At 36.2% G+C, this 72,089-nt stretch overlaps 2 protein-coding genes across 4 annotated transcripts; both read left to right on the top strand.

Annotated features, from left to right (window-relative positions):
* Positions 1-9,148: 9,148 nt before the first annotated feature.
* On the top strand, positions 9,149-19,483 carry LOC137739963 (ABC transporter G family member 36). 2 transcript variants are annotated; one of them, XM_088699545.1, is made up of 22 exons: positions 9,149-9,364; positions 9,464-9,865; positions 10,994-11,203; positions 11,355-11,439; positions 11,899-12,058; positions 12,307-12,383; positions 12,489-12,542; positions 12,960-13,050; positions 13,718-14,019; positions 14,481-15,079; positions 15,499-15,659; positions 15,769-15,878; positions 15,983-16,136; positions 16,232-16,387; positions 16,469-16,644; positions 16,745-17,077; positions 17,165-17,539; positions 17,640-17,773; positions 17,875-18,044; positions 18,123-18,340; positions 18,496-18,750; positions 19,033-19,483. In XM_088699545.1, exons 2-22 carry the CDS (start codon positions 9,477-9,479, stop codon positions 19,303-19,305), a joined length of 4,482 nt encoding a protein of 1,493 aa, XP_088555671.1. In that variant the 5' UTR covers positions 9,149-9,364; positions 9,464-9,476; the 3' UTR covers positions 19,306-19,483. The 2 variants fall into 2 exon arrangements, with proteins under 2 accessions (XP_088555671.1, XP_088555672.1); XM_088699546.1 differs by lacking the exons at positions 17,875-18,044; positions 18,123-18,340; positions 18,496-18,750; positions 19,033-19,483 and having other exon boundaries at positions 17,640-17,777.
* A 35,696-nt stretch (positions 19,484-55,179) lies between these two features.
* On the top strand, positions 55,180-64,621 carry LOC137739040 (ABC transporter G family member 29). Of its 2 annotated transcripts, none has more exons than XM_088700283.1 (21): positions 55,180-55,671; positions 57,737-57,946; positions 58,114-58,198; positions 58,286-58,445; positions 58,811-58,887; positions 58,975-59,028; positions 59,130-59,220; positions 59,413-59,714; positions 59,878-60,476; positions 60,557-60,717; positions 60,982-61,091; positions 61,184-61,337; positions 61,448-61,603; positions 61,770-61,864; positions 61,960-62,292; positions 62,388-62,759; positions 62,856-62,989; positions 63,067-63,294; positions 63,390-63,561; positions 63,664-63,918; positions 64,212-64,621. In XM_088700283.1, exons 1-21 carry the CDS (start codon positions 55,307-55,309, stop codon positions 64,482-64,484), a joined length of 4,386 nt encoding a protein of 1,461 aa, XP_088556409.1. In that variant the 5' UTR covers positions 55,180-55,306; the 3' UTR covers positions 64,485-64,621. The 2 variants fall into 2 exon arrangements, with proteins under 2 accessions (XP_088556409.1, XP_068334613.2); XM_068478512.2 differs by having other exon boundaries at positions 61,689-61,864.
* The last annotated feature ends 7,468 nt before the right edge of the window (positions 64,622-72,089 follow it).

Genomic DNA, 72,089 nt, shown 5'->3' with positions numbered 1-72,089 from the left:
CGCCGTTAGTCTTGGTTAGTCTTGATTTCTTAGTAACATTTCGCGGAAGATCATCGGAGGGATAATTATTGTTCGGTCCCTATTAGCACTAATATCTTCAAGCATACTTGTGTTCATGTTGGATCTTTAGGAGGAAGATCGACTGTCGGTGAAGTCTTTTTGAAAGTAGATCTTAGGCAAGGTCTTTTTCTAGCATTGGGATTTTTCAATCAACGCTATTCCAGATTTTTGCTTTCGTAGTTGTACTTATTAAATGGGTGAGAATAGGCTTGCGAATGTAAGTTGTCATATCCTGGGAGTTGTAGAAATCCAAAAAGCAATCATCAAATCCTTCTAGGATCAATGAACTACTTCGCTTGAGCCAAATAAATTAGGATCGTGGAAGCTTAGGAATAAGCTTTGCAATAGGACGGTAAACTCATGATTGTTGTTTTTACCCTATCACTTATCTAGGCAAACGAAAACCCTTTGACTAACCACCTCTCGATCACTTCCATAAGTAGACATTAGAATCGAAATGGGGATGATATCTCACTGTTAGATTGTTATGAGTGTCGAGGAAACTGTGAAGACCTTTTAGTTCGTGTCGTAGAGTTGGTTAGTAATACTGTAAATTCGAGGACGTATACTTTTGGCGTCATATCCCAAAAATCTTACCGCGGATACCACCACATTGTTAAGTTGGTATGGTAACATGACTGAGTATTGCTTTTATTTTTCACGATTAGAACCGTTTGAAACGAACCATCTTATTCATTGACCTAAAGTCAACAGTCATTACCTTATTTCGAAGGCTAGATGACACTTCTCTGGGGAGATTTTGATGATGCATGGTGATTGTCGATTGATGTGATAAGTCAATTCGGATTCAGACTTTCTTAGTATGTTAACGCTTATGTTTCTCGGTGGTAGAACCGCTAAAGATGAACCATCATACTTATGACCTAGAATTAACAATTTCTAATTTCATTGGAATATTGATTGGGACTCTTATGTAGAAAAGTGTGTCCAAATCTTCATTGATCTTCGAACTTTTTATTACATTTACTTTTTGGAACAAGTTAAGTTTTGTCGGAGGTAATAGTAGAATTAAATTGGCATCTATGAGTGCACTATGGTGTATCTACTCTCGCACACTTCCAGCCTGTCCTTTTCTATTTAATTGGGAAGTATGAGTATCGATATAGAGTTACCTTTAGTCTACCAAGAAATGGTTCAAATGATTTTAATCATTTTGTATGAATGGAGTTAGGAAGTATCTTTTTATATACGCAGTTCGAGATATGTTGTATATGTAAAGAATGTGAAATTCATTAATCGTGATGCTAAACCAATGATACGCTTATATGATGTTCCAATTGGTGGTTGTTTACTTAAGTAGAAAACAATATTCTTCTTGCTTTAAGAATTGAAGTATTGGCAATAGTAATTTCCTTAAAATGGGTGTTGAAATTTCAACAAGACACTTGTGAAGACCACTAAGATAGAAGTGGGACGTAGTCAACCTCTTCGGGGGATGTGATCTAGAAGTTCTCTTTGTGACGTGATGAAATGTGGAAGTAGGAAAGAGATAAATCGAGGCTCCCTTTGATGTGTTCTAAATGAATCCTCACTCTAGATGCACCCCACTTTTGATTAATCTCGTGGGGATATTGAGGATATAGAGTTCAAATTTCCTTGGGCAACTACAATTTTCTAATTGCGTCCAGAGGACGATGACTTTTTGAGAAAACTACTCCTAGACTTCTATACAAATTCAGCAAACAGAAACCTGACAAGATTATCATCTTGGTGTATTTATATTTCATCGTGTTACATGTTTCACTTCCAAGCCTTTAGAAGTCGTTATGAAGGTTTTGAGTATTAGAAGTTGTTCAGTATTGTATTTCTACCCCTAAATTAACGATTAAATTGAAATGAGTTACTCAGACCTTTGTGGACGAGTTGCATCTTGTTTGTCCCACCATTAGCATGGTTGCAGTATATCCTTATCTCTATTCTAGTCACTTGTAACCACGGTTACAATTTTGGGTTAACTATGGTATCATTGGAGTTGATGTATGGAGATTTTACGCACAGTGCATATTTAATAGACGTATACTTTTGTTAGAATTATGGGCAACTACGGTTACATTCCTGTTTAGGAGTATGGTATCCTTCGAAATATAATACAAATATTGTATGTGCAGCTTGTGATTTACAGCAGATTATTGCGAACAAATATTTGATTGAGATTGTGATGTTGAAAATTTATGTTATTGACGATGTTGCCTCAGAAGGTAGTGAATGAGTACGATCGAGGCTGGTATGTGTATTTCCCATTGAGGGGCAAGATGGTAATATTGCACCCTCGGGAATTGTTACTTACTTATCAAGACAACAGTGAATTGTCGGTTTTGTGGGGTACAGACCGTAATATTAATAACTTATTTGTTGGGTTGTTAAGTAAGTAAACAAGTAGATTATTCTATGTTAATATTCGTATTTACTTATTTAATTCGTTAATTGTTAGGTGGGCTTGACCCAAAAATATTACATGCTTAATTTCGAAGTGCATTACGCTTTGAATACGTTTATGAGAGGATAGTAGGAATTTGGAGGCATGAAAGAAGAGTCACTACACTCCGATCATGACAGAATGTCATTTTTTTTTTTATGTAGTCGCTATAACTTGATGTCTTCCTCGTGTATGTATTTACATACATATCTCTTTAAATTTGAGTATTCAACGTTGGACTGACGATTTTAAATTTCGAGGACGAAATTTTCTTAAGGTGGGTAGATTGTGACAACCCGTTCCAAATTTTACGTTTTTATTTTATTTAAAAAGCGTGAATTTACGAAATTGCCCTAGAGGTAAGGACTTTGACTTCTGTTAACCATCGTCTAGAGAGACGTATGACTTATTCTTTTAACATATTCTCGTAATACTCGTGGATGTGAACGCATAGGCGAAAGCCGTTTGCGAGTCCGGATTATAACAGTATAGTTACGGACGTTCGAAATTGGTTATTCAAGGTTTAGTGTTGATTAAATTAAATCCCCAATCAGAAATTGATTATTTAAGGTGAAGCCCAATCAGAAAAAGGAAAGAAAAGAAAAAAAAAAAAAAAAATTCCCAGCTTTCCCGTGGGTTTTTCCCACTCACGACCACCCACTTTCCAAGGCCGATTCCGGCCAACTCCGGTGGAGTTTTTCGATGCCACCACCACCATCTTGAAGCTCTCATTCCCCTCTACAAAACCCACCCAAGAACCACCTTGATTAACCATGGTATGAGGCGGTTTGAGGCCACGAAAGTTGACGAAAATCAATGGTGCTCCGGCCACCCTTCTCGATTTTCCGGCAAATCGGCAAAGCAATGGCCGATGCCACCACTTGGGCTTTGTAGCCCATCATCCCAGGAGCAAAACCCATCCAACCTTGACCCCGTTGGACCACCGTAGACACCCGCCGGCTTCGTGGGCAAAATTGACCATCTTCCGTCCATTTTTGGACTTTGTGGCAGGTATGAAAGTTGCTCCACTCACTGCGATCTTCATTTATGTGAAGTTTGAGAATTTTTGGAAATAGTTGAATTTTCCGGCGAGTCGGGGCGGCCGACCGCCACCCGCGGCGGCGCGTGCGGCGGAGCGTGGCCAGTGGGCCGCCAATGCTATTTTTAGGCTATGTCAAATGTCTTGAATCCAGTTTTGTCTTTTGAATGACGTAGGTTGATAGTTGGAACCTAAATTCGTTACGATACATTACTTGATAAAATGTGAATCGATGATCCGACCATTGGATCGTCACCAAAATTGGATACATTATAATACGTAATATTTAAAGATTATAGGAATTTACGGATCGGGAATCCAACTTACGGATCTTCCTGAATTAGATTTGTAAGTTAGTAAAATAAATGTTCACGGCCACTTGTTTTAGGCAATTGGCGGAGATCTGACCGTTGGATCGTAATGAAATTTTAATATGTTATTCTAGAAACATATTTTGGATCGTTGGGAGTTGCGGATTGGAAATCTGATATATGGATCTTCCGGGTCGAGTTATACAGGGTTGTAAACCCTATCGTCGATCTTTGATCGACGGTTGACTTGTGGTCAATGGGTATCAAACTATTTTAGAATGTCTTTGAGGTTGTGTTTTATGTGAATTACATATTCTACGGATAAGAGTTCTGAGATGTGATTTGATAATTGGTCACAGGGACCAATCATTCAGGACGCCTCAATGCTTGCGCTAGAGAATCATAGCGTGGACTCCAGGTGAGTGGATCTTTTCCTTTTTATCGTACATATTGTTGAGAGTTCTATCGACACTTTTAAATTGATTAGGCATATTACTTTCATATACAATTATTGTGAATGCTTGAAGTACAATATGAACTACGAATGGCTTGATCCCTGTCTAGGGTACGTAGGCAGTCTAACGAGACGTTAGATGCAGCCATAAAATATTTGAGACAAAAGCCTTATTTGGGAAATTGAGTAATGCGAAGGAAATTGATAAAGACAAGCTTTAGTTTTGTGAATTAGTTAGTTAATTAGTGTTAATTGGGTTATTATGGATAATTATCTCTGAAAATAAGTAGTTCGGGAGTAGATCGTTATTGATTGTACATTTCACACTATATAGTTTATAATTGAAAATGCTACAACATGGTTGAATGTTTGATTGCATCATGGTATATCCATATGTATACTGCTTGCATATAATTATTGGGAATGCTTTCAAGTGCGAAGGTGGACGCAGGACACCCAGGTAAGCTTCAGGTGATTACATGTTGATGTTAGTGATGGTAGTGAGTACAATTGTGTTGAGATATAGTATAGCTCATAAACCTGCACCCCGGTGTTAGTGCTCCCGCCCGTGGCCAGGGCACAGTCCTTCACGTGATGTTCACCTCCCGCACCTCACGCTCACATTGGATTCAAGGTAGGTGCACAGTCCTGTCGTACAGACCACTTTAGGTGGTTCCGACTCGTAGGTGACCTGCGATTATTCGCTCAGTCTTCACGTGATCGTAGCACTTATTTACACCCAGTCCTGTCGTACAGACCACTTTAGGTGGTTCTGACTCGTGTGCAGGTATACTTATTGAGCTATTGGCTAGCCAGGATTGATGAGATATGGATAAGTCGTACAGGTCACTATAGGTGACTCCGACTTATTGGCTAGCCAGGATTGATGACATATGGATAAGTCGTACAGGTCACTATAGGTGACTCCGACTTATATGCTAGCCATGATTGATGAGATATGGATAAGTCGTACAGGTCACTAACTTATATGCTAGCCATGATTGATGAGATATGGATAAGTCGTACAGGTCACTATAGGTGACTCCGACTTATATGCTAGCCAGGATTGATAAGATATGGATAAGTCGTACAAGTCACTATAGGTGACTCCGACTTATATGCTAGCCATGATTGATGAGATATGGATAAGTCGTACAGGTCACTATAGGTGACTCCGACTTATATGCTAGCCAGGATTGATGAGATATGGATAAGTCGTACATGTCACTATAGGTGACTCCGACTTATATGCTAGCCATGATTGATGAGATATGGATAAGATGTACAAGTCACTTTGTATTGATTTAGTTCATTTGGCCTACTTATTAATGTATGGTGGAGTTGATGGCAAACCGTGGTTTTGGTCATTTTTTAGTATGGTTTGGATATATGTATATATGTTGTATTGTCTTATGGAAAACGATACGGGTTTTACATTTATGGGCATTACTTTTTTAGAGGTAGTAACTTTGGGAAGCTTGGTTTTATTGCTTACTCACACCTTCTGTTTGGTGCCCTCCAGGTTTTAACTGCTGAGTTTGTATCGACAAGAATCTGTGGCGAATCTTAGTATTGATGGATATTTTTAAGGGTATGATTCTTACCCACACTACTGTACCTTACTTATGCTCTGACATCGCGTGTAAAATGGGTTCGCTCCCACTCGTAGCGCACTCTGGTATTTAGACACTTTTAGATTCAAATTCATTCACTTTTTATACACTATCACATTTTATGGCTTCGTCACCTTCCAGGTGTCGGCCAGCACAGCTCGATTTAGGGTCCAAGTGGACTTTCTGGATTGGGGTGTGTCACAGAGTTACTGAAAGTAGCTGATTTGGATATCTGTCTTATAGTTGTGAACGCCGAGGCATCCCATCCCGCCCATGACTTGGATATCTATCCTATATTCGCAAAACAAATCTACTTGAATCAACTTGTGTATAATTTATGGTGGATTTTCGCTTGACTGATTTTTCGTTTGACTTCTTTTCTTGTTGCAATGCATGTGTGTGACAAGCCTTAGAGATTCAAAACAAACCGCTGCCCTATTTGCCGACAACCAATTGAGAGACGTTTGACGATAAAGGTCAACAATGGCCCTGATGAATCTGATGAATGGATGTGCTCTACAAAGGAAGGTGAAAGCGCTTTTGAGAAAAAGACTTGAAGACTTGAAGAGGATAAATAATTTTGAGATATACACGTTAAAACTGATTTGAGGTGTATTTAGAATTTTTTTTTTTTAATTTTTCCAAATCCTATAAGGTCAAACTTGTCATTACATATTAGATGTACAAGTCATTTAATATTAAATTTTTAATGTGGGGTGTATTCAACACTATGTGGGGTGCTAATAAAAAAAACCTTTAAAATTACCAAACTACTTTTTTTCTTCACCTTCTGTAGATAAACTTATTAAGAACTCGTTATTAATGGGTCCTTAATGTGTGATCTGATAACGACACGATTAGTTAATGTGTTCACCCAAAACGTGCTTATTTCTGTATTGTATCCGGTTAACAGATCATGCAAAACATTGTCAGGTTTACTGAATATTTTAATATTTTTTAGTATATTGGGACGCTTTCACTAATTATGTATTGTTTAAATTGATTAAACTAATATTATTTATTTAAATATAATTTTTGGAATAATTTTTTTAAGAAGAAATACATTAAAAGTATCGACCTTTGGAGACGACATCACTAAAATATAATGTTTGTTTCATTTACAAAACTAACTTTTTATGATTTTTTACGAGAAATATTATTAACATTTCAAAAATTTCATTTTACACTTCTCACAAGTGTATTTTTTTTTTCAAATATAAAAAGTTTGAAGTGTATATTGAGATTTTTGAAGTGTCAATAATAATTCTCTTTTTTAATAATAAATTCTAACTACTAGTTGACCTAAGCTGTCATTTGAATTGTCCTATGAACAAGTTAATCTTGCGGGAGTCAAAAGCTGAAGTGTGTGATAATTGGTGGGCTGCGCCACACCTGATAACAACAACCCTGCCGCTCCTTCATTGTTTTGCACAAGAGGTTTTTCAGTGTGCCGGAAACGCGACCCGTTACATATTGTGTCATAAAGCAAGTGATTGAATTTTTTTTTTCAAATATCCAACCATTTGTATTATGACATGTAGCGAATCGGGCATATTCTCAAAGCACTAAATAATTTCTCCCTTTGTACGTGATAGGCACTTGAACATTATTAGCCCGACTTTTATAGAGGCTACAAAATGGCAAGCTCTTTAGCCCTTTGGCCTCTAAATCTCTTTTTGGAGATTCTTTTTGTCCCTCTATTGTACCCATGCTGCTCAATTGGACACTACATTGAAGATGGCCTAACATTTTATGCTTCTGTCATTTATAATTATGGTCTACTGATATTTCTTTTCAGTGAGATGTCTTACGTTCGATCTCACAGATGATGCATAACTAATTTATTTATGAAATTCTACCGTCGGATTTCACTATTTAAATTTCATATTTCATAGTTGTTACGACTCGTCTTAATTTTTGGCATAAATTTTTTTTTTTTCAAAATTTGCAAAAGAATGAAAATGCTCCAATTGGGCTAAGCTCAGTTCTATGTGGAATTTTAAACTCCAAAATATCGAGTATTATGAATGTTTTAATTGTTAAATTTTTATTTAAACATTCAAAACACCCCAAAATTTTTAAACTATTGAAATCTGTGGTTTGATTTGAAGTCACATCAATCATTTGAAAGACTTACATAGACTAGTCTAGACACAGCATATTTAACTTTTTCCTAACATTGTATAGGTTCAGATGGCATTGAACCAGTCTTCATTTAACCGATGACAGACCCAGATTTTCTCGTTTAAAACGAAAAACACCAAAACTTCTTCTTACCTTCCAAAACTGCAAACATATAAGTAGAAGGAAAAAAAATAAAATAAAATAAAATAAAATAAAATAAAAGGGAACGTTCCGGATTTTTGCACATTCTTTGGTTATACAAGTCTCATCGTGACTTTGTAGATAGCTTCTTTGTTACCTTCCAAAACTGCAAATACATAAGAGATCACAAAATGCTGCCATCACCTTTGTGGAACATTCCTACCGATGATCTCAAAGTCACTTTGTAAATGAACAATGTTATGCATATGCTACGTTAGTAGTACGAATAAACTAGTATTCGAACTATAGGTTCAATACTTGAATTGTCTCACCATATCAATAATGCTTTTATCTGTTTAAAAATGTGAACTTGAGGTGTCATTCGCCATTAATTTGTTATGTTAATTTGCTCGCACTTTAGAAAAATTATTGTGCACTCAATTTAAACGGTATTTTATTTCAATTATTTATTTATTTCAATTACAAGAAATATTTTACACTAATTTACACTTATTGTACATATATGATTACTATTTTCAGAGCCTAATAACACTTCATATTATTTTTTTAAGGATTTATATAATAATTTACAGTTGAAAATGACCATTTTACAGTGGTAATAACAATAGAAATAATATTGCGTCATGATAATTTTTGTCTTTATTTTCTCAGGCATGTAACGTTGGTGGCCGGGTGTCATAAATTAGCAAACCTCATTTGACTATAGTTTGGATGAAGAGTACAGTGGAGCCCACATAATTCTTCAAAAGAAATTGGAGAAAGTGGGTATGGCCGACGCCAATCACATTCGAATACTTGTTCAATGCAATCTATTATATGAATAGACATATAATATTCTGCCCTAGGCATCTAAAAATATATTATTCTGACTTTAATGGTTGTTTGAGAAATTGAGAATTTTCTTCCCTTTGTGCACGTATAAATACCCTCGAAACTTCTCAAGGAAATGAATCTCTCAGTTTTTGCAAAGGTTAGAGAGAGAGAGAGAAGATAGAGGAGATTTTGATTTGGAGTGGGAACTTGGGAAATTTAGAGAAAAGCAATCATAAATTTCTCCACCCAACACATTTCCATATTTCCACAAAGTATAGATTTTTGTTTTGAAAGAAAAGGATATAGATTTAACATCCATTACCCTTGTCATTCAACAAACTCAACAAATAAGTAAGTCCTTTTAGTTCTCCATACCTCGTTTGGCTGCCAAGAAAATTTCACAAAACATCGAAGCGTTGATACAATATTCTAAATTCAGTTTATTTTCAGGAGGTAAACCGAAATGGAGGGAACAGAGAAACCGAAAGGTTCAGAACCACATCATCAAAAGCGCCATAGCCGCAGCGGAAGCATAAGCAGGAGCCTGAGCAGGGCAAGTTGGCGCATGGAAGAAGTATTTGGGACTGCCACGCACTCGAGAAGAAGCAGCCAAGCGGACGAAGACGAAGAAGCTCTGACATGGGCTGCCATTGAGAAACTGCCCACGTATGATCGGCTAAGAACAAGCATCATCAAGTCCCTTGGGGAAACTGAGCATCAAGGAGCACATAAGCAAGTAGACGTTCTACAGCTCGACATGGACGACCGTCAGAATTTCATTCAAAGGGTTTTCAAGGTTGCAGAGGAAGATAATGAGACGTTCCTGAAAAAGTTCAGAAGTAGACTTGATAAGTAAGTCCTTGTTTTTTATCTTTCATGGTTCGGTTAAATTTCTTTTAAATAAGGAAAACAATATTCACACCCTTTATATTTCTCACGTTTATTTCTTACATTTAAATTGAATAAATCAAAGAACATTCACATATATAAATTATTTTAGAAAATTAAAAGTATGTGTAAGGTGAAAAAGTATGTGAATTTTTTTTTTTTTTTTTTTTTTTTTTTTTTTTATGTTTTTGCAATAATCAAGAATAGAACGTGACTTTGACATTAGTAGATGTGGGTGGTACTAATAATGTTTTGGAGTCATTCATGATTTCCTCCAATAGAATTAAGTTAAAAATGCAATAAATAATGCAAAGAGTAAATTTAGTACATATAACATTATTAATGCTAGAGAAAAAATTTAAACTAAATTTTGTATATCTATGATGTAGTTGTTAATAATTAAATTATTATTTAAATATTAATTAACGTGCTTATTTCTTTTTTATGACACATTATTTAATTTGAAAATATGGTCTACCTAGAATTTACTCTTAGTTGAATCAAACTTGTTTTAATTAGTTACAAGGTTGCTTTCGTGCATAATTTACCATTGATCGCTGTCGTTGTCATTTCTTTCATCCTGGCTAGTGGACAAATGAAACGTTAAGATGTAGCTTGAGTCGCTTTCTTGGTTAGCATAGTAGCAGGCCTGTGATGCAAGCAGGGTAATAGTTAATTGTGTTGTGAGGTCTATATCCCAATAGTATATGGTTTGGTAACTTTATTATTTGTTTTTTATTCGGTGATATATATTTCATCATGCACATGCGAAGAACCTTGTGATTTGGTCTTTATTTTCGATGCAATTTATAAAATATGGTCTTTCTAACATACCCTTTGTTAAATCATTTTACCGTACTTTCTTTTAATATGGTATTGAAATATCATTTAAGATTGTGTATCTTTCCTTAATTTCTTAAGTGACGAACGAATTGGGTCAATAAAACAACTTCCCGGCAGCTCCTTTATTGTTAAGGGAATCTAATTGGTGAACATAGTAAAACATTGCATGAAAAGGAACATGTTAATTAATAAATCTAATTAAGCTCTAACTAATTAATTAAAATTTTCATGTGTTGTCATTGATTGCAGCGTTGGGATCAAACTTCCCACAGTGGAAGTAAGGTACGAGCATTTGACAATTGAAGCTGATTGCCATGTTGGAACAAGAGCTCTTCCCACCCTCCCAAATGTTGCTCGGAACATCGCAGAATCATCTCTTGGCTTAATTGGGATTAAGTTGACTAAGCAAACAAAACTAACAATTCTCAAAGATGTCTCTGGCATTATTAAACCTTCAAGGTAACTAAGCATTAGATTTATGATTTATTTAAGTTACCATTCTATGTGATCTGATAAGTTAATTGATATTTTTATTCGATAGATTAAAAAATATTTTTTCTGTTGATTAATTCTAAGTTTTTGATGTAGCCTTTTTGTTGTTTTTCTGTAGGATGGCCCTTTTATTAGGTCCTCCATCCTCGGGGAAGACTTCCCTTTTGCTGGCTTTAGCTGGGAAGTTGGATTCAAGCTTGAAGGTCAGTGACATGTGGCTTTGACTTGATCAACAATCACTTGACTAAGGGGTTTTAATTCCGATAAGAAACGGGATGTCATAGATTACGTCCAGAAAAATTAGAAAAAGAAAAAAAATAAAAAAAAGCTAACTTCAGCCTGCTTTTTTGACAAAGCATCAATTTACTTTTTCTCGTAGGTAGCCATTTGACTTGTCGTTCAAATATTGTTTTTGTAAAACTTATTTGACTTTTCAACTGGAATAAAATCTTAAAAAAAAAGATGAAGAATAAATTATATAACTCATCATTTATGAGATTTAAACTAAAATTTTTAACTTACAAGCAAAAGGTAATAACATTGAAAATTTAAATATTTAAATGAAGAAAATGTTGCTTGTAGTATATTAATCTCAATTTTCTTTTATAATTATAATTATTACTATAATACTTTTCTGGTTCTGGTTAAATTATGTGGAACAGGTTAAAGGAGAGATAACTTACAATGGTCACCGGCTGAACGAGTTTGTGCCACGGAAGACATCTGCATACATTAGCCAAAATGATCTTCATGTTGGAAATATGACGGTCAAAGAAACACTAGATTTTTCAGCAAGGTGCCAAGGGGTTGGGACACGATATGGTATTTTATTAATCCATCTCATCAAATTGAGACTCTCGTATTCATATTGAATCCTTATTTTAATTAAGGAAAATTAATAAAAATAGATTGAAAATTTTGAATTTTAACGATAAGGACAAAATAAAGGAGAAACTAAACAGTACCATGATTTACTTTTTAATGTAAAAATGTGATTTTTTGTTAAAATAAACAATACCGAGAGTTTTTCGTTAAAGCTTCCTTTTAATTATTCAATGGTTCATATGTAGAACTTCTTACTGAGCTTGCTAGAAGAGAAAAGGCCGCTGGAATATATCCAGAGCCCGAAATAGACCTTTTCATGAAGGTAATATTTTATATTTACATATGTAATAATAAATATATCACACACAACCCCCTCGTATATGTTTAATTATATCTACATTTCTGGGTTTTTTTTTTTTTTTTTCAGGCTACTGCAATGGGAGGACTTGAAAACAGTCTCATTACTGATTATACTCTCAAAGTATGTAAATTTTGTTTTAAAAAAAAAGCTTGACCCTAAACTAAAATGGTCCATCTTATCTTAATCTGCAAATTTAAGAATTAATCAGTTATGGTTCATGTAGTTGTGTACATCTAAGCTACTTATTAATAAAATTCTCTTTGTCAATTAAAAGAATGTGGAAAGACGATTTAGTCTTCATCTATATATCATCACATCATGTCTCTCATTTTAAATTTAAAAATATAGAAATTTAAACTTCTCTCCAACTTCTCTTTCACATATTTTCCTAAAAACAATGAGTATACATATAAGAGCTCGATCGAGAAGAAGGCAGGCATTCATCGACAATGAGTATAAAAACAATGAGTACACATATTTTTCTACAATTTTTTAATGAAAGAATGATGAAGCATGATTTTTTATTGAATGGTACAGATTTTGGGGCTTGATATATGTAAGGACACAATTGTTGGAGATGAGATGCAGAGAGGGATATCTGGTGGCCAGAAAAAACGAGTAACCACAGGTCAATTCCCACCTTTTCTTGTCTTTCTGATTTTGTTTAGAATTTGGAGCACATTTTATTCATCATTCTCAAGTTGTGGTATTGCTCATCATCTTATTTATTATCATTTGATGAGTTTAAATTTTAAGATTTATCCACTACACATATCTGGAGATTTAAACTCATCTAATGATGATAAATAAAGTGGAGCATTATCACCACATGAAGGCGGTGAGTAAATGTATTCTCAATAGGGTCGTGATCATATGATCTCATGTTGTACACCAAAGATAGTTGTGGGTGTTGTCACACTTCGAATTTTCTTTGCAAAGTCATCAATACCGTAAGAACTGGAATTTTAATGCACTTTGAAAAGAAATGTCTTTACAGTATTCAACTGGATTTTTCAATACTGTTTGATAAGCAATAACTAAATTTTAGATGAATAATAGTATAACAAATACCTTTTAAATAATTTTATACGAGTCATTCTAAATCGTAAGCTAATTGCTATATTCTTGTATTTTTTTTATTAAAAGAAAAAAAAAAAAAAAAAAAAAAAAAAAAAAAAAAAAAGCAAAAAATGCTATACTGTATATGACCCTCAAATGTGTAAATGTTAAATTGTATACATTACCTTGTACATGTATAATGTGTTGAGAAAGTAAATTATTACGGTCAATTACAGGTGAGATGATTGTTGGACCTACTAAAACATTGTTCATGGATGAGATTTCAACGGGTCTCGATAGCTCCACGACGTTCCAAATCGTGAAGTGTCTACAACAAATTGTACACATCACTGAGGCTACGATCTTGATGTCTTTACTCCAACCTGCTCCTGAGACATTTGATCTTTTTGATGATATCATCCTTTTATCAGAAGGCCAAATCGTCTACCAGGGACCACGTGAGCACATATTAGAGTTCTTTGAGACATGTGGATTTCGATGCCCTGAGAGAAAGGGAACTGCCGATTTCTTGCAAGAGGTAAAATCACGATCAAGTCTCACATTAATTTAATAGGTGGTGACACATCTTATTAAAAATTAGGAGCAAGTGACATATTGCTTAAGACTCTCTTATGAGAAAATCTTCCCTACCACCAGTTGCACACATTTACCTGTTTGTCTCTATTTATCTCTTATCACGTGACTAGTCATGATATATAAATGTATATAACTAGTTTGACTGTACCTTAAGTTTTCTCCCAACTTCTAGCCCAAACCAAGGGGTTGTAGCGTTTAAAAGCATTTGTCACTGCACCTGAAGTCTGGAGTTCAGACTTCCAGCCACACGCTAGTATTGCTTATATAAAAACTTATAGTCCAAGAAATTGTAATAAGCCTTTTTTTTTTTTTTTTGGTGAACAATTGTAATAAGCCTTTGCTAATCCAATTTCATATTGTTATAAACCTTTACATCCCATAACTACTGTCTAACCTTTTCAGGTTACCTCAAGAAAAGACCAGGAGCAGTATTGGGCGGACAGAAGGACTCCATACAGATATGTATCGGTCACAGAATTTGCAAACCGGTTCAAGCGTTTCCATGTGGGCATGAGGATAGCGGATGAGCTCTCAATCCCATTCGACAAGGCTCAAAGCCACAAAGCAGCTCTTGTATTCAAAACATATTCAATGCCCAAAATGCAGCTTCTCAAAGCATGTTTTGACAAAGAATGGCTGCTCATGCAGAGGAACTCATTTATTTACATTTTCAAGACTGTCCAAATTATAATAGGGGCAATCATAACGGCGACAGTGTTTTTGAGGACCGAAATGGACACTAGAAATGAAAATGATGGAGCACTCTATGTTGGTGCACTTATATATTGCCTAATCATTAACATGTTTAATGGGTTTGCTGAGCTCTCATTGACCATTGCAAGACTTCCTGTGTTTTACAAGCATAGAGACCTTCTTTTCCACCCTGCTTGGACTTTCACTCTCCCATCTGTCCTGCTTGGGATTCCTATATCCATCATAGAATCTACTGTTTTCATAGGCATAACATACTACACCATTGGATTTGCACCTGAAGCTAGCAGGTACCACATTTGTCTCTGCTTAATTTCATTTCTATATATTTTGTTCGTAAATTAGTTTTCCATCATTGAATAACATAGTTTTTTCATCAACCAAATGTTTTATTGAATTTTATGTTGGTCCTTTCGTCGTTGGGTAAACTATTTAGTTTTCCATCATTGAATAACATAGTTTTTTAATCAACCAAATGTTTTATTGAGTTTTTATGTTGGTCCTTTCATCGTTAGGTAAACTATTTAATGTAGTTTTGAATAGATACGTAGGCACAAAATCTTATTACTTTGATTAGGTACAATATTATAAACACACGTGTAGGTAAGTTAATAAAATTGCAAATTACTCTTTGATTAGGTACAAAATCTTATTACTTTGAAAAATTTCTTGTCCTTGAGATACTAAGCAGCTGTCAAAATATTTGCAGGTTTTTCAAGCAACTATTGTTGATATTTCTGATGCAACAAATGGCATCTGCGCTATTTAGGCTTATTGCTGGAGTTAGCAGGACCATGATCATATCCAACACTGGCGGGACTCTCACTCTTCTAATTCTTTTCTTGCTTGGAGGTTTCATAATTCCAAGAGGTTAGTTTGAGTTGCAAATTTAATTTTAAAAAAATAGTAAAAAAAATAGCACAAAGGGACCAAATTAGTATTTCATGGAATATTCAAGGAGTTACTTCATTTGTGACAGGTGAAATTCCAAACTGGTGGACGTGGGCATACTGGGTTTCACCTTTGACATATGGCTTCAATGCTATCTCTGTAAATGAAATGTATGCTCCGAGGTGGATGAACAAACTGGTATGATAAACTTAAGCTCTTCCTTGCACACGTCATTCATGAGCTACATTTGTTTAACTTAACAAAAAGGCTAAGCTTCTGCATCGAACTTCCTTGTGCTGCAGGCTTTAGATAATGTTACCAGGGTGGGTGAGACAGTGCTTAATAACTTTGATGTTTACCACAACAAAAACTGGTTTTGGATTGGTTCTGGCGCTCTTCTGGGGTTTATTGTTCTCTTCAACTCCCTTTATACGGTCTCCCTTATGTACCTAAGTCGTAAGAGTCAATATTCCTTTTTATGTCTACATGGAACTTCTTTCATTTGTACTTTTAAAGTTACAGTTTTTCATGGTTTTGTTTTAATAAATTAGCTCCTGGAAAGCCACAAGCCATCATATCTGAAGAGGCGGCAAATGAAATGGAGCTAGACCAAGAAGAATCAAAGGACGAGCCAAGACTGAGAAGACCCCCATCCAAGAATGTTTCATTGCCTCGATCATTATCTTCTACTGATGGAAACAATACAAGTAAGAAACAGAAAAATATTGTCAAGTGTAATGTGAGCATATTGTTATCCGAGTTTCTTACTGAATTAAACTTTTCTGTAGGAGAAATGGAAGTCCGACGAATGAGCAGTCGATCCAGCTCTAGTGGACTAGATAGAAATGCTGATTCATCTCTCGAAGTCTCCGGTGGCGTTGCCCCCAAGAGAGGAATGGTTCTACCTTTCACTCCTCTTGCAATGTCCTTCGACAGTGTTAATTATTTCGTGGACATGCCCACTGTAATATTTCTTTTTCTGTATTTCACTCTTTGTTTATCTGAAACATTATCTTGTAGTCCAACTTCACTACTTAATTAGCTAACTTAGTTCACTATAACAGGAAATGAAGGAGGAAGGAGTAGCAGAGGACAGGCTACAACTACTTCGTGAAGTAACTGGTGCATTTAGGCCTGGGGTCTTGACTGCCCTAATGGGGGTAAGTGGGGCTGGGAAGACAACTTTGATGGATGTCTTAGCAGGAAGAAAGACCGGAGGTTACATTGAAGGTGACATTAGAATTTCCGGGTACCCTAAGAAGCAAGAAACCTTTGCAAGAATTTCTGGTTACTGTGAACAAACTGATATCCACTCACCCCAAGTCACTATCAAAGAATCGTTGGTTTACTCAGCTTTCCTTAGACTCCCTAAAGAAGTCAGCAACGAGGAAAAGATGGTAAAACCATGACTTGCACTGCTTCTCTGAACAAAGCATAGTACAATTATTTAAATGCTGAACTGCATATACTATATATGTTTGCAGATTTTTGTAGATCAAGTGATGGAACTGGTTGAGCTGGACAATCTTAAAGATGCCTTAGTAGGGCTTCCCGGAGTTTCAGGGCTGTCAACAGAACAAAGAAAGAGGTTAACGATTGCAGTTGAGCTTGTTGCCAATCCCTCAATCATTTTCATGGATGAACCAACATCAGGTCTTGATGCAAGGGCAGCTGCCATCGTTATGAGGACTGTTAGAAATACAGTGGACACTGGGAGAACAGTTGTTTGCACAATTCATCAGCCTAGCATAGATATCTTTGAGGCATTCGATGAGCTGCTACTGATGAAGAGAGGAGGACAAGTTATCTACTTAGGACCACTGGGCCGCAATTCTCACAAGATTGTTGAATATTTTGAGGTATTTTATCTGCGTGCAACTTTTTTCGTATTTTAATTTTGCACAGAGAAATAATCAAAGGCATTGTCATCCAAGTGTATACTTACCAACTTAATTCCAGGCGGTTCCTGGCGTGCCAAAAATCAAAGAGAAGTACAATCCGGCTACATGGATGCTTGAGGCGAGCTCAACGTCAATTGAGGTCCGGCTTGGAATGGACTTTGCTCAATACTACAAATCATCTGCCTTGTATCAGTAAGTAGAAAAAAATTGTAAATAATACTATTTTGTTGCAGTGTTCGGAATTGGCTGGTTTTTGGAAAATATAAAACTTATGTTCCAATATTTATGACCAGGAGAAACAAAGCTTTAGTAAATGAGTTGAGCACACCACCAGGAGGAGCAAACGACCTCTATTTTCCCACTCAGTTTTCTCAGTCGTCATGGAAGCAATTCCAGTCTTGCCTCTGGAAGCAGTGGTGGACATATTGGAGAAGTCCTGATTATAACCTTGTCAGAAATGTGTGTGCTTATCTCAAAGCTTAACTATTTCAAACTTCAACTAGTACTCATTATTTTGACTATAAAAGTTTTCGTTCAAGAGTTTCCATACACCAATTTTTGCTAATTACATATTTCTCCTTATCCAGGGAAAGCAGTTCTAATTTGACCATGGTTATCGGGGCTATGTACGCTGCTGTCTTTTTCGTCGGATTTGATAACTGCACAACGGTGCAACCCATTGTTGCCATTGAAAGAACAGTTTTTTATCGAGAAAGAGCTGCTGGGATGTACTCTGCATTACCTTATGCACTGGCACAGGTGAAGGGAGAATAAATACTTATGTTAACTCACATTTTGCACATATATAGTATTGATCCTAGTTTCATATACAACACTATTATAAATCGATATTTGTTGCTATAGAAAAAATTGTCATCTGACTGACGCAAATAAACCATTTGTATGACATGCAGGTCATTATTGAAATACCATATGTGTTTATTCAGACCACGTATTATACACTGATAGTGTATGCTATGGTGAGCTTCCAATGGGAAGTAGGAAAATTCTTCTGGTTCTTCTTTATCAACTTCTTCTCCTTCCTTTACTTCACATACTACGGCATGATGACCGTTTCCATCACACCGAACCACCAAGTAGCAGCCATATTCGCCGCAGCTTTCTATTCAGTCTTCAATCTCTTCTCTGGTTTCTTCATTCCAAGACCAGTAAGTACTAGTATTCTTCTTCCCACAAGCATATACTTCAATTTAAATTGGATTATAATGATACTGTGATTGATTGGTCTAAATTGATCGACAAAATCACAGCAATCATTTTCCAACTGATTAAAATCTAACGGTTGAGTGTTCTGAATAAAGTTTGCATCTCAACTATCGGATTTTGATTTAACAGTTGGTGATTCGATTTTCGTCCCCAGTGCTGATGAAGTGACTAAAACTCGTTATAAAAGTATGTTAACACGAATTCTTTATCTTTTGAATTTTCAGAAAATACCCAAATGGTGGATTTGGTACTACTGGATATGTCCCGTGGCATGGACAGTGTATGGATTGATTGTGACACAGTATGGTGACATTGAGAAGACCATTAAAGCACCTGGGTATACATCTGACCCAACTGTGAAATGGTACCTAGAAGACCGTTACGGATTTAAATCAGATTTCAAGGGACCAGTGGCTGGAGTTCTAGTTGGATTCGGAGTCTTCTTCGCCTTCATGTTTGCTTTCTGCATTCGGAAACTCAACTTCCAAGTTCGATAGAGGAATTCTTTGTATACCTTATATCTGTTATTATATGTATGTGTGTGTTTGTGTTATAGAAAGTGAGATACGTAAATATATGTAATATTGTAACAAGAAGAATAAAGGAGGCCTTTCCTTAAACATGAATTGCTCCCTTGAGAAAGTAATTGTGATCGCTAGGGTTATTTTTGTTGCAGATGATGAGTTTAGTTGACGTCTCTTACGGATTGTATCTGAAAGGAAAATCATGCATATTTCCCTGAAGGATGAGTTAGGTAACATGGAAAAAGCTATTACAAGGACAAAACTAATAAAGCGGAAAGATCGATTGCACACAAGTGACATTGGAATCGAATCACGCTGCTAGAATATATATTTATACTCGTAACTTGGTAAGTCAGAATTCGGACTTTACCCTGGATTTTCATGTTCTCGCTCTCTCACACAGAGTAGCTTTCATGTTCTTCTTACTTTGTGGCTTGTTATGACCCAAATCTAACCCTTACTCAACCTGCAAGTATCACAGTAACAATGGAGGAAGAGGAAGGAAGGAGAGAAGAGAGCTGAGCTCCACTTGTTTTTGTAATACTACATTTATTTCAAAATGACCATTGGCAAAAATCACACCCAATGTGTGTGCATATACAGCCTATACATCACTTGCCAGTTGGAAGCCAAAACTACTTAACTAATTACTCCCCATTAACTAATTAGTCCCTGATTGTGATTGAGCTAATCATAGATCATAACATTACCCCTCGCTCAAGCAAAACCTTGTTCACTAGGTTTTAGAATTTGATATCAGGATATGGAGAAACAAAAACATCATAATGTTCCCAAGTTGCTTCTTCTTTAGTATGGCCTTCCCACTGTAGTAGCACTTGGACTCCAGTAGTATTCCCTCTCTCGTACATTCTTCTACTCAACACTGCAAAGGGGGCTTCCATCACCATGCCATCATCACTTACTTCTGGAAGAGTTGTTGCAGTAGTCACTTGTGTTCCCAAATGCTTTTTTAAACAGTTCACATGGAAGACATGATGTATTGTTGTATTGGCTGGCAACTTGAGTTTGTAGGCTACCTCACTAATCCTTTGTTTTTTACTTAGGAGTTATTGGTGATACTAATTCAATTTATATATATGGGTGTGTGAAAAATCATGGAATGTAAACCTTCTATTTATGCATATTAATGAATGGTGATACTAACTCAATTGATTTGGTACTCTGCTTTTGTTTGCTTTTTGTTTTGTTTTCTTTATTTATTTATTTATTTTTCCTGATAACTGAGTGTACAATGTAAACCTTATGTGATCACTTACCTCTGTTGGATTCATGCTAATTGGTGTCGGTGTTCCTAAATAGGATACTAATTCAATTTATACATTTCTTTTGTAGGCCTCTTTTGGTGACAACGAGTTGATGAGACTTTGTGATTGAACATGCTAAATCATTTGTGTTCGAAAGTGTTTAGTTTCGGAATATTTTGGAGCTTTGAATCATCTAGTATTCAAGATAATGACTACTTTTTGTTTTTAGAAGCTTTACTTTGTAATCATATGGATTATAATTAAAGACTTGCTTGGGTGTAGCAGAAATATATCATTTGTAAACTATTATTTCAATTATTGGAATTGTATGAGGACTTAAATGAATAAAATAAGGAAATACATGCTAAAATGTACCTATAACGGTATTTAATTGTCAGAAAACGAAAAATTATGACAAATTTTTCTTTTGTAATTTTCAAGTTGTTAAAAAAAAAACATGTAAACGGATGAAAAAAGAGGTAAATGGGTAAAAAATAAAAAGATAAACGGGTTCAAAAATGGGTAAATGGTTATGGTTAAATGGGTAAACGGTTAGGGGTACAGTTAACCGTTTATAAACGGTTATGGGTATGGGTATAACCGTTTATGCAATTACCCAATGAGTAAACGGTTATGCGGGCATGAACCTAAATGGTTATGCATAACTAACCGCGGTTACTCGCCCGCCATAACCGTTGCCCATCCCTACATAGAAGACATGATGTATTTTTGTATTGGCTAGCAACTTGAGTTTGTAGGGTTACCTCACTAATCCTTTGTAAAACCTCATGGCCCACAAAATCTTGGATGTAACTTGTGATTGGAATGTGAGTTTAGTGATTGCAGCTAGTAAGGTACCAACTTCAAATGCACCAAATCCCCCATAGCAAACTCCCTTCCAATTTTGTGCTTGTCTACCTCAACCTTCATTCTGTTTTGTGCCAGAAACAAGTTGGATATAAGAATGGACAACATTTTATCCTTATCCAGCAAGCTTTGCCCAACCACATCCATTTTAGCTAATCTCGATTCATAAGTAGCAATGTAAGGAGGTGGGTAACTATAAATTAATTCAAAGAGAATGAACTTAGTTGTGGGGTGTTGTAGTTCCACTAAGCCCAGGCTAACCATTGGACCCATATTTTAGGTTGTGCTCTAACAAAACATCTAAGATAAGTCTTTAGACTCCTGTTCATCACCTCAGTTTTACCATCAGATTAAGGGTGATACCCATAAAAGTAGAACCTTGTAACTTGGAAAAATTCTCTCCAAAAGTTGTTGAGGAAAATGGGGTCCTTGTCACTCACCGCACACCCTACCTGACATAACCTTTTACAAGCGCATCAAACTGTTAGCGCTCGATAAGGCAACTGTTGGGTTTTGTAAAAATCTTCTAGGGAGGGTGGAGGAGGTGGCATACTATAATCGGGGAAACCACATTTCTTTAAGTTTGATACAAAAGGACAGAAGGAAAGATTGTACTCTATTGTGAGGGACAATGAGACTTAATTTAGTCATTTACTTCCACATTGTCGAGCCCCTTATCTCTACTCAAGTTGTAATTAGTCCAAGGAATGCCCAAAGACTTCCGTGCCTTTCTTGGTTGCACTATATTTCCAACAAGTCTTTTTGTTATAGTAAGAAGCGGTATTAAAAGTGAATCTCCCATGTAATTTGAACACATGCTCTAGAAAAAGCTGAGATACAATGGAGTGGTGCATGGATGGGACAATGCAATGAAGTATGCATACTTTGTTAACCTATCCACCACTACTAAAATCATAGACTTCCCTTTGCAACTTGACAAGCCATCAATAAAATCCACACTAACTTCTACCATATTCAGGGGAATGGGAAGAGGTTGCAGCAAGCCTGAGGTGTTATGGCTTCTTGTTTATGTAATTGGTAAACTTGACAGTCAGCCACAAATTGCTTGACTTCTATTTTCATCCCAGTCCAATAAAAACACTTTTGATTCTTTGGTATGCCTTCAATATTCCTTGATGACCAATTCAGGGAGTTGAGTGGTGCTCTTCCTTGATTTTTGCTCATGAATGGGATGTAGGGCTTATCACAATCCTAGTTTTATATTTGAGAAATCCATAGTCAACTTCAAACTTGGATAAACTGGGGCTAGGTATTGGTATATTAGAAAAGGTTGCCCCTTGTACTTCCTTATTCTTGTGAATAACCACCCATCTTAATCCACTTCCCTTCTCAATTCACCTAGCCCACCCAAAGTATGGATAAGGGACTGCCATACACTTAGTCATCCCACTAATACTTTTGCCCCTTCATGAAGGTTATGAAAACCATACCCCTTTGAAAGGGCATCAACAACTATGCTATCTTTCCCATGCTTATATTGTATTCATAATTGTTGGAACCAAATATGTGCACCTCTGTAATCGATGATTGAGTAAAAATCCAAGCAAAACTGAGCAACCTGCAAAACAGTAAAACAACTGTAAGCAAACCTTAAGCTAGAAGGGGGAAGGGTGTGTCAACCAAAGACTCTTCGATGGTCAAGCGAATAATTTGAGACTCAAGTAGTGAGCAAGAGTATTCAAGTGTATAGATTGCACTACCATAGATGAACCTTAGATGGGGGTATTTACACTTGGGAGATAGACCATTTTAGGAGATTTTAGGAGAAAATCCTCATTCTAGCCGGGAGAATCCTAGAGGATATCTAGTAAGTAGATATTGTATCCTCTTAGGAATTGTGATTACTTGCGGCGCATGCCTATCCCTAGATTGTAGGGACTTGAAGACTTATAGGATTTGATTATGTCCATATCCAGATCAGACCGCGTGTCTTGCAGAGCAAGCATGGTCATCCAGTTGAGTCGCTAGAACTCTGTCTAATGTCCTAGAGTAGAATGATGGTGGCACCCTACTCCGTCTTATACAGCTCCGCCCGGAACTAATGAGTCCATGATCGGACTTCTTAAGTAATTGTAATCCGGCCATGAAAAATCATGGTTTCGTAATTACCCTTAACTATCTATCTGAGAGGCAACTTGTTCCCATTGAGAATGGATTGTTACCAAAGACCATGCCTTTCGGAGTAAGCTGGAATACATACCGTTTAGTCTTCAAATTCTTTGCACATAGGTCTGGCTCATCATTAAAGCGGGGTAATTGAGTCGCTTTGATTTTCATCGCATAAATCTTAGAATCATGAAAAAAGATCAACTGTCATGATGATGAATGCCTCTGCTTTATGCGGTTGCTTTTCCATGCGTTTTATTAATTAACTTCAATCGTCATATGCATTGCTTTTCCCAAACTAGATTGCATGTCCGTTCCCAGTGAATCTTAAACGAAAGTTTTTGGGAGCATGATCGTCAGCATGGGGGTCAGAAACACTTTTTGAATCCTTTTGTTGGACCCTAGGTGCCATACTTGAGCGGTTCCGATAGGATTACCTTAGTTGTCTGGGCCAAATCATTTCCACATATCAAAGCTCTGTTGGAATAAAGTCCTCTTGGGGAATGCCTTGTCTAGATGCCCCCTTGAAACCTATTAACACTTGGTGTTGCAGAGCTTACTTGACTTAGTAAGTTTGTCTAGGATAGAAGTAGTTGTACTTGGGGTTAGATTTCAGAGCCACCATCCAATGAGTTCCATATCGCCCTGTCAATTTCCTCGAATGGCATAGAGCCTAGCTTTGAATGTTATAACCCATAACCTTGTTGGTTGCAAAAACTTTTCGGAGACTAGATGGTGCATCTTCTGGGTCAAGACGCTATGTGCTCGTGCCCGTAGCCCATGAATCATTACCATGCTTATAACGGTTTGAGACTTCCAAGTTGCTAACCATTCCAGATGGATTAGGCTAAATGAGGCTCCACTGACAGTATAACGTGGAACATTTTTAGACTTGCATTGCTACGAAGTTTTCAAAGTTTAGGCCCTGTTTTGAACGACTAGGGTACTCCCAACATCATAAAAAAATAAAGAAAGAACATATATTTAAGACAAATAGATGCTCTTTATTCATGATCCATGTAAAGTTGATTGATAAGAGGGTGTGATTGATAAGAGGGTGTGACAAATAGATGAGAAGGATTGCCTATATATCTCTGAGACGGAGAATCAAACCACTTATGTAGTTCTAAGGAAAAAAAAAATGATGTGATGTAAAAAATTACATCAAGGGTCACTATTGATGATAAGTCTATGGTGGGCGTTAGGAGATGAGTTTTCCATGAACTTGTCTTCGCGCAATTGGTGGTGTTACGATTGGGTCTAGAGAGGACTACCTACATATCCCGAGAAGGAAATCAAATTGCGTGTAGTTCGTGTGAGATTCACTTTTTTCTATGTCACCTGAAACGGTCTGCAAGGGTTTCGATTTTCTTCAACGAAAGCTCTATTCTGGCACAAGTCCTCCATTTTCTCTATTATTGAATCCTCCACTACTTGGCGTCATTCTTGGGTAACGAGGCGATATTCCATCTTTAAAAGGGACCTTTTCCATGACGTATAACCATTTATGGCCGAGGATAGCGTTGTATGGAGATGGGCTATCAATGTAAATTTAAACAAACCTAAATGATAGATTAATTTAAACCAAATTAAACTCGCAAGCGTACAAATGAATTGTAGTAATATATGCAAATACGAGGTCGATCCCACATGGATTGTTTTAACACCAATTTAACCGATTAATCACACTAGACTTTATTAAACAAACAAAGGATAGATTAAATTGAATAATTGAGTAATTGATTAAGGCTAAAATTAACAAGAAAGAGAAAAGACAATTAATTAAAATAAACACACAACAGAAGAAGAAATTGAAAAACAATGGAAGTCTAAGGTTATGAATCCACCAACAACAATCCTATTTACTTTTCCTAGAGCCAACTACTATCCAATTACTATGCCAATGTTAAGGGTTGTTCTTTCTAAGGTATGAATTAATCCATGGTCAGGCATCAACTCTTGTATCTCTACATGATAATTATATCTTATTGGTTAGGCATACAATTGAACGCATAAAAGCCCATTACGCATAGAAGAATCATGTCAACCAAGTAGGACTAGCTTGATATTGGTCATCCTCACTAGTTTGTCTACTTTTCTTAATCTTAGTTCCACTAAACTTAATTGATTGGCCATCCTCATAAATTTATCTAACTATCTAGGTGCAAAATTCGTAAAGGTGATCAATCATTAGAAATCCGAACCTAAAATAAAATACCCACAAAGATTAAGAATATAACATGGCATATAATTGGATAATAATTAACAAAGTACTTCATAAATATTCATGTCATGGCTTCATCATAAACCTTAGAAATAACTTAGTTACACATAGAAATTAAAAAATAAAAGAAAGATAGAACCCGTAGTCCATGGCAAAGCATGTCCCTAAGCTCTTCTTCACAAATTACGGAGATGGTGAATGGTAGTATTGTGTGGGGTAATGTCGGGATTGCGGGGCTATGTAGGGATAGTTTGAGACGCCTTATGTATACTAGAAAAACCATAAAAGGTCTGAGAGAAACTCTCCTAAATAAAACAAACTAGTAAACAATTAATGACACAAACTAGGACAGAATCCTTCTTGGCTTGGGAAACACGTCATATGTCTTGCACAGTAGATTTGGAGTCGATTTATCTTCTGGAAAATTCTGTAAAAATATGGAAAATGTAGCTATATCTCTTATCTTTCTAAGAATATATCGCACGCCACTAGGAATAATCAGGAAAGCCTTCAAATCTTCATTCTCCTACAGCTACGTAATTCTGACAGGAAAACAACTTTTGTGGGATTAATTTGTAAAATAAGCATGTCTTGCAGAATAAGCATGGTCATCTAGCATAGTCGCTAGGACTTTGTCTAGTGCCCCGGAGTAGAGTGATGGTGGCACCCTGCTCCGTCTAATACATAATGCTCATAATTTCCCTCTAGACCTAGCTGATGTTGAAGTCTTAGTTGTTTCTTGGAATTGACTTTGGAGTTGGTGAGTCTATGACTGAATTTCTGAGGTAACTGTATTTGAATCAACCTTACTCTTAACCCTGGAAAATCATGGTCTCAAAATAATCATACCCATCAATTTTGAGAACCATTTTTACTGGAATGATGTATCAACCTTGTGATTGAGGATGTACTTTATATTGTCGTGATCAACTTTGATGACCAAGTGCCTTCCTTGTAGGCAGTTTTGCCACTTCCTTACTACATACACAAAAGCAATCAACTCTGTCTCATATGTAGATAAGGCTTGGTTTCTCAGTCCTAGAGATTGGGTAGTAAAAGCTATGGGTCTTCATTTTTGTTGCTAAACTGCCCCAATCCCACTACCAGATGTATCACATTCTAACTCAAATGATGTTAAAAAATCTAGTAAGGCCAACCTTATGAAGATGCCATAATATGTTTCAACTTGTTAAAGGTCTCTGTAGTTATTTGACTCCAAGCTAGGTACAAACTTCCTATAATACCCAGTGAGTGGATGAAATATTTCCATACCTAGGTACAAACTTCCTATAATACTTAATGAGTCCCAATAACCTTCCTCAACTGCTTAACATTAGTATGGATAGGCCAATCAAGTATAGCTTGAACTTGGAAGGGTATGCTGCCACCTCATCCTTGGAAACAATGTGCCCAAGGTATTCCACATAACTTTAACCAAATGCACACTTAGATTTCTTGACAAATTGTTGGTTCTTCTTCAAATGGCACAAATGTTCTTCCAGGTTTTGCTATATATAAGAATACCATAAAAACACCAAGATAAACTTCCTAAGATATGATTTGAAAAAGTCATTCATTAGACGTTGAAATGTGGCATGAGCTTTGGTGAGGGCAAAATGGCATAACCAAGGACTCATAGAGGCCTTCACATGTCCTGAATGCAGTTTTTGCAATGTCATCTAGGTGCATTCTAATTTGGTGGTACCCTAATCTGAGATTTAACTTGGAGAAAAAGTTAGCTCCAAAACGCTTATCCAACAAGCCTCTAATTTCTCATTGCAATAATACAAAAGCATGCCTATATTAGAGTTATAAAACTCTTTATCAAGATGTTGAAAAGACATCTCATGCACCAAGGGTACCCTAATGGTACTATGAGCAAGTTTATGTTCATGTCCCCTTTTTTAGAATTCCATGGTCATCAACCGAAATTCCCAAAGAATAGGACTAACAGTAAATAACCATTGCACTCTTGGAACTATGTCACATGCTCCTAATGGTAGAGGGAAAAAATCAATGGTACACTTATACCCTCCTATATTCAATGGTATTCCCTTGCAACTCCATTGCCCTTTAATCTTCCTTCCACTAGCAATCATAACTTCAAATACTTTAGTGTCTTGCACTGACCAACCCCATTTCTTGACTAACCTAGAATATATGATATTATGAGTGCTCCCATAATCTAATTAAATCATCACAGGTTGCTTTTCAATAACCCCTTTAACCTTCATTGTTTGAATGGTATGTTTTGCATTTGTTCCATAATAGGCCCATTCACTTAATTCCATACGTTGTAACTCAAGAGGTAGGTCATCTTTTTTCAACACTACCTTCTTCATTGTCTTTTAAACCATCCAAATGTAAAACATCTAGCATCAATAATTGCTTATGAGGGCACTTATAACCCCTGGCCTACTTCTCACAGAACCAACACTTTTCATTGTCCTTCTTACATTAGATTCCTTTAAGACTAAGTTTCCTTGTAAAGCAAGAATACCAACTCCAGGTCTATGGGCAATAACATTGGACACTGGAGCATACACTTTTGCTATATGTGAAAAGGTTGTTCTACGATCACTGAATTTGGTATTAGTTTGGACAGTTAAAGCAATTGCTTCATGAACAAAAGTAGGCCTAAGCAATTTAACATCATACTTAATTTCATGTTTCAGACCACCCAAGAAACAACTCTTCAATAATATGAGTCCAACATCAGTAGATCTAGTAGCAAGCCTATGAATTTCCATGAGGTATTCTTTCAATGTACTTGTTTGACGTAGCTTCAATAAGGCTTTTATGCTATCTTCAAATTCTGATGGTCCAAACTCCTGGCAAAGGACCTTTGTAAAATCTCCCTATGTTGGAGTAGTGTGTAGACAATCCATCCAACGGAACAAATCGAGTGTTTCATTCTCTAGGTAAAATGAAGCAGTGACAATCTTCTGGTGCTCAGGGACAGGGTAATAGGAGAAATATTGTTTCGCTTTATAGATTCATGCTAGCGGGTCACCCTTCTCATAGAATCTTGGAAAATTCAATCGATATTGCCATTGGGACTTGGTGTAAAGCCACTGCCATCGAAATTATCACGACGATGATGTCTGAGAGTGTCCGAGCTACGTAAGTTAGCTTCCTTAGCAATAATTGATGGATGAACCACTAAATCTGGGCCCTAAGCATTTAGATCAAAGGAAGAACTCCCCACCACCATAAGAAAGTTCCTGGAAAAATTGCTCAAAATTGACTGGCAACTTAGTATCCATGGCCATAGAGTGCCCAAATAAAGCGACAGCAATTGTCGATCCACAAGTAGTAAAATGAGCATCCATGGAAGATTCCAAGGTAGCTAGAAGCTCATTCATGGTAGCAGTTCGAGAGTTGTTCAGGGACTGTGGTATACAAAGGGGAAACCAGAATCGAGATGAATGGTACTAATTGTCATGACTTAAACCTAATCTTTACTTAACCTACAAGTATCACAGTAACAATAGAGGAAAATGAAGAAAGGAGAGAAGAAATGAGAGAAGAGGGAGTTGAGCTCCACTTGTTTTTGTAATATTTTTTTTTATTTAAAATGACCGATGGCCAAAATCACACCCAAAGTGTGAACATATACAGCCCATACATCATTTGCTAGTTGGCAGCCAAAGCAACTTAACTAATTACTTCACTTAACAAAACCCCCAATTAACTAATTAGTCCTTGATTATGATTAAGCTAATCACAAATGATAACATGGCTGAGTTTTGGTTTGAATGGAATGATCAGCTATGCTAGCACTTGTGATGCCATCGCCGCAGGTTTAACACAATTAAACCCTATTAAAATGGAATTCTGTTACTGGTTAGTTTACAGCTTCCTAGAGAGAAAACTCATCCTTCTCTCAAAAAAAACTCCCAATTTGTTCCCCACCCCCCCCCCCCCCCCCCTTTTCTCAGTCGTTTCCTCCTATTGTCTTTTTGAGAGTCGATTTTTTTTATGGTTTAATTCATTACTTTTTTCACACTTTTTTTCCACCTTTTTCAAACCCAAACTTCCATCATCCCCTATCTCTTCCCTCTACCTTCCATCCTCATAATTCATTTCCACCCTAACCTTTAATCAGATATATGAGCAACGAACCAAAGATGGATATCAAATTCATTTCTTTCTTTCGATGCCCCTCCCTTGACTGAAATGCCAAATTTTCCTCGGGGCCAAATGTTCTAAGGTTTTTACTAGGCCTGGCAAACGGGTCGTGTCTGTCGTGTTCGTGTAGTTTTCGTGTAACACCTGTTATCTTAACGGGTCGTGTCGTGTCACACCCGTTATCTTAACGGGTCCTTAACAGGTCGGGTCACTTTACCCAACGGGTAAAGTGACCCGACCCGCTATGACCCGTTAAGAAAAAAAATATTTTTTTTTTTCAAATTTGCACATATCACACATTGCCACATAAATATTACTTCAAAACATTAAAACATTTGTCGTTTAAGTACTATATCTACATTCGAAAATAAGAGCCTAATAAAAAAATAATACATACACTACTAATCTATTACAAATATTAAATGTGCAAGGATATGCAAAATGAAAGAGTTTTTGTTTTCAAGATTGTAAGTCTTTCTCAAAAGTTTACACCTCTATCTACAAAATCTTCAATTTACATCGATCATCATGAAATTGTATTGAAACTTGCCTTGAAGAGTTATGTTGAAGATGTTTTCAGTACGGTTTTCCACGTCAGAACTCTCTTCCGCATAAACTAAGTATAGAAAAACCAAACATTCAAAATCATTCAAATTATGAGAAGTTTACCAAAATAATTATGAAAAGAAATAAAATAATAATACTATACCATATAAAAATATATTAAAATAACCGTTAAATCGTGATTTTTCGTATATAAACGTCGAAAAGCTTTGTTCCATTCCTTGATCTCTGAATGTTTGTTTTTTGTGATTTTTTGTTGATGTGATCTCCAAGCATATACAAACAAGTTTGACGGTTTGGATCGTTGAAATTAGTTTTGGAGAATTCGTATCCCAACAAAACGATAGATTGACTAACACTTAGAGTTTATTTATACTTTCATTAAGTACAACATAAGATTTTGTGGTATCCACTTGTGTAAATATTTTAAATTGAAGATCGAATTCATTCATTGTATTCATATAGGGTCAAGGAGTGTACCTGTAAAAAATCATCAAAATCGGAGTTAAAATAACCGTTAAATCGTGATTTTTCGTTTATAACCGTCGAAAAGCTTTGTCCCGTTACTTGATCTTTGAATGTTTGTTTTTTGTGATTTTTTGTTGATGTGATCTCCAAGCATATACAAACAAGTTTGACGGTTTGGATCGTTGAAATTAGTTTTGGAGAATTCGTATCCCAACAAAACGATAGATTACCTAACACTTAGAGTTTATTTATACTTTCATTAAGTACAACATAAGATTTTGTGGTATCCACTTGTATAAATATTTTAAATTGAAGATCGAATTCATTCATTGTATTCATCTAGGGTCAAGGAGTTTACCTGTAAAAAATCATCAAAATCAGAGTTAAAATAACTGTTAGATCGTGATTTTTCGTTTATAACCGTCGAAAAGCTTTGTCCCGTTACTTGATCTCTGAATGTTTATTTTTTGTGATTTTTTGTTAATGTGATATCCAAGCATATACAAACAAGTTTGACGGCTTGGATCGTTGAAATTAGTTTTGGAGAATTCGTATCCCAACAAAACGATAGATTGACTAACACTTAGAGTTTATTTATACTTTCATTAAGTATAACATAAGATTTTGTGGTATCCACTTGTGTAAATATTTTAAATTGAAGATCGAATTCATTCATTGTATTCATACAGGGTCAAGGAGTGTAGCTGTAAAAAATCATCAAAATCAGAGTTAAAATAACCGTTAAATCATGATTTTTTTGTTTATAACCGTCGAAAAGCTTTGTCCCGTTACTTGATCTCTGAATGTTTGTTTTTTGTGATTTTTTGTTGATGTGATCTCCAAGCATATACAAACAAGTTTGACGGTTTGGATCGTTGAAATTAGTTTTGGAGAATTCATATCCCAACAAAACGATAGATTAACTAACACTTGAGTTTATTTATACTTTCATTAAGTACAACATAAGATTTTGTGGTATCCACTTGTGTAAATATTTTAAATTGAAGATCGAATTCATTCATTGTATTCATATAGGGTCAAGGAGTGTACTTGTAAAAAATCATCAAAATCGGAGTTAAAATAACCGTTAAATCGTGATTTTTCGTTTATAACCGTCGAAAAGGTTTGTCCCGTTACTTGATCTCTGAATGTTTGTTTTTTGTGATTTTTTTTTAATGTGATCTCCAAGCATATACAAACAAGTTTGACGGTTTGGATCGTTGAAATTAGTTTTGGAGAATTCGTATCCCAACAAAACGATAGATTGACTAACACTTGAGAGTTTATTTATACTTTCATTAAGTATAACATAAGATTTTGTGGTATCCACTTGTGTAAATATTTTAAATTGAAGATCGAATTCATTCATTGTATTCATATAGGGTCAAGGAGTGTACCTGTAAAAAATCATCAAAATCGGAGTTAAAATAACCGTTAAATCGTGATATTTTGTTTATAACCGTCGAAAAGCTTTGTCCCGTTACTTGATCTCTGAATGTTTGTTTTTTATGATTTTTTGCTGATGTGATCTCCAAGCATATACAAACAAGTTTGACGGTTTGGATCGTTGAAATTAGTTTTGGAGAATTCGTATCCCATCAAAACGATAGATTAACTAACACTTAGAGTTTATTTAAACTTTCCTTAAGTACAACATAAGATTTTGTGGTATCCACTTTGTAAATATTTTAAATTGAAGATTTAATTCATTCATTGTATTCATATAGGGTCAAAGAGTGTACTTGTAAAAAATCATCAAAATCGGAGTTAAAATAACCGTTAAATCGTGATTTTTCGTTTATAACCGTCGAAAAGGTTTGTCCCGTTACTTGATCTCTGAATGTTTCTTTTTTGTGATTTTTTGTTGATGTAATCTCCAAGCATATACAAACAAGTTTGACGGTTTGGATCGTTAAAATTAGTTTTGGAGAATTCGTATCCCATCAAAACGATAGATTGACTAACACTTTAGAGTTTACTTATACTTTCATTAAGTATAACATAAGATTTTGTGGTATCCACTTGTGTAAATATTTTAAATTGAATATCGAATTCATTCATTGTATTCATATAGGGTCAAGGAATGTACCTGTAAAAAATCATCAAAATCGGAGTTAAAATAACCGTTAAATCGTGATTTTTTGTTTATAACCGTCGAAAAGCTTTGTCCCGTTACTTGATCTCTGAATGTTTGTTTTTTATGATTTTTTGCTGATGTGATCTCCAAGCATATACAAATAAGTTTGACGGTTTGGATCATTGAAATTAGTTTTGGAGAATTCGTATCCCATCAAAACGATAGATTGACTAACACTTAGAGTTTATTTATACTTTCATTAAGTATAACATAAGATTTTGTGGTATCCACTTGTGTAAATATTTTAAATTGAAGATCGAATTCATTCATTGTATTCATATAGGGTCAAGGAATGTACCTGTAAAAATTCATCAAAATTGGAGTTAAAATAACCGTTAAATCGTGATTTTTCGTTTATAACCGTCGGAAAGCTTTTTCCCGTTACTTGATCTCTGAATGTTTGTTTTTTGTGATTTTTTTTTTGATGTGATCTCCAAGCATATACAACCAAGTTTGACGGTTTGGATCGTTGAAATTAGTTTTGGAGAATTCGTATCCCAACAAAACGATAGATTGACTAACACTTAGAGTTTATTTATACTTTCATTAAGTAGAACATAAGATTTTGTGATATCCACTTGTGTAAATATTTTAAATTGAATATCGTATTCATTCATTGTATTCATATAGGGTTAAGGAGTGTACTTGTAAAAAATCATCAAAATCGGAGTTAAAATAACCGTTAAATCATGATTTTTCGTTTATAACCGTCAAAAAGCTTTGTCCCGTTACTTGATCTCTGAATGTTTGTTTTTTGTGATTTTTTGCTAATGTGATCTCCAAGCATATACAAACAAGTTTGTTGGTTTGGATCGTTGAAATTAGTTTTGGAGAATTCGTATCCCATCAAAACGATAGATTGACTAACACTTAGAGTTTATTTATACTTTCATTAAGTATAACATAAGATTTTGTGGTATCCACTTGTGTAAATATTTTAAATTGAATATCGAATTCATTCATTGTATTCATATAGGGTCAAGGAATGTATCTGTAAAGAATCATCAAAATCGGAGTTAAAATAACTGTTAAATCGTGATTTTTTGTTTATAACCGTCGAAAAGCTTTGTCCCGTTACTTGATCTCTGAATGTTTGTTTTTTGTTGATGTGATCTCCAAGCATATACAAACAAGTTTGACGGTTTGGATCGTTGAAATTAGTTTTGGAGAATTCGTATCCCAACAAAACAATAGATTGACTAACACTTAGAGTTTATTTATACTTTCATTAAGTAGAACAATAGATTTTGTGGTATCCACTTGTGTAAATATTTTAAATTGAAGATCGAATTCATTCATTGTATTCATATAGGGTCAAGGAATGTACCTGTAAAAAATCATCAAAATCGGAGTTAAAATAACCGTTAAATCGTAATTTTTTGTTTATAACCGTCGAAAAGCTTTGTCCTATTACTTGATATCTGAATGTTTGTTTTTTGTGATTTTTTTTTAATGTGATCTCCAAGCATATACAAACAAGTTTGACGGTTTGGATCGTTGAAATTAGTTTTGGAGAATTCGTATCCCAACAAAACAATATATTGACTTACAGTTAAGAGTTTATTTATACTTTCATTAAGTATAACATAAGATTTTGTGGTATCCACTTGTGTAAATATTTTAAATTGAAGATCGAATTCATTCATTGTATTCATATAGGGTCAAGGAGTGTACCTGTAAAACATCATCAAAATCGGAGTTAAAATAACCGTTAGATCGTGATTTTTCATTTATAACCGTCGAAAAGGTTTGTCCCGTTACTTGATCTCTGAATGTTTGTTTTTTGTGATTTTTTGCTGATGTGATCTCAAAGCATATACAAACAAGTTTGATGGTTAGGATCGTTGAAATTAGTTTAAGAGAATTCGTATCCCATAAAGCAATAGATTAACTAACACTTAGAGTTTATTTATACTTTCATCAAGTATAACATAAGATTTTGTAGTATCCACTTGTGTAAATATTTTAAATTGAAGATCAAATTCATTCATTGTATTCATATAGGGTCAATGAGTGTAGCTATAAAAAATCATCAAAATCGAAGTTAAAATAACCGTTAAATCGTGATTTTTCGTTTATAAGCGTCGAAAAGTTTTGTCACGTTACTTGATATTTGAATGTTTGTTTTTTGCGATTTTTTGCTGATGTGATCTCAAAGCATATACAAACAAGTTTGACTGTTGGGATCGTTCAAATTAGTTTCGAAGAATTCGTATCCCATCAAGTTCCAATGGTGTGTGTATATATATTACATATATTTATTTATTTATTTATTAAGTAGATTTAAATCTATTTATTTTGTACGTATAATTGATTGGTACACGGAGTAGTATATCACATGTATCATTATAAAAATAGTGAGATATGTCATATGTGTGATAAAAAGTTAATAACTTAAAAAAAAAAAAAAAAAAAAAAATTTCTCACCACTTCTATTAATTCTCATTTTTCCCTCTCTTTTTTGTTTCCTTTTCAACTTTTCTTATAATTTTCACTTTTCCCTCAAACATCTTTTCCTAATTTTCTCACTTTTTTGTTTCATTTTCAACTTTTCTTATCATTTTCATTTTCCCTCTATTTTTCTTCAAAAAGGGCGGCAGGAATGGAATGGAATCAAATCAATGGATGCATCATGCATATTAATTAATAATCATTATAGTTTTTATAAAATTTAATTCAAAATTAAATATATATATATATATATATATAAAAAATTATATAATTATTATAGATAGTTAATATTTTGGGGGTATAATTATTATAATTATTATAGACTTTATAGTTAATTTAATATATATATATATATATATATATATTTATTTATTATAGTTTTTAGGGGTATAAAATTGTTAAATTAATGTATATAATTATTACAACATTTTTTTAGGGTTATAAAATTATAAAAATAATATTCTGCTTATCGTGTATCGTGTTACCCACGTGTATACCCGAATCAACCCGTTATCTTAACAGGTGCTTATCGGGTTACCCGATAACGACCCGATTCGTTATCGTGTCGACCCGAACACCTGTGAATTTCGTGTCGTGTCGTGTCGGGTTATCGGGTCGTGTCAGGAATTGCCAGGCCTAGTTTTTACGTAAGGGTTTTTCACATACTACTTAGCCTCACCCCTTTTCATATGTTATTGTGTTTGTATATCCTATCAGGGGTTGGTGAAAGTGATTTGGATCCAGTGACTATCTCTTGGTGCAATGTTTCTAGTGACATAATATGGTTGTGTTGTACTTTTGGTTATGTATTTTTAAATTTCATGTTGCAAAGTCTTGGTCTCTATTTGACCACTCGATCATTTTCTTCAGTGTGGCTGCCTTGGTGACTGCTGCCAAGTCGTTCGTGCTTGGTAGTGGCAGTTATTTACTGCGTTATGATAAAGATTAGGGTTTACTTAGTGTTTTGTCTTTTTTCTTATTAGATTGTGCTTTATGTGTATTGGGATTTCCCCAATGTGTTTTGGGTTGTTTTACCTTCCTTTGTGTTTGCCCTGCGTAATCTTTTTTTCCCCTTAATGAATGTTACTTTTCAAAAACAAAAAAAAATCTAAGTATATATAGTAATTGTTTGAAAGTAAGTTGTACAAAGTTCTTATGTATGCATGAAACCTTTTATATAAAATAAATTTGTTCTGGCTATAAGTTTTGATCTTTAGTGGTGTAAGGACTATATCTTAACTTTCTCAATATTAGACCTGGTGATTATGTCATGTTTGTCGCTTTCGTGTCGTTTTATGACATACCCGATATCCTAACAGATAGTGTCATGTCAAACACATTAAAATGAACGGGTAATATGGCCTGACCCGAATTCGACCCGTTAAAATTAATGGGTAATATAACCTGACCCGTTAAAGAAAATATATATTAATTCAATAAATAATCAAATGAAAAATGTCATACTAAATTAGCATCTATATACCACATTGTCACTAAATTAGTGTCTACATATCCTAAACCCTAAAAATTTAAGTGACGATGTAACCATCGTCAAATCTTGAAGGATGCGACCATGAATTATCATGCATTCTCAACTTCATCTAAAAACAATGTTCACAAGGGTTTAGAGGGTTCTAAAAATCCAACCGATAATGTACTCATCATCAAAGCGTAGAGTATGAGATCACGAGTGTTTACATATTTGTTTACCATTTTTTACATTTGTAAAATAATTATGATGATTTGTTTTAAAGGTAATTTAGCCAAAGGTCAATAAAAACTTTACTATTAAGCCATATATCAATGATATATTTTTATTTTGAACTTAATCAATGATATATTTTTATTAACTAGGCATAAATCAATGATAAATGCTACATAAGTTTTAAGTCATTATAAAATCCATGGAAACACCAAAATACCCTCCAAAGAAAAAGAAAGGAAGTGTCTGATCGCACTTCGAAGAAAGAGGGAACCCAAAGTTCATAATCAGAGCTCGCAGACTCTCCCTTCTGAACTCTAATCGCACTCCATCGTCGCATCACCGTAGTTTAACTTCCGAAGCTTAGGATTCAGACCTTTCTGGGGAGAGAAACACCGGAATCGAACAATGAGGGCTTTCAGCTTCGAAACTTTCCGGGATTGCGATCACCGTCGAGGTTCGACGGAGGACTCGATCTCAGGTCAGTAGATTTGGTTATGAAGAACAGCCAAATTCCAAGTTGAAAACATTTTAAAAAGATTTATAAACATGAAATTACAAGTTAAAGAGAAAGAAATGGTAAGGATAAAGAGGAAGAGCATGCGTACGGATGAGAGTGGAGAAGGAGTGGAGTGAATCGAGGAATTAGAAGAGTTGGTGGCGGCCATTTGGGATTGGGACCAGATTAGATGAAGATTTTTTATTTTCTAAGGTTTGTTTGTGTTGTGTTTGTTTGAATTTTAGGAATTTCAGTTCAGTTGGAGGAACAGGAAGAGAGAATTCAAATTTTGAATTTTAAGTGTCAGTTGGGTCGGCAGGCAGACACTTAGCTTCGGATCAGGTTGTTAGAATTTCGTATCGGGATGTTCCGTCGTCAGACCCTCTCTCTCTCTCTCATAAGTTTTTTTTTTTTCTCTTCTTCTTCTTCTTCTTCTTTCTTTCTTTCTGGAAAAATTGCAAAAATTGAATTGAGGGTCGAATTTCGAATTTCTTAGATTGAATTGTCGAGGAAGGACTCAATTTTGGGCACATGAAATAGACACTGCATCTGAATTCACAGAACAAGTAATAGACACTGCACGCAGTGTCTAAATCCTCAAACCTATTTGAATCTTAATTCAGAATCACAGAACAGGAAACAGACACTGCAACAAAGCATCTGCATCCACAGAACCGAAAACAGTTGCAATGTTTGAATCCACAAACCTATTTGAATCCAAATGCACAATCACAAAATAGGAAATAAATACTACAACGAAGTGTCTGAATCCACAGAAACAGAAACATGAATCAACAAATCTATTTGAATTCGAATGCACAGTCACAAAACAGACTGCAATGAAGTGTTTGAATCCACAAACCTATTTGATTATGAATGCACAATCACAGAACAATAAACAGACAATGCGTTGTAGTGTCCGAAAAATGGAGGTTGAAGGTGGTGGGAGGCGCGGAGGTTGAAGTCTGAAGGTGGTGAGAGACGCGATTTACAATGTAGGAGATGGAAAGGTTTGGTGTTTTAAATGGTAATGGCATCATTTGTAATTTTAATTTAATTGAGTTGTTTTAATGTATCTTAACATCTCATTGACCTATTTATAATTCCAATAAATTTGATTGACCTATTGTTAATATCATAACTTTTAATTGATTTTATACAAAATCACTTCTTTTTTTTTAATTTATTTTGATTTTTTTTACAAAATACCAAAGCATATTAAAAAATTTGTAATAATTAATTTAGAACTAGGAAAATTTTGAAAAAAATATGTAAAAGTTCATGATCACATCCTTTATGCTTTGACGATGGTAATTGTCGTTTGCATTTTTAAAACCTCCAGACCCTCGTGAGTAGTATTTTTAGGGTGAGTTCAAAATAAATAAAAATTCATAATAACTAATGTACACGTGTGAAAAATTTGAAAAAAAAATATACATTATAACCTATACCTTAAAATAATGTATCTTATGAGTTATGCTTAAGAAGTGTGAAATGACCAAAATGCCCCTAGTGTGGGTGTCTTGAATAATTATGGACCTTTGAGTTTAATTCTAATTTCACAAGTTTTCTAATTTTATTAGATTGGTTTTCGTACTCACAAGTGAGTGGGTGAAAGTAGAATCAAATTTGAAGTTACGGAGATTGAGTTATAATTTTTTAATCAAGAATGGCAATTTGGTAATTTTCATTTGGACAGATTTAAGGGATCATACCCCCACCCTCGGTCACTTTTCTTTCCTCTTTTTCGTTTTTGTAATCTCTCTCTCTCTCTCTCTCTCACTCTCTCTCTCTCTAAGCCACTGTGAACAACCACCCAATCCACCACTAATCCTGACCAAACTCCACCTCACAACCACCATATTTTCTATAGGTGACCTGAGGATCACGAGAATGGTCTTGCATGTGAGAATCAGAATTGGGGAAGGGAGTAACTCATTCACCGAGGCTCTACGACATGCTCTAGTTTGAACCCGACGAATTCGAGGTCAAACAAGCTTGAATTTGATTCTACTTAATGTCAGGTATCCTTTCCTTGCTCTTCTTGTCAAATTTGAGCTTAAATTTGAGGTTTTGACCTCTGTGTTGTTCTGTGCATCCACCAGCAAGTGACGGCACAAGGTCACTGAGGCAATGCGTGGCAATGTGTGATAGTATGTGCAGCGTGTGGCAACACGTGGGGACCCGAGACCCAATCAAAGGTTATTTGAATTTCCGAATCACGTGGTGGACTCTGTTTTTGCTAAATTGGAGTGGTTTACCACATTTGAGTTAGAGATCTTTAGAATTTACTTAGTTAAGTGCTAAAACAATGTTTTTAAGGTGCAAGCTTGAGTAGCCTAGATAAAAACATGACACCTATTGAAGAGAAAAACTCAGAATTTCTTTGAGTGGATGAGACTAATATTGAAATGACTAGATGATCATATGATTGACTTGTTTATATTTATGATTTATTTTCACCACATAGTCTCTTACAGATCGAGTATAGCTATTTGTGGCCATAGGATACTTGCATGTGTTATTTATCTAGTTGAGGCTAGATGCACTATAGATTCTAGTAGATTTTTTTTGCTTGTGGATGCTAGCAATAAATAGGTAGATGCCCGTACGTACACATGCATGCTTGTACTCGCACTACTAGATGTTAGTATATATTGCAGTCCCATAGGTACCTACTGAGAATAAGTGAGAACAAGGCGACGTTTGGCAACGAGTGGGCTTGATAATAGTGCAGTCATCCTACAAAGTAGGGTGATTTATCTGTCTTCTATGTTCCTATGTAGTTGTAATAATGCATAGTCATACTTTCGATTATGCCCAGAGCACAACACATACTTTTGTGATAACTGATGTATACACTACTGTTATGCTCTGAATTGATGTGGTAATAATAGGGTTGAACCCTAATGTGTCACCCAAAGGTGATGGTGTTGTAGTGATTTGCAGGATAATTTTAGTAGTTAATAATAAACAGTTGTTTAGTTCAAATTTATTCACAGCATTACTTCCTTACCTATGGCTCCGTCATCATATTGGTGATGTTTTGTTATCATTTTAAAGATGTTATGTTATTAATTTGGTGATAGCTTAACACATCACCACCCGTGGTTTGATGGCTATTTGGGTAGGGATGTCAATACAAATGTTTGTAATTGTATCCTCTACATTTGGACAATGGTTACATCGTCGTTTGGATTTTAAATCCCTCCAAACCCTCATGAATAGTACTTTTGTTTAAGTGAAAATTAATAAAAATTTCATCATAATCAATGTACAACTGTGAAAATATAAAATAAAGAAAAATATACAAACAATCGTAATGACAAACTTTACAACTTTTGTGAAATGTGTCACAACTCTGAAATTTGACACAATAATCCATAAACTCTAGATTTTATATTTAACCGTGTGTTGTCATTTACGTTTATGATCCATTCTTCTTACCAAATTTCACCTTTTTTTTTTCTTCATATTTTCTTTTTTGAAAACATGATATGCGGATGCAAAAAGGTGAACGGTTTGGATCGTTGATATCACGTTCACATTTTACGGTTAGTGAAAATATTCCTTGGAGTTTATAAAGTCTCTAGAGACTATATAACATCAACTCATGCTTGAGTTAATTGTAAATATCGGAACGTGATATCAACGATCTGAACCATTTATCTTTCTGCATCCACTAAAAGATCATGTTTTCTAAAAAGAAAATCTAAAAAAAAAAAAAAAAAAAAAAAACACGAAATCTAGTGAGTAGAATATAGTTTAAATGTAAACGACAATGGACATTTAAATATAAATCTAGGGTTTATGGTGTCAAATTTTGGAGTTGGCCTCTTCACAAAAGTTGTAGAGTTTATCATTACGAGCATTTGTATATTATTATTATTTTTTTTTTTTTTACATTTTTCACACTTGTACTTTTATTGTTATGATTTTTTTTTATTTATTATTTTGCACTCAAATAAAAACAGTTTTCATGAGAGTTTGGAGGGTTTTAAGAATCTAAACAACGATATAACCATCATCCAAATGTAGAGGATATAATCATGAGCGTTTATATATTCTTTACACATTTTTCACACTTGTACATTAATTATTATGAATTTTTATTTATTTTGAACTCCATCTAAAAATACTGTTCTCAAGGGTTTAGAGGTTTTAAAAATTCAAACGATGAGGTACTCATCGTCAAAGTGTAGATAATGCGGTCACGAGTGTTTGCATAATTTTTTCACATTTTCACGCTTTTATATTTATTATGATTTTTTTAAATTTGCTTTGATATTTTGTAGGAAATCAAATTATATTAAAATTTTCATAATGAGGGGTCAAAGTTGAGTACCATGACCGTTGCAGACTGGCTTTGACCATTGTAGTAAGGTTTTTTTTTAGCATAGTTTAAAGAGAGTTTTAACAAAAAGTCACGGTACTGTTCACTTTAGCGAAAAATCACATTTTTACATTAAAAAGTCAATCTTGGTAGTATTCATTTTACCCTTTATTTTGTCTTTGTCATTAAAATTCAAAGTTTTCAAACTCTTTTCATTAGTTTTCTTTAGTTTAAAATTACCAAACTCCTTTTTATCTTAACGAACCACCTTGTGTAGATAAACTTATTAAGAACTTATTATTAACGAGTCCTTAACGTGTGATCCGATAACCACACAACTAATTAACGTATTCACCCGAAACCTACTATTTCTATATCGTGTCCGGTTAACAGATCATGCACAATATTGTCAGGTCTACTGAATATTTTAATATTTTTTAGTATATTGGCACGCATTCACTAATTATGTATTGTTTAAATTGATTAAACTAATATTATGTATTTAAATATAATTATTGAAATAATTTTTTTCAGAAGAAATACATTAAAAGTATCAACCTTTGGAGACGACATCACTAAAATATAATATTTGGTTTATTTACAAAACTAGCTTTTTAAGATTTTTTAAGGAAAGTGTTATTAGCACTTAAAAAATTACATTCTACACTTCTCACAAATGTATTTTTCTTTCCAAACATAGAAAGTTTTGAATGTAGAATAAAATTTTTGAAATGCCAATAATAATTCTCTTTTTAATAATAAATCCTAACGACAAGTTGACCTAAGCTGCCATTTGACTTGTCCTATGAACAAGTTAATCTTGCGGGAGTCAAAAGCTGAAGTGTGTGATAATTGATGGGCTGCGCCACACCTGATCACAACAACCATGCCGCTCCTTCTTTCTTTTGCACAAAAGGTTTTTCAGTGTGTCGGAAACGCGACCCGTTGCATACCATATCATAAAACAAGTGATTGAATTTTTTTTTTCAAATATCCAACCACTTGTATTATGACACATGACGAACCAGACATATTCTCAATGCACGTGATTGACACTTGAACACTATTAGCCCGACTTTTATAGAGGCTACAAAATGGCAAGCTCTTTAGCCCTTTGGCCTCTAAATCTCTTTTTGGAAATTCATTTTGTTCCTCTATTGTAAATGGGTATTTTATTTTATCAATGTGTGCTAACATTTGACACTCAATTGGACACTACATTGAAGATGGCCTAACATTTTATGCTTCTGTCATTTATAACTACGGTTTGCTGATATTTCTTTTCACTTGTGAGTGAAATGTTTTAGGTTCGAATCTCACATATGACGCATAACTAATTTATTTATGAAATTCTATCTCCGGATTTCACTTTTTAAATTTCATATTTCACAGTTGTTACAACTCGTCTTAATTTTGGGCGTAAATTTTTTTTCGAAATTTGCAAAAGAACGAAAATGCTCCAGTTGGGCTAAGCGTAGTTCTATGTGGAAGTTTAACTCCCTTATTGTTTTGCCTTTTTTTGATATATTTGAGTAGTACGTGTCGATACGAACGCGTGGACGCAAGCAAAGCAAAATTTGGAGCTAAAGCGAAGATTCTAGAAGACTCAGAAGTCAAGGATATTTTGGTAATTTTGCCAATAATTGGTCCCATTTTGTTTCTCCCTTCTGGCCTTAGCGTTTGCGCCACATGGGGACCATTCCCCATTTTTCTGGACTTTTCTTCTCTCTTTTCTATCGGTCTCACTTCTCCTTCTATCTCTTTCTACGTCCTTCTTCTTCCCGAGCTATACACGACGGCAAGCCGTCTTTTTGCAGGCGAGTTGGAACCTGGAAACATCATCACCATGTTCACTCAGCACCCTGATCATCCCCACACTCGTTGTTTGCCTAGATTCATGGAGACGTTGTCTAACCCACGAGCCCAGTAACGTGCTAGTTTCTTCGACGAGGTTTCAACCCTTTCCCATTGGTTTTGAACAAGATCGTGGTCAACAGTCGACTCATCATCATCCTAGAAGCAATATTCGAGCAGTGTAAGGGCGTGTGGCCGTGGCCTGTGGTGGTGCATGGCGGTGCTTAGGAATGGCCCCTAACCGGTGACCCAAAATGTCTTTCTATGCTAATTTCAATGCCCGAAATCTATTTTTGGCATCCATTTAGTGTAATTCCACTGTTTTAGCCTAGTTTCTTAGTTTGCCACCACTTATACTTAAGACTTGCGGATCGTCATGAATTTTTAGTATGTTGTTGTGGAAACATAATGAGGCTATTAAGAAGTTAAGGATCACAATTCCAATGTTCCAATCTTCTGGATTGATTTACTAAGCTTATGGACCCAACCATTAACTGCATTGACCGAGGATTGACTTTTGGTTAACGTGTAGTGAATCTATCAAGAATGTTGTAGACAACATGTACAACCGAGAATTGAATGTTTTATCACTATAATTCTAAGACAAAACTTGTTCTTTGTTTAGGCACTAATTGTGTAGGAGCGCCTTGATCTTTGTGTTAGGGTGCTGTTGCGCGGACTCCAAGTGATTGACTTTAATATATGTGAATATACATGTGAATATACTTAGTGGATATGGTATGGATTACAAAATGCATTTTCTACTAAATATTGCTTTTTAAATTCAGTCATCGATCAATTTTTTATGAAATGTGGTTGCTATACACATTTCAAATGTTTGTGATCATGAAGGCTAGTAAATGGTTTGTTAACTCATTGTTAGGGGGAGTTGTGACATCAAACTTGTATGATGTCTAGTTTTGTTAAGTTGTCTAGAACTATCTTTCACTTGAATTTCGTTGAGTAGTCCGGAACCCTACTACGTCTGGATTCCGTTGAGTGATCTAGAATTCCTCTTCTTACACAGTTTTGTTAACTGGTCCGCAATCGTGTTTCGTTCAATTTCTGTTAAGTGGTCGTGAATCCTTTTCCCATTTCGATTTCGTTAAGTGGCCCAGAATCCTATCTTTGTTGGATTTCGTTGAGTGATCCGGACTCCCTTTTCCGTTTTAGGGTCGTTGAGTGGTGTAGAATCCATCTTCCTCTTCAATTTCCTTGGAGTTGGTCTAGAATGTGAAAACTTATGAGTAAGTTTCAGCCGAAATACGTCACTCTAACCCTAGTTTTTAGCGTATTTATGAACTATAGTTTTGAAAACCTTTATGGTTTGATTTAAAAAATCGGATGGGTATCTACGGGCTCCTTCAAGTTTTCTACCAAATTGTTTCTGAACTGTGACCGATGAATTTGTTTTATTAGTATCACATACATTGGGTTATTGTCACTCACATGAGTTTCACATCTTATCTAGGTTATTGCTTTTCCCAATGCACGATTCTCACGGTGTAGGGGCGATTGTGCAAGTGACAGAGCTTAGTAGACACGAGGAGCTTTTGGGTAGCAGTCAAAGGTCAGAGTGTTGTGAGTGACTAGGTTAACCTTGTACCTTTCCTTGTATTTCTTTTGGGTTACCATTTTTGGGAGTCTACAAGCATTGTATCTAGTGAGGGTTATGAACTTTTGTTATACACCTTTCGTAAATTTTTGTGGTAGAAACTCCACCAGCTTACTTTATTGCGAATTTCATTATGTCTTCTTTTGCATATCTTGTTCGTATTTCCTTGCACCCCCTACACCTGAGTGTTGCGCTTCGATTCTGGACGTATGTCGGGATCGAGGTGTGACATTATTTTCCTCATACATTACATAAAAAAATAATTTGTGATATTAAGGAGGAGTCACTTAAGAGAGATATGAAATGACACATTAGTTGGAAGAAAATTTCACTACTAGATATTTGCTCGATGAAACCAATTTTTGTTAGGTAAATGGACTTTACCCGATAGACTTTTCAGTTGGAAGGGCAAAGATGGTCAACATTTAGGGTTTACTTAAAACTTTTATGCGATGGAAGGTAATCGTAGGCAAATCATAATTCTTCGGGCAACATTTTGGCTCAAATAGGGGAAATATGGCATGCAATAACAAGGGGTTTGCCCGACGAATCCTATCTTCATCGATTAGGTAGGATTTTCCCAAAAACATTGTTCATTGACTAAGTCTATTGTTGGTGTCAAAAGCCCAGAATGACGTATAATAATTATCCACAGACACAATCTTTGCTCGACCTTTTCCTTGTACTTACCCGAGGAAGTGGTTCGTTGGAAAATCCTTATTCATCAATTATAAATATGTGCCTTCCTCTTTCGTTTTTTCCTCAGTGCTTTCCTCTTCCTCTTTCTCCTCCATGCTTTCCTCTTCCTCTTTCTCCTCTTCTTCTTTGCTTCAATACCCATTTTTCCATTATCCAAACCCTACCCTTTTACCACATTGAACAAAGTCCCCACATATCCAAGAAAAATAGCAGTAGCAAAGGCATGACTATGGTGGCCTGGGTCCACTACCAGAAAATGATGGTGCCTTGGCCCCAACGGCTAGTTAGGGATAGGAGGTGCACCTTCAATTATGGAGGTTTAGGGAGTGGTATTGGTGGTAAAAATCAGAGTAGTAAGTACGATTAGAGTAAGGAGGGGAAGCTAATTGCGGGGGTTTGCATCAACTATAATAATTCTAGTATAATATTAGAACTAGTAGTTTGAAATGATATAATGATCGTCATGTGGAGTATTTATTAATTTCTCTGTGGCGAAGAAGATGATAACCAAAAGTTAGTCAGATGTTTTGCATGTGGAAGTACAGGGAGAAAATACCACCGTCATGGGTTTCAAAGCTCTAAACCATATGGTTGAGTCTTTTTTCACGAATGACTACATTGTACTTAATGAAAGTATATAATAAACTCTAAGTGTTTTGGAATCCCCAACAAATGTATGAGGTAGTGCGAAATCAGGTTTGTCTTGTATCACATCATTAGCTGATATGATTTAAATTTCTCTTATTTTCTCAGTTTTTTGTAATGGGTTCTAAAGCTCTAAACTCTATGGCTAAGCATTTATTCATGAAAGACTACATTGTACTCAATGGAAGTATTAAATAAACTCTAAGTGTTTTGGAATCCATTCTTTACAAAGGGACAATCATTCTACGAAATAGTTTCCACGAACCTTTCGTCGAGCAAAGGTTTAAAATGTTATAACCCCATAACCTTCTTCTTTCTTCCTCTTCATGCAGTGCAAAGTCTCTACAAGTGCTCTCTCTCTCTCGCTCTCTCTCTCTCTCTCTCCCCCCTCCCTCCCCCCCTCCCTCCCCCTCTCTGAAATCCTCTTGCTCAACCCTCTTTCTCTCTCCTAGTATTTTTTTTCAATTCAAAGTTATTGGAATTGTTAAGAAATTGTGATTAACGGATTGATTATGTTAGAATTTCAGTTGAAATTGTGATTGTTTATTGTGTGGTTTGATTTGAAATATTTTGTGATTTGTGGGCAGGGTGGGTATGGGGACATGTACAGTGGTGAGGGTGAAGGCACGATGGTGTTTGGCATGGGGTAGTGGTGGTGAACGGGCACAAAGGTAGTGGTGTGAGCATGGGGTAGTGATGGTGATGGTGATGGTGGTGGTGTGGTGGGAGGTGGGTGAGGTGGGTGAGGTGGGGTGGGGTGAGGTGGTGAGCGGGAACGGGGTAGAGTAAGTGGGGCGATAGTGGTGAAATTTTAAGAAATTTTTGAATTATGTGAAAATTTTGAAATGTTTTAGAAATTATCTGAAATTTTAGAAATTATTTGAAATTTTAGGCAATTCTAGAAATTATTTAAAATGTCAGGCAATTTTAGAAATTATTTGAAATGTTAGGCAATTTTAGAAATTATTTGAAATATTAGACTATCTCCAATGGTAACCTAAAACCTAAAAATATTTAGCCCAGAAAATTTAGGTTTTAGCCCAGAAACAGCTTTTTTACTCCAATCCTTCTGGCCTAAAATTTTAGCCTCAGATTATCAAATAATGAATTAAGGTTTTTTTTTTAAATTAACTTTAAAAAAAAAAAAATTATGTAGACTATCCTAAATTAATTTTATGAACATTCTAACCTAAAAATATTTAAATTCCGATAAATTTTGAAAAATCACTAAATCAATACATAAAAATCAAGATAAACCACATAAACTTAATACCAACGACATTTAATAAACCACATAAACTTAAAAAATTAAAAAGACAATTAATAAACCATATAAACTTAATACAATCGAAAACTCATAGACTACATAAACTTAATAATGATATCCACCATCTTGACTTGGTGATGGAATTGGGTGATAGTCTTGAGATGAATCATCATCTTGAAATATACTCGTTGTGGCATTCCTTCGTAAAATTTCCTTTTGCGTACCACGTAAGTATCTCTTCCTCTCTGGAGTGTATTTGCTGAGGTCCTCCATTATCAAATTAGTTTCGTACCTTTCTTGCTCCCTCTCCCCTTCTTCCTTCATGGCCAAAAACATTTGGGCCGATTCTTCTTGCCGACGACACTAGTTTTCGTTCATTATTGCCAGTTCGCTAGCAAATTGTGCACGTGTCGGATCTTGGGACTTCCCTTTTCTCTTTGCTTCCTTTTGCTTATCTTTACCCGGGGGCTTTGCAAAAGAAGAAGTTGGGGTCATTTGTTCGACACCTTCATTGTCGGCAAAATTCACACCTTCATTGACATCATTTGGGGGTGGGGCTTCATTATGAAATAATCTTCCACATTGTTGGTTCGCATCGGTTCCCCACCTCGGACAATCCTTGAGGATGTTCCAAGCATGATGCAACTTAACAGCTTGATTTTTTGGTGTAGTTTTTGTTTTGTAAATTGCCATTGTTTTGTCATGCTATGCAACAAATACATAAAAACAATTAGTTGCAAAATACTATTACGTACATGACAACTAAAATATCAACAAATAAACTCACAATTTCTGAGGCACCCCTTCCATTAGGCATGTCAACCATGGCTCTCTCCAAGCTTCATTTCCACAAAGTGCACGCTTTGTTGATAATCTTCCACCGATCATAAACACCACCAACTTCCCTTCGACCGGCGTTGGAGTTTTCATGGAACTTATCAACGATTTTACCCCATAAAACCTTTCTATTTTGATTGGTGCCGACGGCACCATCTTCGCTAATCGAAATCCATGCCAAACATAAAGCAATATCTTCGTCAAAGGTCCAATTACGACCTCTAACATGCTCTTTTGCAAACTTGAAAATTCTGGAAATGAGAATAAATGGTATAAAGAAAAATTGGAAGAATTGTAGGAGTGGATGTTTGAACAAATACATAGGTATTTATAGAGTTTTTGGTTGAATTTTAAGTTAAATAATTTTTTAAAACTATTCTAGCCGTTGGATTTAAATTTGGACCGTTAGATTTTTTTTTTTTTACCGTTATATTTAATTATATTTGATCTAAGCCGTTGGATTCAATAAATACATAAATATAAAACTAAAATAAAAAAATAAAAAAATTGAACCTGGACCGTTGGATTAACCAACAGCCGATTTAACGTCACCATTGGATTACAAAAAGTAGCCGTTGGGCTGCTTTTTGCATTGAAAGCTAAGGGAACACCCCCACGTGGGGTTGTTGGTTGGCTGAAGGTGCTCGCGCGTGCAGCGCGTGGGTGAGTCGGGAAAAGGGAACTAGGCTTCATAGCCCCAGTTTCAATCTCAGTTGGTGGGGCCCATTTTGGTTTGTGACTTAAAACTGGGCTGCTATTTGACCCTCAAATGAGTTTTAGGTTTTAGGTTAATTTTGGGTCATGAGTTGGAGTGGATTTTAGGAGGAAAAAAAGGGGAAATTTTAGGTTATAAGTCATCATTGGAGATGGTCTTAGGCAACTTAATAAATTTTTAAATTTTAGAAATATGTGAAACTTTTGAAATACATTAGAAATTATGAGGAATTTTAGGAAATTTAAGAAATTATTTGCAATTTTAGGTAATTATTAGAAATTGTTTAAATTTCAGGAAATTTTAGAAATTATGTGGTTATTTCACAGATGTCTTCGCATCTGATCACAAGTGGCCGCCGTTCTTGCTTCCATCTCTACTCAGGGTGTGCGGTGGGCCCAGTGCCACTCTACGGCCAGCAGGACCCAGGCAGCCATTGCTGAGTCGGCTACCGGCGCAAGTACATCTGCGTCATTGATCCAGGTCGTATAATCTTCCAGGCAACTCCACAACCGTAGTCGCCACCAGCTTGTGCCAGCACCAGCCCTCGCCTCATCCCACCCCTCTCAAGGCAGCGCAGAGGCCGATTCGGCGGCCATAGAGGAGGTACGAGATGGAAACCTCCCCACCCACCCGAGGACTAAAACATCGCAGGGGATTTGTCGGGGGTTGGCAATTAACCTGATCACTCTGGTCACACAAAAGAGGATTCGAGTTGTATATCTTTCTAGGCACCGCTGAGCGAGTGTACCCTCACCCACGCCAAATGCCCATAGGATTAACCAACAACTTTCGGTAAGTATACTATAACATTCTTACTTTGATATTTTTCTCCTTAACTTATTTTATGTGGTTTTAAACTAAACTATTTGGTTTTTTTTATCGAAATTTCAGACCAACTTCGAGTGGAACGAGTAGGACAAAGCTTATGTCGACTGCATAGACCGGGTGTGGAGTGGCCGGTATAAGAAGTTGAAGTTCGAGCTGCACAAGTATTATGACAGTATTCCGACGCTTGAGGCAGCTCTTACAGAACCACCCCATGAGTTTGTGGAGATGGTGGCCGACTGGTAGTGGCTTTGCGAGCACTTTCAGAGTAAAAAAATATTTAGGTAATCAAAATTTATTTATATTTTAATTTTAGTGTAGCTTTTATACTTCTTTGGTTAAGTTAAATTAATATATTTTAATGGCCAGAAAAAGCTAGCAGCAAATAAAGGTAACCTGGATAAGAAGTCATACCTTCACCACTCCGGTTCTCAATCCCTATCTTATGGCAACGAGGCCGTAAACAAAATTTATGTAGGTATTCATTTCTATGTTTTAATTGTAAATCTCATTTCAATAAATAAAGGTTTAAATTATGATCGATAAGCTTACTTTGTTTCCCTTGTTTTTTTTGTTTGTGGGCTTTTATGATTCAAAAGAAGGATGAGTACCTCACCAACCTCTCCCAACAGCAACTGGACGTGCTTATGGAGGAGCTGACACGTGATCTAAAGGTGTCTCTCCAGCAATCACCACAGTAGTTTATATTTTTTTTTTTTTTTTGTAAATAATTTTTTTTTCATTTTTATTATAATTATTGTTTTTTTTTCAATTTAGAATTAAATACATTATTTAATATAAGCAGTGTTGTTAATTTTTTTTTAACTTAAAAAACAAAAAGCCCGACAAACCTTTCGTCTCGCAAAAAAATTAACAAAATTTTAAATTTGGTTCCATAGAATTTTCCCAACGATTTAGCAATCGGGTTAAGCTCAATACCTTATTTAATTATGTGCTAGCTGACGACATAACATTCTTCAGGCAAGTGGACTCCATCGGGTCAATTTGATCGACGCACGTCGTTGGGTTAATGTATATTTGTCCGACGGAATTATGTATTCGTCATATGAGATTTCGGGTGACGGTTTTTGCCCAACTATTCTTTCCCAATGAACCTCGATCTCCTAAACTCTCTAGTGATGAATGAAGCTTTTAGCCAACAAAGTTATTTCGTTTGCCTAAGTGTCTTTTTGGTGGTAGTGATCGGGTCAATTTGATCAACGCACGTCGTTGAGTTAACGTATATTTGCCCGACGGAATTGTGTATTCGTCATATAAGATTTCTGGTGACGGTTTTTGCCCAACTATTCTTTCCCAATGAACCTCGATCTCCTAAACTCTCTAGTGATGAATGAAGCTTTTAGCCAACAAAGTTATTTCGTATGCCTAAGTGTCTTTTTGGTGGTAGTGATTGTTTATATTGACCTTAATTGTAATGAAAAATTGTTTCCATTATTGATGCTAAATTATTCTGAAATATAAAATTATTTATTAACCTCTAAGGTTGTATTCAATTAGGATTAGGGAAATTTTATTTAAACCCATGTAACCTATTTCTACACCTAACTTACTCTTTGCACCCATTTGATTTTTAACTAAACTATTAATATCTTTTTAAACCCAAATTTATTACCTGTTATACCCCCATAAACCCAATTCAATATGTAGATTTTTCTTTACACCCATTTGATTTTTAACTCTATCTTTACATCGTCTAGAAATGAACACTGAAAATTGGGGTGTGAATTCAGCCATGGCTGACAACAAGACTGACACTTCTATAAATGTTGACAAAAACCATGTATCACCATCTCTCCCTTCGCATTATCGATCAACAGGTGCATTGTTCTGGTTTTTTTTTTCTCTTCAAGTTCCCCTTTTTTTATTTTTTAATTCGATAAAAGGCCATATATGAAAGGAGATTGGAAGTTTGAATAAATTGATGAGCTTAAAATTTATTCATGATGATTTTTGGTTAATTAATAAATTAGGTAGGGTTTAGGTTGTGTCTTATCGAAGTCGTTTTTTTTTTTTAGGATTGGGGGGGGTTTCACATAGTTGCAGGCAACTACAGAAAAAAGAAAATCGGTGCAAAAGATGGAAGGGACAAGAGAGAAGGTGGTGGTAGTGGTAGTGGTGGTAGTGATGGATCGCCGCACGTGAATCAGGAAGAAGCATTGAATTGGAGCAGGAGCTACGCAGGGACTCCTCGTTCAATCAATCGATTTCAACATGGCTTCTAATATTAATTGAAACACCTTCTTTCTTTTTTTTGTTGAGTGACTACAACAATTTGTTGTTGCAGAAAGATAAACAAACTATGTGGGATTGATTGAAAAAAAATTAAAACCAAAATACTCATCTTCTAAACTCTAAAAAATTGAAATCAAACGAACAAAATTCATAAATTGAGTCATACCTTGGTTGGAGGATTCAAAACTTCAAAATCACCATCCATTAATAAAAAAAAAACTTATTTTTCTCTATGAGAGCTATTAGGGTTTTACCCGGAATGAACATAGGATAAACAAAGAGTGATTGTGGGGTTTAATTATAGTGTTTGGGTTTATTGATAAATTTGAGTTTTGGTATTAATTTCATTTTGTACTTAATAGTAATTTTGCAATAGGGTAAAATAGAAAATTAACATTTAAAATTTAAGTTGGGTGTACAAAGAGGTTAGATGGGTTTAAACAAAATTTCCCGTAGGATTATGTGAGATTTTAAAAGAGTTTGAAAATCTATGGGTATTCAATTAAGATTTTAATTGAATAAATGAAATGCAGGTTGTATTCAATTTAGATTTATAAAGAGTTAGTCAAAATCTGGTGGTATTTAATCTAGATTTTTAAAGTGATTTTCCAAAATCAGAGAGTAATTAAAAAGTCAAGGAATTTGTAGGATTCAATAAATTGGTTGATTTTGAATCATTTTACAGTGCGAGGTATAAATATCAAATGTCCTCACAAATCAGGCACCCACCTTCTATATTTCAATGTGATTCCTTATTTTCAAAGCCGACTACAAAATATCAACAGTTTCTTCAAAAATCTTTCTCCAGGTATTATACACACAATATGCTACGTATTTGTGTCATTGATTTTCATTCTGAGTACGACAAATTTGATTACATAAATCTTTCTCTTTTTATTATGTGATTTTATAATTTGCAAGACAAAGACATGTAGTAAGCGATTTTATCAATGTTGTAATTCTGAAAAGAATGAATCGCTTTAATTTGAAGATATGCATATTGTTAACCTTTTAACATCCTATTCATGTATTTTTCTTAAGTGGTTGTGTACGTAATATGTCTCAAAATATGAATGGGTGATAGAACGATAAGGGGCGCACAATGTCATTGCGCGGAGATGCGATTCGCCAAGCTGGGGCAAACAAAGCCATCTTGTCCCCCCCCCCTCCCCAAAAAAAAATAAATTGAATTTAAAATGCGAAGGCCTCCCCTTTATTAAGGCTTGCGAAGGCCTCTGCTTTATTGAGGCTAGAGAATTAAATGCCCCTCTCCCCCCCCCCCCCCCCCCCCCCCCCCCCCAACCCCAAAAATGAATTTAAAATGCGAAGGCCTCCCCTTTATTAAGGCTAGAGAATTAAATGCAGAAATAAGGGAAGGGTTCCAAATATTTTTTGGTTTAAGGGCAGCTCGTCCTACCGACGTACCAAAACTTCATAACAAAATTCATATAAAATCCTTTTACAATTCACTGGATTCTATATGAATAAATTAAAATTCATGAAATCCGGGGAGTTTAATAATTATATTAAATTTCTAGTTGAATACACCCTCCTTAAACTAAAGTTCCTATTTTTTATTTATAGCAAGAAACCTTAACTTGAACGAATCCATATTTATGTACGACTAGGTTTTTTTTCCAATTCTGCTCAATACTCCTCCAATTATAACTTCTTACCTCTTTAACTCACATAAAATCCTCTTTAGAATCGTGCAAATCTGGTTCACTCGTGAAATAAAGAAACCATGACCTGGCTCATGCCTTATTTAGACCAAGTAAAGGTAAAATTGTAGATTTTTGGTACAAAGTTGCAAACAATAGTTAAAGAAACCACAATCTGTTGTCAAAATGTAACTTGATATTGCCTTTGGTGGCATGAGTGGTTTATTTCCTACTTTCGTTCAATCCTAGAAGGATGCACACACACTGATGTAGAATATCTAGCCTAAAAACCAAAGTAGGTAGAATTAATTGGTACCACGTTCGTGGGTTAAAAATTGTAATGATGGTGACAGGTGTAATATGTGTTTTGACACATTGCGACCATGCAATACAACACATGAATAATGCCAGCACCAGTTCACTGTAGTCTGGATCACCGTTTCCAGAATCTCCGTTTCTTGCAAGAAAACAGATAGATTTTAATTTCCAAGAGTTGAAGTGGAGAAACTGCAAAGAAATAGACAGGTAACCACTTACAAATTCATCACCCTCGTCACTGATGAAACACAAGTATAACTATGCATTCCTTTGAGTTTGAGTTCTTCGTAATCCCTTGTTTGGTTGACAAGAAAATTAAAAAACGAATGTAAAACATATTCTTATGATCTCGTATCTTTACCTAGCTTTTTCGGGGGGGGGGGGAATCCACAACTAGAATTTGGTGTATGTATAATCCAGTGAGGCATTGTTGTTTTTTTAATTTATCATCTCGGTTTGTTCCATTTTTACTAATAGACTTGTTAAATTTCAGGTGTGGTGAGAAACTGAAAAAATAATGGATGGAACGGAGAGACTAAAGGACTCGCATGAAAGGCACCGTAGCTTCAGCAGAAGCGTGGAGGATGCGATTTTAAGTGCCACACACTCTCGTCGAAACAGTCGAATGGAAGAAGAAGAAGAAGCTCTGACATGGGCTGCCATTGAGAGACTGCCCACATATAATCGGCTGAGAACAAGCATCATCAAATCCTTTGTGGAAACCGATGCTCAAGGAAATAACAACAACAAAGTAGTGCATAAGGAAGTAGATGTTCTGAAGCTCGACCTAATCGACCGTCAGAAATTCATCGACGGCACTTTTAAGATTGCCGAGGAAGACAATGAGAGGTTCTTGAAGAAGTTTAGAAGTAGAATTGATAAGTAAGTTCTTATTTTATCTTTAGTAAAGATCAAATTATTTCATTTACAATGCTGCGCTATTCCCACCCCTATTCCTATTTCCCACACCTATTACCTATAAATACCCTCAAAAGATCCTCGCCAGATTCTCTTTGTGAGCATCTTGGGGATCCTCCAATTACATATGTTCATCGTACATTGTATAGTCAGAAATCATTATAAATTTTTTTATTTAAAATTGGATATAAACCGTACCTAACAAAAACTGGCCGCACGATATACGATGAACAAATGTATGTTCATCGTACATTGTATGGTCAGAAATCATTGTAAATTTTTTTATTTAAAATTGGATATAAACCGTACCTAACAAAAACTGGCCGCACGATATACGATGAACAAATGTATGTTCATCGTACATTGTATGGTCAGAAATCATTGTAAATTTTTTTATTTAAAATTGGATATAAACCGTACCTAACAAAAACTGGCCGCACGATGTACGATGAACAAATATGAGTGGAGGATTCCCAGGTCCTCACAAAGAGGATCCGGCATGGATCCTCTCTCCAAAACCCTAATTAATAAAAGAAAAACCATCTGTTGGTGTCATCTATGTATTGCAGAGGGTTCATGCCTCCTAGAATTCTTCCAACATAATATAAATCTACCTTTGTTATGGAATGCCTCGCAAATGCTTAGATTTGTCATTTTATGTAATTTCAAAGAATAAATGTGGTCGGTTTAAGTTTAACTAGGACTGCAGTTATTATATATGGCATTGCTATGGATGGTTGCTCATGTGCGGCTAAGTCCAACATTTTGTTGAATCAGTTACTATCATAGTATTTCTTTTTTTAATTTCATTTATTTATATGGCTACTAGCCTACTACAAAATGTTGGGTGCTTTATTTGTTTCATTGTCCTTTCCCATTTTCTTTCTTCCCTCGTCTCTTTCTTAATTGTAATGACTCATGACCAATAGACTCGTCCCGGTGTTATGCGCAGGTCGAGCAAGTTAGTGTTTGGTACGCATAAAGAAATTAATGGGAAATTAATTCTCAATGTCTTTATGAGGGAATGAGAAATAGAAGATTTATGTCCCTTGTTATGGGAAAGTATTTAGTGTTTGGTAATGCTAGGAAAAAAAAAAAAACCAGGAAATATCATTTTATTTCCATTGTGATTGGCTTATTCACGAATGGGAAACAAACTTAGATATGCATCAAATACACTAAGTAGATTCGCACACAAACAAAAAAATTTCCCTGTACTTAATTTAGTTTTATGTTTTTTTATATGGCGCTTGACCGCACTCACAGAAACCAAAATAGCCCATGTACCCTTGTGCAGGTTTGATCCCTACCAATCCTCCCGCCTAACATTTAAAAATTTAACACAGTAACACTATCGTTTGTCAAAAGAAAAAAAGTTTTATATTTTAAGTTTGGTATTCTTGCAGGACTTAGTAATACAATTTAGCAACATTCATCTTTACTTATAAGTGAGAGGTGTTTGACAATAATAAAACCAAATTATTACGGTTGGCCTATTGTGTGGCTTAGCCTAAGCTCCCCACCCTTTAGCGTACACATATCATTGTATTAAAAAACAAATTTTTTCTATTTTTTTTCTCATTCTATTTTGTAAAATGACATGGCCCGCACACCTTTTGTCCTTTTATTTAGTCAATACAAGAGTCGGAAGAAACTAGGGTGAGTAGGGAGAGAAAAATGATTTGTTCAAATCCTATTTCTATTTTTCTCAAGTTTTATAGATTGACTTGCTTTTTTTTTATTAATTCCCCGTATCCAAGATTTTGGAGTTTTCCACTAGTTCCTATCACTTTCTCATTCTATTGTTCTTTTATTTGTAGTATTTAAAGGTAGTATAGTCTGTTCTAGTTTCTTAAGAGCCAAAAACATTAGGTAAAAAAGAACTTTCAGACAACTCTTTTATTCTGAGGGGAATTAGAATGAGTTTCTCATTCACCCTACTAATTATGTTACATCAAATTGGACATGGAACATCCATTTCATACATGTACCTAATGAACTTTTGTCCTCATGTTGTAATTAATTTCAGGGTGGGTATCAAACTTCCTACTGTAGAAGTTAGGTTTGAGCACTTGACAGTTGAAGCCGATAGCCATATTGGCAGCAGAGCTCTTCCCACTCTCCCAAATGTTACTCGGAACATTGCAGAATCAGCTCTTGGCTTAATTGGGATTAGATTAGCTAAAAAAACAAATCAAACAATTCTCAAAGATGCCTCTGGCATTGTTAAACCGTCGAGGTAAGCATAGTTGAACACTTGCTAGAATTATCAAATCAAAGGTGGAGTCAAAACTTGTGTTCCCACAAGTTTAATTAATCTTTTTATTCAGCTGTTAAGATATATTAATTAAATTATTCATGAGAATAACACTTTATGTAATTGTAATCCTTATAATTCTGTTTTAGGATGACCCTTTTATTAGGTCCTCCATCCTCTGGAAAAACAACACTTTTGCTGGCACTAGCTGGGAAATTGGAGCCAAGCTTGAAGGTCAGGGGTCATCTCAATCGTATGTTTTTTTATCAATTAGCCTAACTTTTGATCACAACTCAATGTGCTTTTATGGATCCGGAATAGGTCAGAGGAGATATCACTTACAATGGGTACAGGCTACATGATTTTGTGCCACAGAAGACATCTGCGTATATTAGCCAAAATGATGTTCATATAGGAGAAATGACAGTCAAAGAAACTCTAGATTTTTCCGCTAGGTGCCAAGGAGTTGGGACTCGATATGGTAACCACAGCTGAACCAAACCGAAACCATATCTTCCATTATATTGTCAAAATTAGTTTACTCTTTTTGAGTTCGTTTGGTACACATGGTTGACATGGAATGTTTATTTCTCTAATTTCAAGGTATATTGAAGGTGGTAGTGAATGATTTTTTATTTCGAGAGGCATTGGAATGGATATGTTTTCGTCATGAGTAATCCATCCTATCCTCTTGGCGGTCATAATTTTATAATTTATACCTTCAAGATACCTTTACTTTAATGGGTTATCCATTTCAATCCAATCATGTATACCTAACAAGCCCTTTATTTTCATGTAATTTTGGAAATGAATTAACATTATAATAAAAAAAGCTTTGGGTCATAGAACTTCTTTGTGAGCTTGCTAGAAGAGAAAAGGACGCTGGCATATTTCCTGAGGCAGATATTGACCTTTTCATGAAGGTAACGTATATTCATGCCACATCCCTAAACTCTGCTTAAAAGCATGATTTATTTAGCTTATATTTCTGGATTTCTGGTTTATTTCAGGCTACATCAATGGGAGGAGTTGAGAGTAGTCTCATTACTGACTATACTCTCAGAGTAAGTAAATACCAAACTTCAAAATGAGATAATTGATCGTTTTAATTCTTTGTTTGGTATCCAACCATTCTCGATTATGTTTTCGATTTAATATTGTACAGATTTTGGGGCTCGATATATGCAAGGATACAATTGTTGGAGATGAGATGCAGAGAGGGATATCTGGTGGGCAGAAAAAACGAGTAACCACAGGTCAATTCCCACCCTTTCCTTGTTGTGTTATGGCCACTAAAGAAAATTCTGATTGTGATGAACTTGCTAATAAGTAGAGGTTCAATATATAATACGGATTAGATATGAACTAATAGTGTCGCTGATGGAAAACAATGTTATTTAATACAATAAAATCCCAAGGTAGATATATATATATATGAGTCAATACAGGTGAGATGATTGTTGGGCCTACAAAAGCATTGTTCATGGATGAGATATCAACGGGTCTAGATAGCTCTACAACATATCAAATAGTGAAGTGCTTGCAGCAAATTGTACACATTACTGAGGCCACAATTTTGATGTCCCTACTCCAACCAGCTCCTGAGACATTTGATCTCTTTGACGATATCATCCTTTTGTCAAAGGGCCATATTGTCTATCAGGGGCCACGTGAGCATATATTGGAGTTCTTTGATAGTTGTGGATTTCGATGCCCCGAACGAAAGGGAACTGCTGAGTTCTTACAAGAGGTAATTTCTTGATAGGTCTCACTTTAAAATGGTACGTAGGTTGTGATACATCTTATTAGAAGTAACGAGGAAAGAAGGCCTGACATTTTAGACAGTTAAATTTGGCTGAGTTCGAGTTGAGAAAATGTTAGACTGATTAAATTTTTTTGATCAACTTTTTCAGGTAACCTCAAGGAAAGACCAAGAGCAATATTGGGCTGACAGAAGCAAGCCATACCGATACATATCAGTCACTGAATTCGCAAACCAGTTCAAGCGGTTCCATGTGGGAATGAGTCTCCAAAATGAGCTCTCAATCCCTTACAATAAGTCCCGAGGGCATAGAGCAGCCCTTGTTTTCACAAGATATTCAATACCCAAATTGGAACTTCTCAAGGCCTGTTTTGCCAAGGAATGGTTGCTGATAAAAAGAAACTCTTTCGTTTACATTTTCAAGATGGTCCAAATTAGTATAGTGGCAATTGTAGCAACTACCGTATTCTTAAGGACCCAAATGCACACCCAAAATGAAAATGATGGTGCATTGTTTATCAGTGCAATTATATTTTCCCTGGTCACTAACTTGTTTAATGGTTTCTCTGAGCTCTCACTGACCATTGCAAGACTCCCTGTATTTTACAAGCACAGAGACCTTCTTTTCCACCCAGCATGGACTTTCACTCTCCCATGTGTCCTACTCCGGATTCCTATATCCCTTTTAGAATCCACTATTTGGGTTGGCATTACGTATTACACAATTGGGTTTGCACCTGAAGCTAGCAGGTACTACATTTTTTTCCCTTAATTTCATCTCTGACTTGTTACTTTTCGAGATTCTGATCACAGCTGTCACTTTTTTGCAGATTTTTCAACCAACTATTGCTGTTTTTTCTGATCCAACAAATGGCTGCTGGGATGTTTAGGCTTATTGCTGGAGTCTGCAGGACCATGATCATTTCCAACACTGGCGGGAGTATCAGTCTGATGATTGTTTTTATACTTGGAGGTTTCTTAATTCCTCGAGGTCAGTACCAAATTGAATACCATATTTATCAACCTTAGAAGACACTATGATATATACAGTTTTGTAACTATGGTCACACGTGTGTGTGTGCACACACACGCTTATCTCTATTTTGTTTAATCAGAATTCTTGGTTTATTTCATATAAAAAAAACCTTTAAGTACGTATAGGTAGTAGATTCGATATGAGTTGTGGCAGCTAACAGGTGAAATGAAAAATTTAGTACCTCGTAGAATAGTCAAAGAGTTGTTTTATGTGTGACAGGTGAAATTCCAAAGTGGTGGGTGTGGAGCTACTGGATTTCACCTATGGCATATGGCTTCAATGCTCTTACTGTAAACGAAATGTTTGCACCGAGGTGGATGAACAAACTGGTAACGCTTAATTGCTCCCTGCCATACATCTATAATAAGCTGGATTGATTTTATAAAGGGTAGCTCCTGAAATGAACTTTAATATGCTGCAGGCTTCAGATAATGCCACCAGATTGGGTGTGGCAGTGCTTGAGAACTTTGGTGTTTTCCCTGACAGAAACTGGGTTTGGATTGGCTCTGCAGCTCTTGTCGGATTTGCAGTTTTCTTCAACATCCTTTTCACACTCGTACTTATGTACCTGAATCGTAAGAGTGCACATTACTTTTTTTATGTAATGGTGTAACATTGACTTTCTGCTTTAATTGTAGTTTTGAGGTGACATTTTTTTATGCTCTTAATTATTTCAATAAGTTAGCTCTTGGAAAGCCACAGCCTATGATATCTGAAGAAGTAGCAGCGGAAATAAGAGCAGATGAAGAAGAATCGAAGGATGACCAGAATTTCAGAAGACCCAAATTAAAGACGGATCCAATTTTTCGATCATTATCTTCTTCTGATGGAAACAATTCAGGTAAGAAACAAATCAATGCTCACAATTCTAGCTATGCAATGTGAACGTACTATTATCCATGACACCAGGCCTAATAATCTTTTAGGAGAAATGCAAATATGGAGATTGGGCAGTCGATCAAATGCGAATAGACTTGGTAGAAATGCTAATTTGTCTCTTGAAGCAGGAAATGTTGTTACCCTAAAGAGAGGAATGGTTCTTCCCTATACTCCTCTTGCAATGTCCTTTGACAGTGTTAATTACTATGTGGACGTGCCCCTCGTAATATTTCTTTTCCCCAATGGCACTCTTTATTCATCTCAAATGATTAGTTGTGATTCTAAACATTATTGGTGTAATTATCGTTTGATTGACAGAAAATGAAGGAAGGAGGAGTAAAAGAGGACAGGCTTCAGCTACTTTGTGAAGTAACTGGTGCCTTTAGGCCTGGGATCTTGACAGCTCTAATGGGAGTCAGCGGGGCGGGGAAGACAACTTTGATGGATGTCTTAGCAGGAAGAAAAACAGGTGGCTACATTGAAGGTGATATTAGAATTTCTGGGTACCCTAAGAAACAAGAAACCTTTGCCAGAATTTCTGGTTATTGTGAACAAAATGATATCCACTCACCCCAAGTCACTGTCAAGGATTCATTGATTTATTCAGCTTTCCTTCGGCTCCCTAAAGAAGTCACCAAAGAGGAAAAGATGGTAAAACTTATGACTTGGAATACTTTTCTGAACAATGTATAGCATGATTATTTGATTGCCAAAACTGCATTCCCTTTGTTTTGTTATGTTTTCAGACCTTTGTAGATGAAGTGATGGGACTGGTTGAGCTTGACGGTCTCAAAGATGCTTTAGTGGGGCTTCCAGGAGTTACCGGGTTATCAACCGAACAGAGAAAGAGGTTGACAATTGCAGTTGAGCTCGTTGCTAATCCCTCGATCATTTTCATGGATGAGCCAACATCAGGTCTTGATGCAAGGGCAGCTGCCATTGTTATGAGGGTGGTTAGAAATACGGTGGACACTGGTAGAACAGTTGTCTGCACAATTCATCAGCCTAGCATAGATATCTTTGAGGCCTTTGATGAGCTGCTACTCATGAAGAGAGGACAGTTGATATACTCCGGACCATTGGGCCGCAATTCTCACAAGGTCGTGGAATATTTTGAGGTATTTACCTGCCCAAAATATTTTTCTTCATCTTAATGTTGTACAAAAACAAAGAATGAATTACTACGTAAGGACACATTCATTGACCTATTGCAGGCAGTTCCTGGTGTTCCAAAAATTAAAGAAAAGTATAATCCAGCAACATGGATGCTTGAGGTGAGTTCGGCAGCAACTGAGCTCCGGGTTGAAATCGACTTTGCTCAACACTACAAGTCATCTTCCTTGTACCAGTAAGTCAAAAAGAAACCCTAGAGAAAAACAAAATGTGTAGATTTTAGGATTTGGCTGACTTTGGGCATATGACCAGGAGAAACAAAGCTTTAGTGACAGAGTTAAGCATACCACCACCAGGAGCAAATGATCTGTATTTTCCATCTCAGTATTCTCAATCAATGTGGGAGCAGTTCAAATCTTGCCTTTGGAAGCACTGGTGGACTTACTGGAGAAGTCCTGATTATATCCTTGTTAGGTTCTTTTTTACCTTTGCCTCTGCCCTCCTGGTTGGATCTATTTTCTGGAAGGTTGGCGCCAAAAGGTTTGTGATCGACTTGCTTCTCGTGAGTCGTGACTTTACAAATTCAAGAGTTTATGTAGACCCTCAATCAACTAGAATTGTCTTTTAACTTTCAGAGAAAGCTCAGCTGACCTGACCATGATTATTGGAGCCATGTATAATGCTGTACTTTCCATTGGAATTAATAACTGCTCAACAGTGCAGCCGGTAGTCGCCACTGAAAGAGCAGTATTTTATCGAGAACGAGCTGCTGGGATGTACTCTGCCTTACCTTATGCACTAGCACAGGTACATTGAGGGGTTATAGCGTATATAAGTAGATATCTTTGCATTCGGTCACATTTAGATATCCGATGGCATTGATTTAAAAATCATCCCTATGGCATGCAGGTGGTTGTTGAAATACCATATGTGTTTGTTCAAACTGTATATTATGTGCTGATTGTGTATGCTATGGTGAGCTTTCAATGGACAGCGGAAAAATTCTTCTGGTTCTTCTTTGTCAACTTCATCTCATTCCTTTATTTCACATATTACGGAATGATGACTGTCGCCATCTCACCAAACCACCAAGTAGCAGCCATATTGGCATCGACGTTTTATTCATTCTTCAACCTCTTCTCGGGTTTCTTCATACCAAGACCGGTAAGGGTATTCTTCTTCCTACAAGAAGCTATTTCAAATTTAGCTATAAATGATATGTTATGATCCCTTAGTCACCATTCACTGTGATATCCAGGATCAGCAACTGATTTGGATTTGGATCACATTAATTAATTCCAAAAGGCAACTAAAATACATTCTCGAGAACTAAATTTTGAATATAAAGTACTGAATCTTGATCCGACAGTTGATTACCATGGTTAGTTGTCGACCAAGTGATCATAACTCATTATAAACCTTTGTTAACACGACGGCTTGAACTTTCGAATTTGCAGAAAATACCCAAGTGGTGGATTTGGTATTACTGGATATGCCCGGTAGCGTGGACGGTGTATGGATTGATTGTGTCACAATATGGTGATGTTGAGGACACCATTAAAGCACCTGGGTTAACACCTGACCCAACTGTGAAATGGTATGTAGAAAACTATTTTGGATATAATCCAAATTTCATGGGACCAGTTGCTGGAGTTCTTGTCGGCTTCGCGCTCTTCTTTGCCTTCATGTTTGCCTATTGCATAAAGATACTCAATTTCCAAATTAGATAGAGGAATTCTTGGTATACCGTATGTGTTCTATATACATATGTGTTACAGAAAGTGAGAAATGTAATGTTTGTAATAAATATTGTACCCAAGAAATGGAGGAGGCAATTTAAAAATGAATAATTCCTTTGAGAAAGTAAGTGGATTGTTGGTGTTAGGTCGATATAGTACATATATTTTATACCACTTTACCTATTGTGTTAAATTGTCGAGTTTAATGTGTTTGTGCAAGTTTTATAGAAAATATAATTTGAGAACAGAACATGAATTTTAAAGAAAAATGTGAAACAATCTGAAGATATAGTGAAGGGTCCATTGGGCCATGTGAATTGAGCTGAAATGGTGCAAGACCTTAACGAATTGTGAGTAATTTTTTTTTTTTTTTTTTTAGTGTGGTTTGCAGTACAACCAAATTTTGTCTTTGGACACCGAATTTACTCTCACATGTTTTTGCACTTGAAAAATAATTTACTAGACATTCGAGAATACCCTTCTTTTACTCACCCATCATGCTATTTGAGTTTTCACCACCAGCACCGCGTGCTTGGCATCGGCCTTCAACGGCTCGTCAAGAGCCTCAGGGATGAAGAAATCAATACCTACAAAGCCAGTTTTAATAGGATAATGTTGGACTGACAAGATTTACAAACGTTGACTTGAAAAATCTAACTGTGAAGGTTGTCTGAGAGGCTATACATATATGTATCTATTATACAAACCTCTGTCCCATCTTGTCGAACTCACGAAAGCAACAGCTGCAGCGCAGAAGTCTAAAATAAAAGTGCGTCTCCCTTGCCGAACACGCCTAGTCTGCACACCCATCTGCTTTTATACAGACGCACACACATACATACATATATATATATATATATATATATGCACTGACACTGACACTTGCCTTAGCCTATATATATATATGTCTAGGTACATAATCCTATATAGGCACACCTACGAGCAACATATATGTGCATATCTTTGCATACCGACATGCTGATCTATGTACGTACTTTTCATATATTTGTATATATCTCTATGCACACCGGGCTATCTATATATATATATATATATATATATATGTATATGTATATGTGTGTGTGTGTATATATATATATATATGTATATGTGTGTATATATATGTTTCATTACCTTTGGTTTCTCCATCCCTAGTTTTCTTCACTTCCTCTGCTCAATTTCTCCACCAAGCCTGTGATTTCTCATTTCAAAGTGGCCTCTTGGCTTACATGTAACTTTTTATTTCGAACCCCTTTTGGGGGAATATTTTACAAGGGATTCCACTTACGTTTACGGATACAGATTCTTCTTTTTATCTTCTCGAATCAATTTCGGCCAGCAAGTCCCCCACCCCGTTTCTTATGTCAAGGCATACACCTTGGTCTAAATATGGTGGTATTCCACCACACTTTGAAATCATCAAGGCTCGTGTCATGCTCCAGATGACGTACAACTCAGCCCACTCCCTGCTGGAGCAGACATGTATTTGGGCTCCAGTATCCCAGCTGGGTCTACCGTGTTGTCTGCGGTCCACTTAAGGGTCATTAGTTTCCCGCTCCACCCCATGATTCATCTCATCTTATTCTTCACAAATACTCACCCTATGCAACTGAACCCGAACTCTTACTTGATTATGTTGACCTTCCTGGCATTGGGTCTGAAGTTAGGTGTATCCTTAGGTTTTAGAGATTTCCTCTATCTCTTCGACTTGACTACCATTAAGGGTGAAACTAGTTTCTTTAATTTTAAACCTAGATATCGTAAGAAATTCTTGTCATTGGATCCCTCGAGAGCTAGAGATTGGAAGAACCGCCCTCTTCTGATTTCGGGGAATTGGAGGGCTCCCAAGTTGTCTCAACTATCTATCCCTTCTACTTTTGGTCCTAAACCTGGTATATAAATTTATCTTTGTTATTAATTTTTCCATAAATATGCAAACATAACTTACCATGAGCTTTTTTCGCAGCTTTATCGAATGGTTTCGAACAAATAATCTCCAATGACCGAAAATGTTGGCTGAAGAGGTTTGTGACGAGGAAGATATGGAGCTCTAGAGAAGTTGCTGACACCTTTTCTCAAATCACCTCTCTTCGCAACTCCATCATTACTTCCCGTATTATTTGGTCGACCGGTTGTTGCCCCCAAACCCATACTTAAATCTATTTTCGCTTTTGACCTTGAGCTTCAGTTCAACGTAGAGTCTCCTGTACTTGTGACCGACTCCTAAACGGAGGGCTCAGAAGAAGAAGATGAAAGAGAAGAAGACGAGGAGACAGGGCAAACGGACACGGATTCCGACTCGAATTATTCTCCTACTATAGCTTCACCGCATTCTGAACTTCCTCTGCCTCGCTATGTTACATCACCTCCTCATGATCTTCCAGTGCCCAAAATTGCAAGCAGGTCAAACAAACGTCCTTTAACGATTAGGCCCAAAAAGTCCAAGCGTGGTTTGCCGACAACCCCTAGACCTATGCAATGGCAGTCAGCTTCTCCCACCTTCAGCTTGGTTAGCGGCAATAGTTTGAATAATTTATCTCAAGCTTGGAAACCTGAATTCACAAAAAGAGATGGGAGCTTCGTCACCTTTGGCGATAATCTATGGGATAATGCAAGAGTTGCTACCGCTGTGGCGAGAGGCTTGACTTATCTTAATGACGTCAGTCGCTTTGAGCTAATGCTCGATGACAATCTCGACTCCTATGAATCTCATTGCCTTATGAAGGTATTATCTCATTCTCTGCACATCTCATCATTTTTTGGAGCTTTATCCCTACCGTTGTTTTCAGATGGCTCTACTCCAAAAGGAAAAATCAAATCAACTAGCTGCCAAGTTGGAATCCCTTAGCCTTAATCATCAGCAGGTCAGAGAGTGCCAAACTAGACTTCACGGATATGAGGAGAAGATCGCAAATTTAAAGGGAGTTCATGATGCTGCGACGTCTAAGGTACGTCGTACGAAGGAAGAGTTGGGCGAGGTCAGACAAGTGAGGACCACCGAGCGCAAAATGAATATGCAACAGATACGCAAGGAGATGGCCCCCAGCTTTAGATTTGGTTAGGTGCAAAGCCAGCAACGTCCGGAACACCGCTTTGTAGCTGACCCTAATGTGTATGATCATCGTATGAGGATTGAGCCTAGCAGATATGAACGAAACGAAGGGTTGGATCCTAAGGACCGGAGACCCTCTGATGAATCTACTTCTTCTGATCCTATCCCAGGCAGCTGATTTGTTACTAATTCCGGACCTATTTCTGGTTTAAGCTTTGGAGGATTTCAGTCCAACCTTCGTTTTGGTGCTCAGTAGCTGGTGCAATCGCGTGAACTGTCCTAATGGGCTAAACCCATTTGTGTTTGTATTTATGTCTCCCCACTTTTACCTATTCCAAGGGCTCTAGGAACATTATCGAGCTATGCTCTAGTTCCTCTTCTCGTTCGCCAATGAGGACTTCTCACTCTTCTGAAGTTCCTGACACTTTTCGCGAATCCAGATTCCATTGTCGGTGGAAGGATTTCTCCGATGATGAATTACGCAACTCTGGTTCCTAACTCTATCGCTTATTCTCTCGACCCTTATGTAAGAGATGAAGCGGGTCCTTCTCATGCACTTTCCCCTCACCACCCACATTGCCCCCAGTGCTTTGACTACTCCCTGTTATTGGACGAGCGTGAAACTCTAAAGGGATATTTGCAGCGTGCTTAACACCAAGTGGATCGTATCAGAGGGGAATTAATGGTTGCTGATCGTGTTGTGTTCACTGCTCACTCAGATGGCATACATGAGGGTTTTAAACAAGGCATTCATTATTTTCCATCCAAGGCTAAGGTGACCTTTCCTTCCATAAACTGGGATAGTCTCCCCACCCCATTAGACTATATTTCATCTTGCTCGTAATAAGTTAGGCCCTTAGGTCCAACCACTATTAGGATATCTAGTAGTGATGTTGTCCTTGTTTTCACCTTCTACTAGTAGGTTTCTTTCTTCGTTTTTATTTTTTTTTATTTTTTATCGCACTATGTATCCAAAGGCCAAGAGGTTTTCCTCTTTTAAATAAAAGATATTCCCTTTTACGGGTTGGAAAAACAATGTCCCACTGCTTAAGCTTTTATTTTTGCACACGTAATGCTCCATTTTCATTGGCAAACACACAACGTGTTCAGGGAGGAAAATCATTTTTTGCAAAGATTCACCTTTTTGTTATTGTTCTTAAACCGTTCAATCTTGACTTCTTCTTTTAATCAGGTCTTTAACTACTCGATCTTGGATTTCCGATCTTGGTCGGTCTTTGCTCATTTGATCTTGGGCCTTCTCTTCCCACTCGATCTTAGATTTTCAATCTTGATTAAGACTTTGCCCATCCGATCTTGGGTTTTCTTTTCCCACTCGGTCTTAGATTTTCGATCTTGATTGGGACTTTGCCCATCCGATCTTGGGTTTTCTTTTCCTACTCAATCTTATGTTTTCGATCTTGATTCGATCCGCAATCCATGGCTTATGCTCTTTAGCTTTAGACTTTAATGAAGTGCAACTTTATTTATCATATAATGAGGAGATGTCAGCAGACATCTAGGGATACACCCTTTGACATGGAAGGAAGACAAAAAGGTATTCACCCTTCAACATTGCTGGAAACAGAAATTTAAATACGAAAAACATAAACATGACAAGCTAAATGTGGTACTTTCTCAAATTAATTGTGTTCCAAGGGCGTGGCACATACTGACCTGTTTCAATGTGCCTAAGCTTATAAGCTCCCTTTCCAAAGACTTCGGTCACCTCATATGGTCCTTCCCATATACATTCAAGCTTTCTAGCATTCAAATCTTTTGTGTTTTCCATGACCTTTCTTAATACCCATTCGCGTACCTTGAACCTTTTTTACTTAACCCGTTCGTTGAAGTAAGTTCCAACTTGGTTCTAGTAGTTCGCAAGTCGTAGTGTGGCAATTTCTCTTTGTTCCTCGACTAAGTCGAGGTTATAGGCTAGCTACTGATCATTCTTGCCATTTTCCACTACAAATGTTCTAATCGTAGGTAGACTGACTTTTGTGGGGATAGCCACTTCAGTGTCATAAGCGAGAGAAAATGGGCATACACCTATTAGTTTCCACTTTGTGGTATGATAAGCCTACAATACATTGGGGAGTTCATCATGCCACTTTCCTTTGCGTTGTTCCAACTTTTTCTTTAAGCAATCGAAAATCGTTCGATTTGTCTTTTCTACTTGGCCATTGCCCTGGGGATAACTTATGGAAGAGAACTGTAGTGTGATCCATTTCTTTGTGCAATAACTTCTAAATCTTCGATTATCGAACTGTGTCCCATTATCCGTCACAATCACTTTTGGTATGCCAAACTAACATATAATGTTCCACCATACGAATCTTACAACGTCATCTTGTGTAACTGAAACATATTCTTCTGCTTCTACCCATTTAGTGAAGTAGTCTGTGGCGAGAAAGACGAACCTATTATTCCTGGGAGCCCTCAGCAACGGGCTTACGATGTCCATGCCCCATTTTGCAAATGGCCAGGGTCCTACGATCCGATTGAGCTCTCCGGCAGGTTGTCTAACAACTATGGCATATTTCTGGCATTTGTCACACCTCCTTGCATAGTGCTCTGCGTCCCAAGCCATGTACGGCCAAAAGTAGCCTTGAGTTAGTGTTCGATGCGCTAAGCTTCTTCCTCTAGAGTGATTCGCACACATTCCTTCATGTAATTCTCTTAAGACCCATTCAGATTGCCTTGGGTTTAAGCACCTGAGGTAAGGTCCTGAGAATGACCTTCTATAGAGTGTGTTGTTGAAGATTGCATATCTCACCGCTTTCATTCAGAGTTTTCTCGCTTCTACATAATCTTCTGGCTGGATTCCTTTAGTCAAACAGTTTACGATTGGCATCACCCAACAATTATCATCTTCAGCTTGGGCCTGCTCTAGCAATGGGTTGTCAAGTCTTGCCCCTTGCCCTTCTATCTGCATCACATCTAATTTCACTGCTTCGATGCTCAGACAGTACAAATATTCTACTCCGGTTACCCGTAAGTTTTCTTGTGTAGCTGACGTTGCGCATGTTAGATGGTTTGCTCTTTCGTTCATCTTTCTAGGTATTTGCTTCAGCTCGAAATACTTGAATCCATTCGTTTACCCTATAACCAGTTTCTGATACGCCTCTATCCTTGCATCTTTAGCTGTGTACTATTTAGTTGCTTAGCCGATGATGAGTTGTGAATCACTATGCACGGTAAGACGGCTTATCTTTAATTGCTTCGCAAGTTTGAAGCCGAGTATCAGGGCTTCGTATTCCACCACATTATTTGATGCAGGAAAATCCAACCGTACTGAACACTCTAAGTCTACTCCTTCAGGGGAAATTAAAATGATCTCTACCCTTGCTCCTACTTGATTGGATGACCCATCCACAGACAGCTCCCACTTGGCTTCATTAAGGTCGACTTCCACAATTTCGTCGCATTCATCCTGCAAACTGTTACAAGGATAACATTCTGCAAGAAAATCCACAATTACCTGACCTTTGGCTGCGCTCTGAGGCTAATACTTTATGTCAAAGGAACTGAGTTCGATGGCCCACTTCGTAATTCTTCCCGATTAATCTGGTTTAGATAAGATAGCCCTGATCGGTCGATTAGTTAACACCACAATGGTGTGTACCTCGAAGTACTGGCGAAGCTTCTTCTTTGTGGTTACTAGGCCAACACTAACTTCTTAGTGAGCGAATACCTTTTCTCTGCATCAATTAAACTTTTGCTCATGTAAAATATGGGTTGCTGAACCGTGCCTTCCTCTCTGAATAACGTAGTAGTTACTGCCCCCTCGCTTACGGCTAGGTACATGTATAACAGCTCCCATTGCTTGGGAATGGTCAACAATAATGGACTTGTGAGATACTTCTTCAGTTGTTCAAAAGTTTCCCTTTGCTCATGCCCCCACATATCTCTTTTCCTGTTTTGTATAGCTTGAAAAAAAGGTTTGCATCGATCGGACGATCGTGAGATGAAACGACTAAAGGCAGCAATTCGCCCAGTTAACACTTGAATGTCTCTAGGTGTTACTGGATTCGGCATGTTACACAAGGCTTCAACTTTTGCTGGATTTGGCTCAATGCCTCGTTTGTTCACTATATACCCTAAGAATTGCCCAAATGATACATCGAATGCACATTTTGCCGGATTTAGCCACATGCGATATCTTCTTAATACATCGAAAGTGTTGCGTAGATAATCAATGTGTTGGCACCTTTCTCGGCTTTTGACGACCATATCATCAATGTAAACCTCCATTGTATTTCCAATTTGATTTTTAAACATCATGTTCACTAACCTTTGATAAGTCGAGCCGCCATTCTTGAGTCCGAAAAGCATTATGGTGTAACAATACAACCCACGCTTAGTGATAAAAGCAGTTTTCCTTGATCTTCAACAGCCATAGGAATTTGGTTATAACCCGAATAAGCATCTAAGAATGACAACAGTGCATACCCGATCATGGCATCCACCATCTGGTCAATTTTGGACTTGGAAAACAGTTTTTTCGGCATGCCTTGTTCAAGTTGGTGTAATCCACACACATGAGC

The sequence above is a fragment of the Pyrus communis genome, chromosome 9 (assembly GCF_041283825.1).
Source record: "Pyrus communis isolate YQ-2024b chromosome 9, ASM4128382v1, whole genome shotgun sequence".
NCBI lineage: Eukaryota > Viridiplantae > Streptophyta > Magnoliopsida > Rosales > Rosaceae > Pyrus > Pyrus communis.
This window is presented reverse-complemented; position numbering and strand designations above follow the sequence as displayed.

Coding starts and splice junctions, on each gene's coding strand:
- LOC137739963 (XM_088699545.1), top strand. CDS start 9,477: ATGGAGGGAACAGAGAAACCGAAAGGTTCAGAACCACATCATCAAAAG. Junction 9,866..10,993: donor TTCAGAAGTAGACTTGATAA/GTAAGTCCTTGT, acceptor CATTGATTGCAG/CGTTGGGATCAAACTTCCCA. Junction 12,059..12,306: donor AGGGGTTGGGACACGATATG/GTATTTTATTAA, acceptor GTTCATATGTAG/AACTTCTTACTGAGCTTGCT.
- LOC137739040 (XM_068478512.2), top strand. CDS start 55,307: ATGGATGGAACGGAGAGACTAAAGGACTCGCATGAAAGGCACCGTAGC. Junction 55,672..57,736: donor TTTAGAAGTAGAATTGATAA/GTAAGTTCTTAT, acceptor AATTAATTTCAG/GGTGGGTATCAAACTTCCTA. Junction 58,199..58,285: donor AATTGGAGCCAAGCTTGAAG/GTCAGGGGTCAT, acceptor GATCCGGAATAG/GTCAGAGGAGATATCACTTA.